Raw genomic sequence first — 72,089 nt, forward strand, 5'->3', positions numbered from 1 at the left:
CTAACCAATGTGTAATCTGAACCCAACTGCCCAATTCGGTTGCTCCCTAATTACAGTAGCCTCTTATCTCTGTCGAGTGTTTCTTTAACCCCCCCCCCCCCCATTTTAATTAGACAATTTGACAACAAAATGGAGGATTATCTTGATTGAAAATGAAATGTAAAAAAAAAAAAAAAAAAAAGAAAAAAAAAAAAAGAAAATCTTTGAAACAATCTGAATGAAAATCTTACGAACCACATCTTGAAGGATAGCAGGGCTTTGTATTTTTTCTGTTTCCTGGTCGCCAAATGGAGTAACAATGGTACAATAACTTCTTCAGAAGAATCAGGCATGTAGACAGGAAGGATTTGTTTCTTTTTTTTTCCTGTTTTTTTTTCTCTCCCAGACGATGACATTGACCAAAAGATATTTTATCTTTACAATTCTTTTTTTTTTTAACGTTGAAAAATTACAGAAAATGGAGGGAGGTTGGAGAAAAAAAAAAAGTGGGAGAGGGAGTTAAAAGCAAAATAAAATTGTCACAACTTTCAACCAGAGGATACAACAGAAATACCCTCCTCTCCCAAAAAAAATTTGTCCCAAGTAGTTTAACACCCCCTCCTCCTGCCTTGTTTTCATTTTTTTTCTTTTTTCAATGCATTATTTTACAATAAACTATTTCAGGAATTTTTTTTTTCTTTTTTAATTCTTGAAACTTAACATCTGAAAGATGTAATTCTTATCTCAAGATGCTAAGAAATAAAAAAAAATAAAAAAAAATGATACAACAAAAAAAAAAAAAAAGAAAAAAATCAAAATCACTAATTCCTGGAAAACAAAAATTACACCCCCCCCCAACCTTTATGAAAACTTAATACGGATATCTCCTATTCATATCCTGAGACATATTCGGATACGTAGAATAGTCAGGAGCATGTGTCGGAAACCTCATACCAAAATTTCCTTGGGATGGCGGCGGTGCCAACCTTGAATCCATGCGATTCATCTCAGACCATTGACCCTGCTGTTGGGGCGGATACTGTACTTGTGTATTTGGCGTCTTGGCTGGATTATCGCTTACACCGCCAGCCAACGACGGAGGCCCATCACCCTGACCCTGATTAGCCCATCTTTGAGAGGGGTTATAATCATTTCGATAAACAGGCCCACTTTGATTAGCGAAAGAATAAGAGTCTGGTCTTTTGTTATTCTTATTATCAGGCAGCTGGACGTTGGTTGACTGCTGGAACGGCTCAGTTGGAAAGTTCATTTCCGAAGCATAAGTGCTATTGTTATTAGAAGATGACATGGAGACAGGCTCCATTCCAAAGCCAGATCGACCGTTGTTATTGTCATTATTTGGCATCCTGGAATCATTTTTGTTCCAAACATTCATGCCAAACCGGAGATCACTGTCTTTATTAGACTGATTATTAACATTCGTTTCAGATGACGGAGGAGCCGATTTGCTTGAAGCGTAAGGTGGGTATAGATGGGAGCCAACATTTGCAGAGGAAGCCTTCGATGGGGAATAGCCTGTCCGTACATCTAAATCGTCATTCCTCGTCGCATTGTTAGAAGCGTAGCCGTACTGAGTCTCCAATGGTTTCGACTGGGGCATCATACCTCGATAATTCTGATTTAAATCATTGCCATCTTCTTTGCCAGGAAAATAATTCCTTCTATTATCCAAAATCGGGGCCGAATGCTCACCATGGCCTCTCGGAGGATAAGCTAAATTTTCCGAGGAATAACGATCATTTCTCTCTGGGTATGATGACGATGATGATGAAGACGCAGGATAGTTTTGGTAGTTAGAGTTACTAAATTCGTTTTTTATCTCACTGTAAGGAGGAGGTGGGTGCGGAGGGTAAGCGGGACCAGTTAAGGGCATCCGTGACTGGGTTGGTGGCATTAATCTTAATGGGGGTTGTTCAGATACCTGTGGTGGACCGTAGGGATTTGATTCAATCGGATACAATTGTGATTGGGGTTGCCAGGAAGTATAATTGTTTGGTTTTACGGTATTAGTAGGCAATAATTGTGACCTACTTGTGTCGTTTGGATAGGCATCACCAGCGGACATCCGTAAGTCAACGTCTTGGCGTCCAAACAGATCGATTAAATCGGATTTATCCCGGTTATCTACAGAGTCAAACGGACTCATAATTTGTCCACCATTCGGAATGCCTGAACTTTGATAATTATTGTCACCACTCGGACATGGTTGTCTCGTGGAGTCAGATACATTAGACTGTGTCCACTTGGATTCCAGGGGCCCAGCATCACCTGGGTTTTGCGGTGATTGATAGTTAGTAGGTGACTTAACATCGGAAGCTGACTTTGTGGAATTTTGGGATTGGCTTTCGGAAGATTTGCGATCGCTATGGTAACTACGATCTCTGTCGTCTCTACGATCCCTGTCGTCCTTACGATCTCTGTCGTCTCTACGATCCCTGTCGTCCCTACGATCCCTATATCTGCTGTCGGAACCCCGGCTTCTCCCATGGCTGTCACTTCTATGACGACTCCTGTACCTGTCTTCGTCATGTCCTCTTTCCCTGTACCTATCCCTATAATGTCTGTCTCGTCTATCCTCACTATGATATCGAGAACCATGACGGCTCCTATCTCTGTAGTAGCTACTACTGCGACTGCGACTTCGACTGCGACTCCGGCTCCGACTTCGACTGCGGCTCCGGCGGCGATGTTCATCTCTTCTATCACGTCTTCGGCTTTCTTCACGATATCCCGACTTCCTGCTTGTTGTTGAAGAGCTGCCGCTGTCACCTTTGGCAGCCGTATCATTACTATTTCCTTTATTGGTTTCTCCATCTTCTCTCTGGGTATCTGCGGACACCGTAGTGTCTGCAGTGCCAGTGCTGACCTGCTCTGTTTTCACTGTTGTTGTTGTTGTTGCTGCTGTTGTTGTTGAAACGGGAAGGATGTACACGTCTGGTTTTGGTGGTGTAGCTACTGGAGTTGGCAAGCGGCTTGGATCAGCTGGGAGACCTGGTTCAATTTTCACTGTATCTGGTTCAAGCTTAACTGTTGGATGACTAATAGTAGCCATTGCCATTGTGAAGGAATCGGGCATTTTCTTTTGAGCCTGAAACGAAAAGGGTCAATAGTTTTTAGCATTAGCAGAATAAGAATTTCTTTTAAAAACAGGTTAAAATCATACATCATATTTATAAAAGGGAAAAAATGTGTGTGTGAGGACACTTCTCAACCTATATACTCAACAGATTTTTGATCTGTAGACTTGAAATTTGGTATATAGGGTATTCAGACATGTGGAAAACGTTTTAATCGGTTTTCATCCAGAAAAAAGGGGCTACTAAGGGGTCAAAATTAGAAAATTGGTACGTGGGAGGCCACCGGATTTTTATCTGTTTGCTAATTTATTTCACGATTACACATGCAATCATTCACATTATATTAAGAAATTAATAGGTTTTGGCATTAGTAGAAAGAAAATATATATAAATTCGTATTTCTGTGTTTGTTCACAATTAAATCAATATATATATATATATATACAAAAAGTCTGTTATTTTAATGTTTCATTTATTTCTATATATAATATGGTTCTTTCAAAATATACGATTAAGAGTTCATCTCATTTGCATATTATATTAAGGAAAATCGATTTTATTAAATAGCTGTATGTTAGTTTAAGTTTCTAGCGCGAGAGTTGTTTTAAGTATTCTATTTAAGATTGTTATTTCAACAACTTTAAATAACAATTATATTGATAATATATTTAATTTATTTGGAATTATTATTTCCGACATCGATTTTTTTTAGAAACGGGTAGTTATTTCCTTTGAGGAATTTTTTTTTTTTTCTTTTTTTAAATTATGCTCCGAAGTTCGAAAGATAAAAAAATAAACTCTTCATCACATAAAATAATTTGGTAATCACAATAAGTTTCTAGCGTGTAGACAGAAAGATGTTTTGCTTTATTTTTAAATATTAAAAAATAAAGGCTGAAGCTCCCGAAACACGGGAGAATGCCGGCAGATATGATTGTTTTATTGATAAGTATTATTGTATGCCCAGGCAACAGCATCCAACCTTGCTGAAAGATTATAAATTTTATTGTTTGGTGAAAACGACAAATTGATGTCACTTCGAGAGACATAACAAAACACAATTTCATTTCCAATGCTAAGGAGTGCAATACCCGACCGAGAGGTCACGGGGTTATACTTTTTCGATCGTGAGAAACAGGTCTGAGAGAGTTTGCAGATTCACAGGTACACACACACACACACACGGGGATTTCCATGAGGTGACGTAATCAGTGGTGATTGGTATAGGTGGTAGTCCGACCTACCCCTAACCTGACTACATAAACGGGTCCCCATGCAAAATTCTGTAGTTGGAGCTGAGATTCGAGAGAAATCAAATACAATCGAAGGGTCGTCACATCCCCCTTTCTCTCTTCCCGAACCATCGCCACCGCAAAATCAAGAGTAATTAATCTTATTCGGACTCAGTAGAGTTTTTGTCAAAATCAACAACTGAAAAATTGTATATAATTTTATATTGTGTATATCTATCTTGAATTAACCAGTAGAATAGATATAATTCAGTCTGTCTTTCTTTTGCGTGCATGAAACTGAGTCATTTCCAGTGTGACAGATCTACGAAGCAGCAGCCTATCAACCCGAAGGACGAATACAGATCACATTGGGGTCCGCGACCGAGGATTGACACGTATTTAACAAGGAGATCCATATTAGGGATCACTGAGGGTTCACAGTCGGGGTATCAATGTTGCCCACAATGAAAGTGAATAATATCGTTAGTATAGCAGGTTTGTTCCAAACGGAACTTCATGTGAACCCGGGCATCCCCAGGTACCCATGCTAGTATATCAATATATCTATAAAAGATAGCGTGTGTATGGGTTCTCAACCTATATATGCAACAAATTTTTAATCTACAGACTTGAAATTTGGTATATAGGTTATTCAGATATGTGGAAAATAAGAGCAATTGAAAAGTTGGTATGTGGGAGACATCATTCTTTTTTTTCTTCGTTTCCTAACTGTTTCACGATTGTGCATGTTTGAATGGTTCACATCAAAGATTCCTTATATTAAATATAAGTTGGTTTGAAAACACTTTTTAAAGATCATGTCAAGCTGGCCTAATGGTTAGCGTACTTGACTCACTGTCTTTAGGTTTCAATCTCAGTTTGTGTATTTTTTTTTTTTTTTTACATAAAAGAAGTGAACTGTTTAAAAAAAAAAACAAAAAACATAATACTCGCATGCACAGATCTCAGTTTCTTTGCATTTTTTTTTTTTTTTTTTACTTCATTTTTAAAAAAAAGGAATTTAGCATTACATTTAATACTTATGGCATTTCTGTTTATAATAAATAAGAAATCAGCTTTTAATTAAAATATAATATTTATGCATATTTTATGACCGGGCAACACCAGGCAACCTGCTAGTATATCTATAAAAGTGAGAATGTGTTTGTGTGAGGACAGTTCTCAATCAATATACTCAACAAATTTTTAATTTACAGACTTGAAATTTGGTGTATAGGGTATTCAGACACGTGGAAAACTTTTTAATTTGTTTTCATTTGGAAAAAACATTTTCCTGCTAAGAGATCAAAATTGAAAAATTGGTACGGGGGGGGGGGGGGTCATTGAATTTCTATCTGTTTGTCAACTGTTTCACGAATGCGCATGCAGGAATCGTTCACATGACAGATTACTTATGTTAAGAATAAGTAGGTTTGAAAAAACTTTTTAAAGATTGTGTCAAGCTGGCTTAATGGTTATCATACTTCACTGCGTTTAGGTTTGGTTTAGATCTCAGCTCCAGTATTTTTTTTTTTTTTTTTTTTTTTTTTTTTTACATACAAGAAGTGAACTGTTTAGAAAAAAATATAATACTCGCATGCACATGCCTCAGTTTCTTTGGGTTTTTTTTAAAGGAATTTAACATTATATTTGCTGTTGGGTAAATTTGCTAGTATACCTATAAAGTTGAGTATTTTCTCGCTCTGACATTGATATTAAAAGCCTTATTTTTCTATTGATTATTACATTGGGTACAATATAATAATCAATAGAGAGTTTGCTTTATAATAATAAACACAAAATCTGCATGAATTAAAATACCATGTTTAAGTATTTTTTACGACCAGGCAACACGCTAGTGTGTGTCTATATATTAATGATGGGACGATTCCAATATTTTTTCCTGATTCCGATACAATTACGGATGTCCTACTAAATTCCCAATTCCGATACAATTACTAATTCCGAATCTTTATAACTCTCTAAATATCTAATTATGATGTCATTTTATTCCAATTACAGTAAAAACACAAGTTAAATATGCATATATTTTGTTAAGCGTAAAAACATACTGGGGATGATCTATAGATTTTAGTTTTACTGGTTGTAATTAAATATTTATTATTTTATTATTACTACCAACAGTGGAAGGTTGTGTTTAAAAAAAAAAAAAAAATGAAATTAAAAAAAAAAAAATTCAAATTAAAAAAAAAAAAAAATGAAATTAAAAAAAAAAAAATTCAAATTAAAAAAAAAAAAATTCAAATTAAAAAAAAAAAAAAAAAAAAAATTAAAAGGAATTGGTATCAGAATCCAAAAATAGGCACAAATTTTTCGGATTCCGATAAATCATGCAAACACTTATATAGATATATATTTTCACAAAACCTCTGGTCTTGATGGAAGGGAGACTTTTGGAAATAGGGTACGATTATGAATATCTCCAGCATCAAATAATCCTTATACACTGTGAATTTTACTTTATATATGAAAACCAAAGAGGGGAGATATAACATGAAAAATATTTGGAATCAAGTCTCCCCTTGCTGCTATTTCAGATCATGTAAAACCATAGCAGCAAGTTTTAGTCTCCGGCTCCATCAAGGTCAGAGGTTTTGGGGAAATATCAGATATTTTGTAATTCATATTCAAAACTAAGAAAACAAATGACTATGATTGAAACATTTTATGACTAAAAAAGTGCCAAAAATAGGCTCTGGATGATGGATAATGCCCTTAATGCGGGACCTTATGGGCAAATGTCACATAGCCCACTACACAATTTCCTTTCCATTGAGCCTTATTTATTAAATTCTGATCAATAGTCACTGAGATTTGAAACTTATAAAATTGCCAAAAAAGATGGTATATTTATATATTGTGTACTTAGGCAGCATGTTTTCATTTAGACAGACATTGTTGAACAGCCTGGAGTGTTTCTGCTTAATTGTCTTTTTTTGTATGGTCGTTTTAATATCTCGGCTGAATTTGTGTAAGAAAGTTCCATTGTTTTTCTTTTTGATTTTTGCAAGTACTTTTAACTGATTTTCTTCAGTCATCTTCAGGCAGTTTTTGATTTGTTTCGTTTAAAATCTGGATGCTTTTATATGCTTCAGTTCAAATTACATTTAAATTACTTGAAATAGTGAAGCGTCTCGTGTGTAAAAAAATATTTTTAACATGTTAAGAATGTGGCTAAATTAAATATACAATGGTTTAAAAGTGTGATTTACAAAATGGTATGGAAGTTACAATATTTTTTAATTCAATTAAATTATAACTTTACAACATATATAGATATACATATGCAAGTATATGTACACACATACATATATTGGATGGTTATGTACCCAGGCACTTTAAAATGCTGTTACAGTTTTCAAAATTTACATTGTCAATTTTTGGCTGTTTAGCTCTTAGATACAGTGCTTCCAGTATTTTTAGTCTTTTCACGTTTGAATGATTTTCGTGTTGTCAACTAGGATTTTTCTAAATTCGGTATATGGGTAGTTATTCAATTCACATGCATTGCAAACATGCCAACAATTAAACATGAAACACATTAAACATGCCACACATTAAACATTCAACCCATTAAACATGCAACTGATTAAACATGTCGTTTAGTGTGAATATATACGGCGTAATCACATTAACACACCAGTTCTCGCCAGATCACTGAAGTTAAACAAATTGTGTGTGTGTGTGTGGGGGGTTAAAATAAAACAAAATGGAAAATAAAGAAATTTCCTAAATGTTAAAAAAAAAAAAGTATTAAAAAATAAAATAAAATATAAATAAAAATGAATATAAAATAATTTAAAAAGTACATAAAGATAAAATCTATACAAAAAATATAAAAAATAAATATAAAATAATTTGAAAAATAATTTAAAAATTAATTTAAAAATATAAAAATATTAGAAAAAATATAAAATAAATGAAATAAATATAATTTAAAAATAAATAAATATAAAAAATATTTAAAAAAATAAATATAAAATAATTTAAAAATAAATAAATATAAATATATAAATATAAAAAAATGTTTTTAAAAAAGTCATCATCATCATGTGCTGTCCTCCGTGTCCAAAGACGACTTCCTGCGAACCATCATTCTCCACTTGTCACGGTCGTGACTGAGGGTCTGCCAGCTTCCAGTAGGGATCAACCTGTCCTTTAGATTTCGTTTGACGGTGTCACGAAACCTGAGCTTAGGTCTGCCTATGCCTCGTACTCCATCCTCCAGTTGTGAAAACAGTATCTGTTTTGGTAGTCGGGAGTTCTCCATTCTGTTTACGTGTCCGGCCCATCTCAGGTTTTTCCAGATGAGCAGGTCATACATGCTTGGGAGGTTGGCTTGTGATAGGATCTCCCTGTTGCTGACAAAGTCATACCACTTGACATTTAAAATCTGCCGGAGATGTCTCATCATATAGGTTTTGAGCTTGCGGGCTACCAGTTTGTACACTAGCCAAGTTTCTGCACCATATAAGAGTGACGAGAGGACGATGGCGCGGTACACCAAGCATTTAGTTCTGAAAGTCAGGTCTTTATTTTGCCAGACCTTCTGTTTGAGTTTTCCATAGGATATGGAGGCGTTAGCCATTCTTGTAGAAATCTCCTCGTCCATTTTGTTGTTGTTCATGACCGTGGTCCCTAGGTATTTGAATTTGCTGACATTGTAAAGCTCCTGGTCTTGAATCTTACTTGGCTGGCTTGTTGCTGGTGACCCAGGGGATTGTTGGTACATCATTTCATAAAAAAAAGTATTAAAAAAAAAATTAATTTAGAACTTACCGATTGCGGGCTACATACTGGAGATGGCATGATGTGTTGTGGTTGATATTTATTATCATGGCGGAATACCATTTCCCGAGGGGGGCGTTTCTCAATTCCTTCCTTTACATAGCTGGAAGAATTAATTTAAAAATGAAAATGGAAAAGAAGCCGTGACAAAGAATAAACATGTGAACCATAAACATTAGTGGAGAGAATCTTTAACTGATCATGAAGATAATATTTTTTGTATCAGCACAAATAAGCCATAATACTTGACTTGTAAGGAATCAATCTACAAAGTGTATCACTTAAGACTTAAGACATTTTCTAGAATCAAAAATCATGGATTTTGATTATGAGACAAAAATGGAATAAGGATTCTACCCATAAGGTTTGGCATCATTATATCTGAATTCTAATTTTTGTAAGTGGCCATGAAAGTGGTACTAGACTGTTCTAATCAGAGAATATATTTTTACCTGTCTTGGAATGAGTATTCTTCTAATATATATATATATATATATATATATATATATATTAGCGTTGGGACGATTAATTGAGATCAGAATTGGGAATCAGAAAAAAAAAAAAAAAAAAAAAAAAAAAAATCGATAAATTTGGAGGTATCGGCGCCTATTTTTCTGATGCCAAAACGATTCTTTGGATTGTTTTTTTTTTTTTTTTTCTTTTTTAATTTGATTTTGTTTAAAGCAAAATCGTCCATTGCTGGTAATAATGATAAAATAATAAATATTTATTGATTTTAAAATACCAGTAGAGCTTAAATTTATAGATCATCCTTCACAAGTGTAATTTTCCTAAACAGAAAATATCTGCATATTGAACATGTGTCTTTTTTTTTTTTTTTTTTTTTTTTTTTTTTTTACAGAAATCGGAGAAAATAACAATAGTTAAATATTCAGAAATTTATAAAGAATTGGAATCAGAAATTGTATCGGAATCGGGAAAAATATTGGGATTGTTCCATCACTAAAATATATATATATATATTTGTGGAAATATTCTTTATTCACTTATATTTCCCTTTCTATATATACCAATCCTTATTTAAGAAGCTCAATGTAATTACAGAGCATATAATGAATAAATGACAAATTTCATGATGTTGACCATCTTACAATTTATTCCTTTAAGTCAGCTGATATTCACAATTCTTGATAGGATCTGTTTCGTAGTACAAAATCATTCACTTAATTTTATCAGTCAGTGAATCTATTTTGCCCTTAACTCATCAGAAGAAATAGCAATAATCAATCCACCAAAAGAAATAAAATGCGTTTGGACATGATTAAAAAATCCGAAAATTGGAAGAGAAGCTACAAATACCTTAGTTTGTTTACATTATGCTATTTTGAACTCATATATATATATATATATATATATATATATATATATATATATATCAAAGAGTAAATCTTTAACAAAGCAAAACTTATCAAGATAAGAAAAGCTCAACATTATTAAGAGGAGCAAACAATAAAATTAAATGAAAGATGAGTAAGAAAATATAAAACTTCATTATATCATCAGAACAATAAGGAAAAGTAAAAAGGGAAAAAATGAAGAAAAAAAAAAACATCTTTAGGCCATGGCATTTCGAAGCTAAATGCTTCTTATCAGAAGAGAAGAGTCAGAATTATAAAAAATGCAGACAGAAAAAAACTGGCTTAATGACGTTTAGATATGAAATGAGAATGAAGAAATAGGATAATATTGTCAATAATAAACTGTATTGCAACTACTTAATTAATGCATCAGAAACTTCGACACCAACACCGAGCATTAGTCAACAGAAAAGGCCCAAGTCTCCTCCACAACAATGCTTGACCACACATTGCTAAACTGACCCTGCATATTTAAGGAACATCAATTCATCTCTGAAGAATTGTTTAGTGATCTTTCACTATTTAACGAAACACATGTAAGATGCAATGTAATAATTATTCAGGTAATCTACCCAAAAATAAATAAAATAAATTTATTAGTGTGAACCGATTCTATCTTTTGTTTTTTGGAATAACTAATGTGGCATGTGTGTGTGTATATATATATATATATATATATATATATATATATATAAATAAATAAACATATAGAGGAAGCCTCTCTATGATGAATTGTCAAGCCAAACTGAACTCAAAATAACCGATAGTTGCCAAATATGCAAATAAAGAAAATAGAATTGTCAATTTTAAGTTTGCTGTCTCTCTCTCTCTCTCTATATATATATATAAAAATAAATAAATACTTTGTACACACACATACACACCACACTCACAGGAAGCTTAAAATGGGCACAAACTCACATTTGAAAATTCAACTATATTAGATTTGCATTGAATTGGATCCGTTATATTTTGATTTAATATTTGTAAGGAAAAGATAAAAATGATGCAAATCTCATCTTTGGAATTCATTTTTCTAGTTTTACATATATAAAAGTCTGCAGCTTCTATGTTATACAAACGAAGAAAAAAAATTTAATTTCACGTGAAACAAATAGTACTAACATAATTGCCATGTCACAAATAGTAACATATCCAAAAATTACGGAAAACGATAAGGTAGAAAAATAATTATTCATGAAAAACTGTTTTCAAAGTTTATACGGGGGGAATAAATCTTGTCCGACATTTTGAATTACGTTCGTCATCATGTGACATAAACAACAGAATTTAATTATCTCCCTTTATCTCAACGCATCTACTTAAGTAACCGTAATATAGTGATTTTGTTCCCTTAGACAAATTTCTTTTTTCATTAATAATAATTTTTCTACCTATCATTTTTCATAATTTTGGGATATGTTACTATCTGAGACATGACAATCATGTCTGTTTTACTTGAAATTCAATATTTTTTTTCATTTGTATAATATAGAAGCACCAAAAGTCTAACTGTTTTTTTTTTGTTTTTTTTTACACCCATATTCACCCCTTACAAAGCATATCACCACTTGGACGTAAGGGGCTACTATTTTGGGGCCATGTCTAAGAAAGATTAACAAGATATTTGTTTATGCCACATTTAAACTTCTGCATATCAGTACAATCAGGGAAGCAGACAGCAGGAAGGGAATTCCAAAGTATAGCTGTTTGAGGGAAGAAACTATTAGAATAGAAAGCTTTCTGGCATTTAGGGACAACAACAATGAAGGGGTGAGATCTTATTGCTAAGCGGGTTTGTCGGTGATATGTATGTCGAGGGGGTACAAGTGAAACAAGAACATTGTCATTCTTTCAACCATCCATGACAAAAAAACAAAAAAAACAATCACTGTGTTTCGTAAAGAAATGCAAAAAAAAAAAAAATTGAAATAAAAGAGAATACATTGCCATAATTCAGAAGAAAAGGACATACTTGTCTACGAGGAGTGCAGCTTTATCCCTTTGCAGTTCTATGAATTCAATTTTGTCAAATGGATCGACACCTTCAACTGGCAATTTGAAATTGGCCTTCATTTCCAACACAGCTTCAATGGGAACAATTTTACCTGTAAAGACATATAAGTAGAAACTAAATACAAAAGAATATTACTGTTAATTACAATATATTATTGTAATTTTTGGAGTAAATACTATATAGAAAAATGAAAAAAAAATTGAAGAAACGAAAGGAAAATGAATAAAAAAATCTAAGTCAAAAAGAAATATGAAAGAAAATGAGAAAAGAATTAAAAAAATGAAAGAAAATGAGAAAAGAATTAAAAAAATGAAAGAAAATGAGAAAAGAATTAAAAAAATGAAAGAAAATGAGAAAAGAATTTAAAAAATGAAAGAAAATGAGAAAAGAATTTAAAAAATGAAAGAAAATGAGAAAAGAATTTAAAAAATGAAAGAAAATGAAAAAAGAATTTAAAAAATGAAAGAAAATGAGAAAAGAATTAAAAAAATGAAAGAAAATGAGAAAAGAATTAAAAAAATGAAAGAAAATGAGAAAAGAATTAAAAAAATGAAAGAAAATGAGAAAAGAATTAAAAAGGAAAGGAGAAAGAATAAAAAAGGAAAGGAGAAAGAATAAAAAAGGAAAGGAGAAAGAATAAAAAAGGAAAGGAGAAAGAATAAAAAAGGAAAGGAGAAAGAATAAAAAAGGAAAGGAGAAAGAATAAAAAAGGAAAGGAGAAAGAATAAAAAAGGAAAGGAGAAAAGAATAAAAAAGGAAAGGAGAAAGAATAAAAAAGGAAAGGAGAAAGAATAAAAAAGGAAAGGAGAAAAGAATAAAAAAGGAAAGGAGAAAAGAATAAAAAAGGAAAGGAGAAAAGAATAAAAAAGGAAAGGAGAAAAGAATAAAAAAGGAAAGGAGAAAAGGATAAAAAAGGAAAGGAGAAAAGGATAAAAAAGGAAAGGAGAAAGAATAAAAAAGGAAAGGAGAAAGAATAAAAAAGGAAAGGAGAAAGAATAAAAAAGGAAAGGAGAAAGAATAAAAAAGGAAAGGAGAAAGAATAAAAAAGGAAAGGAGAAAGAATAAAAAAGGAAAGGAGAAAGAATAAAAAAGGAAAGGAGAAAGAATAAAAAAGGAAAGGAGAAAGAATAAAAAAGGAAAGGAGAAAGAATAAAAAAGGAAAGGAGAAAGAATAAAAAAGGAAAGGAGAAAGAATAAAAAAGGAAAGGAGAAAAGAATAAAAAAGGAAAGGAGAAAAGAATAAAAAAGGAAAGGAGAAAAGAATAAAAAAGGAAAGGAGAAAAGAATAAAAAAGGAAAGGAGAAAAGAATAAAAAAGGAAAGAAGAAAAGGATAAAAAAGGAAAGGAGAAAAGGATAAAAAAGGAAAGGAGAAAGAATAAAAAAGGAAAGGAGAAAAGAATAAAAAAGGAAAGGAGAAAAGAATAAAAAAGGAAAGGAGAAAAGAATAAAAAAGGAAAGGAGAAAAGAATAAAAAAGGAAAGGAGAAAGAATAAAAAAGGAAAGGAGAAAGAATAAAAAAGGAAAGGAGAAAGAATAAAAAAGGAAAGGAGAAAGAATAAAAAAGGAAAGGAGAAAGAATAAAAAAGGAAAGGAGAAAAGAATAAAAAAGGAAAGGAGAAAAGAATAAAAAAGGAAAGGAGAAAAGAATAAAAAAGGAAAGGAGAAAAGAATAAAAAAGGAAAGGAGAAAGAATAAAAAAGGAAAGGAGAAAAGAATAAAAAAGGAAAGGAGAAAGAATAAAAAAGGAAAGGAGAAAAGAATAAAAAAGGAAAGGAGAAAGAAAAAAAAAGGAAAGGAGAAAAGAATAAAAAAGGAAAGGAGAAAGAATAAAAAAGGAAAGGAGAAAGAATAAAAAAGGAAAGGAGAAAGAATAAAAAAGGAAAGGAGAAAGAATAAAAAAGGAAAGGAGAAAGAATAAAAAAGGAAAGGAGAAAGAATAAAAAAGGAAAGGAGAAAGAATAAAAAAGGAAAGGAGAAAAGAATAAAAAAGGAAAGGAGAAAGAATAAAAAAGGAAAGGAGAAAGAATAAAAAAGGAAAGGAGAAAAGAATAAAAAAGGAAAGGAGAAAAGAATAAAAAAGGAAAGGAGAAAAGAATAAAAAAGGAAAGGAGAAAAGAATAAAAAAGGAAAGGAGAAAAGGATAAAAAAGGAAAGGAGAAAAGGATAAAAAAGGAAAGGAGAAAGAATAAAAAAGGAAAGGAGAAAGAATAAAAAAGGAAAGGAGAAAGAATAAAAAAGGAAAGGAGAAAGAATAAAAAAGGAAAGGAGAAAGAATAAAAAAGGAAAGGAGAAAGAATAAAAAAGGAAAGGAGAAAGAATAAAAAAGGAAAGGAGAAAGAATAAAAAAGGAAAGGAGAAAGAATAAAAAAGGAAAGGAGAAAGAATAAAAAAGGAAAGGAGAAAGAATAAAAAAGGAAAGGAGAAAGAATAAAAAAGGAAAGGAGAAAAGAATAAAAAAGGAAAGGAGAAAAGAATAAAAAAGGAAAGGAGAAAAGAATAAAAAAGGAAAGGAGAAAAGAATAAAAAAGGAAAGGAGAAAAGAATAAAAAAGGAAAGAAGAAAAGGATAAAAAAGGAAAGGAGAAAAGGATAAAAAAGGAAAGGAGAAAGAATAAAAAAGGAAAGGAGAAAAGAATAAAAAAGGAAAGGAGAAAAGAATAAAAAAGGAAAGGAGAAAAGAATAAAAAAGGAAAGGAGAAAAGAATAAAAAAGGAAAGGAGAAAAGAATAAAAAAGGAAAGGAGAAAAGAATAAAAAAGGAAAGGAGAAAGAATAAAAAAGGAAAGGAGAAAGAATAAAAAAGGAAAGGAGAAAGAATAAAAAAGGAAAGGAGAAAGAATAAAAAAGGAAAGGAGAAAGAATAAAAAAGGAAAGGAGAAAAGAATAAAAAAGGAAAGGAGAAAAGAATAAAAAAGGAAAGGAGAAAAGAATAAAAAAGGAAAGGAGAAAAGAATAAAAAAGGAAAGGAGAAAGAATAAAAAAGGAAAGGAGAAAAGAATAAAAAAGGAAAGGAGAAAAGAATAAAAAAGGAAAGGAGAAAAGAATAAAAAAGGAAAGGAGAAAGAAAAAAAAAGGAAAGGAGAAAAGAATAAAAAAGGAAAGGAGAAAGAATAAAAAAGGAAAGGAGAAAGAATAAAAAAGGAAAGGAGAAAGAATAAAAAAGGAAAGGAGAAAGAATAAAAAAGGAAAGGAGAAAGAATAAAAAAGGAAAGGAGAAAGAATAAAAAAGGAAAGGAGAAAAGAATAAAAAAGGAAAGGAGAAAAGAATAAAAAAGGAAAGGAGAAAAGAATAAAAAGGAAAAGAGAAAAGAATAAAAAGGAAAAGAGAAAAGAATAAAAAAGGAAAGGAGAAAGAATAAAAAAGGAAAGGAGAAAGAATAAAAAAGGAAAGGAGAAAAGGATAAAAAAGGAAAGGAGAAAAGAATAAAAAAGGAAAGGAGAAAGAATAAAAAAGGAAAGGAGAAAGAATAAAAAAGGAAAGGAGAAAGAATAAAAAAGGAAAGGAGAAAGAATAAAAAAGAAAGGAGAAAGAATAAAAAAGGAAAGGAGAAAAGAATAAAAAAGGAAAGGAGAAAAGAATAAAAAAGGAAAGGAGAAAAGAATAAAAAAGGAAAGGAGAAAAGAATAAAAAAGGAAAGAAAAGGAGAAAAGGAAAGAAAAGGAAAAAATGAAAGAAAAGGAAAAAATGAAAGAAAAGGAAAAAAATGAAAGAAAAGGAAAAAAATGAAAGAAAAGGAAAAAAATGAAAGAAAAGGAAAAAAATGAAAGAAAAGGAAAAAATAAAAAATGAAAGAAAAGGAAAAAATAAAAAATGAAAGAAAAGGAAAAGGCCAAAGGTTACATCGTCCGAAACATTGCGCAAATAACACTCAACATGAGAATGTTAGTCCGATTAATCTAAATAATAGGAACAACCATCCTTCATCTAAAAAAATTTTGAATGTAAAAAGAACAGAAGTCTGAAGAATCCAAATAATTTGAATTATAGATCTTCATCTAAAGAATTCATACGCAGAAAGTATTGCTTTCAAAATTTTTAAAGATTAAAAAATTTTTTAAATAGGGTTATAGTCAGCTAACGTACTTCCTGTTTTATTGTAGAGTTGATTATTTACGCTGATATGGGTTTATGTTTGTGTACGCATGCGCAACCGCAAGTTACAACATCTGTTACAAGGTCATTTGAGTTTTATAATTATATAGTTTTATAATTATACAGATATTTCTTATAAAACTTCAAACAAAATAAAAACTTATTTTATAAAATTTTGTTATTAAAAGTGCAAATAAAGACTAATTGTGTTATTTTTATCTTTTCATAATTTTGTTTATTTTTATCGTATACTTTTCAATAATGTCCTTTTCTTATATTTTGTTTCAATAAATCGCTTCACAATAAAAATACTGAAGAACAATAAAAGTGAAGGAACTGATTTGCCTTGTCACCACTTCCGGTAACACTATGCCAGAAGTTAGAAAATACATTAGCTGAAGATGTCATATTCCAAAAATCACGTAAATTGATTAGGTAGTTTTTTTTTGTTTTTTTTTTAAACTAAGAAAATCAAATTTTATAATAAAGCAAGACGTATCATTGTTATCAGCCATGTTGAATAAATAAGAGGAAGACAATTTGAACTATCAAGACCAAAATCAACCTTATAATGGATACAATTTAGTATTAAATTTGAACAAATTAAATATACATTAAATTTGAACAATCAAGACCAAAATCAACCTTATAATGGATACAATTTAGTATTAAATTTGAACAAATTAAATATACATTAAATTTGAACAATCAAGACCAAAATCAACCTTATAATGGATACAATTTAGTATTAAATTTGAACAAATTAAATATACATTAAATTTGAACTATCAAGACCAAAATCAACCTTATAATGGATACAATTTAGTATTAAATTTGAACAAATTAAATATACATTAAATTTGAACAATCAAGACCAAAATCAACCTTATAATGGATACAATTTAGTATTAAATTTGAACAAATTAAATATACATTAAATTTGAACTATCAAGACCAAAATCAACCTTATAATGGATACAATTTAGTATTAAATTTGAACAAATTAAATATACATTAAATTTGAACTATCAAAACCAAAATCAACCTTATAATGGATACAATTTAGTATTAAATTTGAACAAATTAAATATACATTAAATTTGAACTATCAAGACCAAAATCAACCTTATAATGGATACAATTTAGTATTAAATTTGAACAAATTAAATATACATTAAATTTGAACTATCAAGACCAAAATCAATCTTATAAGTGATATATCTTTTTTTCATTAAATGGAATAAAGTACTGATGATTATCTTTACTTGAAAACTAACACCTAAAGCACATTTCAAAACATACCCTAACTCTTATGCTATAATTTTCCAATTAGTCACTAATCCACAAACCATATTTGATCTTTTCTTAACCCTAATAGATATTAACCTTTAATCTACACCCCATACTCATACATATCGCCTTTAAAAACGTAACCAATCTTAATCCTATTCTGAGGAGTGTAACTTCAAAGCGGATACTAATTCTTTGATACTAACTCTATTGATCCTAACTATCCATGCAAGAGCATAGAAATACCTGGCTTTGAAACCAGGTGCAGGGAAAACCCTCTCAGTGCTGATGGACCAGTAGATCTGGTTAGGTCATCCATCTAGCATTAGGTACCGGCAGCAGCCTGAAAAATGAGTGGAATTCGTAAAAAATGGTCAACTTTAGGTTATATTCACCAGCCTGTATTTCATTTGTTTGAATTTGTTTTGGGATAAAATATATATTAAATGAAAGAGCAAATCTCCCTCTTTCATATGGTGTTTATTTTGTATTTGTTGAATTAAAAATTCAATTTTACTGATTTATTTTAATAGCACCAACAAAAGTGATAACATTTTGACGTGGAACGCTAGCTGCTAATTTTTTAAAAATCAAGAAAATCATAACTCTTATTTAAAACTCTCGCGAATTTTTGCCATTCGACCAATAAAAAAACTATAAATAGCATCAAATTAAGCAAAGAATGATCTTTATTTACGTATAAAAATTACAACAAATATAAAGGAAAAAAATATGCGAAATTCTTTTTAAAATTTTTTTCTGATTTAATTTGCTTCTAGTGAATTAACTATTCATAATAACCATGGCAAACGTGATATTAAATTAAAGTTTATTCAATTTCCTATAAAATGGTGCTAAGAAATTGTACCTAGCTTTATTCGCGAAAATGCGCAAGGCGAAAGAAAATTGACACCTCGGGAGTCTTTTGGACAAAATTGCGTGAACCGTGAACACGGTGAAACTGTGCGAGTCAATGAAAGTTCGACTTTGGTATTTCACCAAATAGTTCACTATACTGCTTCAATTTCAATATAAGCGATAAGAAACCTATTTCTGTACATTAATTTGTCAAAATTACGTTTGAATATTTTAAATATTCAGAAGTATTTTGCAACATTTAGTTAGCACGTGTTCAGCTTTTTAACGTAAACAAATAAGCGATATTTTGGATTTTTCAAAAATTAAATTAATATTGTATCATTTTAGGGGGGAAATAAACAGGGAGTATTTATAATAAACCATTCATAAAATTAGTGATTTAATTTTAAAACGTTTGAGTATCTAAATATTCGTTTATTCGGCATTCTAAACCAGTTTCCTGAACGTAAACAAACTTGGCAAAAGAGCGTAAAAAATGTTAGACAAGAAGCAAATTGAACAGCGCGTTTCTAGCATTTTGTATTTATTTGAAAAGGATTTGGTGCATGGTAGATATTTAATTCAAGGCATACGACTGCATAAAATTAAAGTTTGAATAAACGTAAAAAACTATTGTTGTCCATAGATGAAAGTACGGTGGTTGCACTTAGCGAAACCGCGCTATTTTTAAATAGTATTTTCAAATTAAATTAAAGTTTTACGATAGCTTTTTATATTAAATTGTTAGTTGAAAGTCCAGAAGCGTTACAAAACACCCTCTCCTCTCCATGTTAAGAGTGGCTTTCTAAATGTTATTTCAGCACAGTTCGCTAAGTGCATAAGTACCGAAAGTACAGACTAGGCTAAATTTAAAAACAAAAAAACACCCTCTCTTCCACATGTTAGTTCGCTTCATAAGTACTGTTTTCTTTTATTGTTTTAACATTTATTTTTTGTTTTTGTATAATTTAAATTGTTAGCTGAAAATACGGTGCTTCTACACTTTATTGCCGAAATTGGAGACGCCATTTTATTTCACGCACCTGCTGTCCAAATCCAGGGGAGACTATGGCCGAAGCATGGAATAAATAACAAAAAAAAATAAACTGGAGAACGATTGCAGTTAAAACAAAAAAATAAATAACTAAACAATCCACTTCCCCGTAAAAAATTGGAAATTGGAGACGCCATTTTATTTCACGCACCTGCTGTCCAAATTTAGGGGAGAGCATTATATTAAACTGTGGCTGAAGCATGAAATAACAAAAAAATTAAACTTCCGGAAAGAACTATGAAAAAAGTAAATAAAAAAGTGAAAGAGAACTTATATCTGTAATTGTTTAATTGGAAATGTTTCGATTTAATTAATGAGAACGGGAAAGTTTTTCATGGAACATTTTTTTTTTTTATTAAAAACATAAAATGAAATGACATATTCATAATGATTTAAACTGGGCGAGCGCCTTTTTTTTTTTTCTTTTTTTTTTTTTTTCAAACAAATAAATAATTTTAAACATTTTTTTGAATTAAAGCAACTTTGAATACACAACAAATTTAAATGATTGTTTTTTTCTTTTAAAAAAAAAACGACACACAGAGTTAAGAGTGGTTTTTTTAAATAATAGTTTGTTTCATAAATACTATTGTTTTAATAATTTGATTCTTGTATCGTTTATTAAATTGTTAGGTGAAAGTACAGACTAGTTAAAAAAAGACGCCCACCCCCCTCTCACATGTTTCCTAAATAATAGCTCACTTCATAAGTTTCATTGTTTTAATTTATTTTATTCTAGACAGAAAAATCAAATTAGCACAATGAAAACAACTTATGTTGAAGACGCGGTATTTTACTTTAAGGCCCGTCTCACGTCCGTATATAACAAAATGTGTATTTTTGTAGATTTCAGTGTGCTAAAAACGAATCTGAAAACCGTTTCCGTCGCAAAAAATAGTTTTCATGATATGAAGAAATTACTTTTTTGAAACGTGGGTGATCACTTTTCCATTTAAATTTAACTTAAAATGAGTACCAACTTTCTGGGCACCTTAGAGGGGGGGGTGCATTTTTTTTGCGATTATTGGCTAAAAAGTTTTTTTTGTTTAATTTCTTTTGCATGGTATTAACTCCTGAACTCTGGGACTATTTTCCATTTTACAGCCCAGCCTTCGTTTACGCTACGCGCGAGCATAAACGAAGGCTGTTGAATGTGCACTCGTGTACCAAACTGCCTTGTCACAGTGTAGTATTGGCAAAAAATTAAAATTAGACAAAAAACAAATACTTTTCCAAAAATTAAACCAAAAATAAAACGGTTATGAAATTTGATTTTCTTAATCAGGCCGAGAAAAGAAATGTTTCTATGAAGGAATATAATAGCAACCGGTACACCAAAGATGTCATCAAGTGTGTCATTGAATTGATAGGGCAAGCAAAAGTATTTGGCAAGAATTGTGAAAAGATAATTGATATTGTAGCAAGACACATCTTTCACACAGCTATAGATTCAAAAGACCTGCCATCAGAGCGATCATCTCTAAGGTATGCTGGCAAAGGGCATGTCCTTGCCAAACAAAGCGAAACAGATGAAGAAAGTGCTCTAGTTGATCAGGCAGAGTTTGGAAACTGCAGCTTTAGCAAACAAGGACAGTTTGTGGCAGTATATTATGACGATGACTTTTATTTAGGTCAAGTAATTTCTGTCATGAGTAGTGAAGGACAAGTGAAATTTCTGGACAAGTGTAAGGTGAAAATAAATGCCTTTAGATGGGCAAGGTCAGAAGTAGAGAAAGTCTCTTCTCTGTATGTGTTTGATTGACGATTTGAGGTAACCACCTCAAATGGACGAATGTGGTCAGTTCCAAGCGAAGAGTTCAACAGAATCACAAGGAAATATCAATTGTATAGAGAACTCTATTGTTAACATGCAGCTTCCTTTTGTATTGAATGTAAATTGGTGTTGAACAGGTACGTTTGCTTATATACGATACTTCGTCATGATAAACAGTGAATTATTGCGATTTTTGAGTTTATTATTTTAGAACTACAAGATGTACAGAGCTGAAATTTAGATATGATATTCTACAATATGTATTGATTATGCATGCAAAATTTCACATCTGTATCTTTAATAGTTTTTGTGATTTTGAAGTTTGTATATGTTTAAAACATTCGGTACTTTATTTCCGCCATTGAAATTGAAGATATCAGTATTTTTATCGACTTATAATGAAAAAACTTGCAGCTGGAATTGTTTGAAAAAAAAATAGGCATAATAACCACTATGCATAGAATTATATTGCATGTTCATATTTAATTTTCTTTAATTCAGTTTTATTTGCTGGTACTTCAAAAAGTGCCCACCAGTGCGATTTTGCGATTATAAATATTGCAATGTTCACTTTTCACATCTCAAAAATGAAGGCTGAAATTGAATTAGATATGATTATACTTTTATTTTCTATTGTCTTCTAATACTAAGAGTGATGAAAGCATCTTTTGTAACGTTTTTACCCGTTACTTTTTTTGTCAGTTGCTTTCAAAGTTGGCATGTCGTAATGTAAACATGTTCATGCTACGTTTGCAAATATAAAAATGATCATAACTTGAAGACTAAACAAGATATCTTCATGATTTTTGTTTTGTTTTTCTTGTATTTGTGTGTATTTTTATATGAGATAATCAAATTTAGCCATAGGCGATTTTAAAATTTTGGCTGCCGGTACCTACTTATAATGGATACAATTTAGTATTAAATTTGAACAAATTAAATATACATTAAATTTGAACTATCAAGACCAAAATCAACCTTATAATGGATACAATTTAGTATTAAAAATTGCTAAAAGTTGTAGATTCTTATTTTCTTAGTTAAAAAAAGATAATACTTGATCAATTTGCGTAACTTTTCAAATATATTTTCGTTCCTAATCATACGGATTTATTCTTTCATTAAAAAATGTTTTTTGGAGTTACCATCTTCGACTGTTCGTTTTACGGATCGACGTTCAAATTCGTTATCTTCAGGTATGAGGACCCAAGCGGTCCTTTGGAATCCTTGAAAATGTTGCATCTTCTTTCTGCGAGCTGAGAAGTAGACGTTCGTCTGGTCGAGGATATAGTTACGCTTACGACGAGAAGCTGAAGACAAATACATAAAAGCATAAGAGAAAACCAAGACAAGAAAATGGCAAATAAAAAAAACTACCAAATAATTTTCAACATTTTTTTTTTTTTAGATTTAAAAGCTTTTGGAGATGACTATATATACAGCTTTTTCAAAAAAAAAAAAAAAAAAAAAAAAAAAAAAAAACACAAAATGACCAAAAAATACCAAACAAATTTTGCAAAAAAAAAAAAACATCCAAAAACATTTGGAGATTACAGTTAAACAAAAAAAAAAAAAAACAGTTAAGGACTACATCTACCATGTCCGTGTTCACACAATCCTTCTCTTTGGGTGCAAAACCTGGCCTCATATAAATAGCTAACATTCAAAGGTTGAAAGTCTTTGATTGGTGGTGTCTTTGGTACATTCTCCAACAACTTCGAAACGCCGAAATCTACACCCGATGTAAGCTTCCTAGACTTGAGGAAGTACTTCTTAGGAGGTTCCAATAGTTTGTGCCAGCACTGTCATCCACCACCCGATTCATCACCGCTACTGAGATGGCGCAAGAAGAGTGGCAGTCAACTGATGATGCTATGACCAGCTGTCGCGTCTTTGGTGTGCGATGATGGAACGGCTGAAATATACTACCTTGACTTGTGATGGGGTGAACTCACTTGGAGCCGACTCAACCCACCTTAGGGGAATGCCACCATAAATACAACTGTTATACAATTAAAAATGTATACAAAACAACTGTTACACAATTAAAAATGTATACAAAACAACTGTTACACAATTAAAAATGTATACAAAACAACTGTTACACAATTAAAAATGTAACAAAACGAGAAATTAATTGAGATTAAATAATCTTAACACACAAAAAAACATTCCGTGCTTGTTAACATACAGTTGTTTATTTGATTTAAAAAAAAAAAAATTGTTTTAAGCAAAAACAATATTTATTACGTATTTGTCATGCTGAAAATAGTACTATATATATATATATATATATATATATATATATATATATATAAATTACGAAAAATCATTGAGTGGAATCTTATTTCTAGTTAAAAGTAATTTTTATAGAAAATTGTGTAAAATTGCACTTTTCTCCAACTTTATAAAGTAGACAGTAGGAGTCTACACACAAGGGACATAATTCTGAAACGAATATTTTTAGATTACTTGTTCATGGCTGCAATATTTGTTGTCTATAGATTTTTTTTTTTTTTTTTTGCTAAAAACAGCAGTTGTTCTACTCAATTTCGTAATTTTTGGATATATTACTATTTTCGACATAACAATTAAGTATGTAATATTGTCTTTTATTAAAACGATATATTTAAACAATCGATTTGTCGATTAAGCACAAAACATTTAACATAAACGAAAACAAACAAAAGAATTATTTTTACTTAAGCCGACAGCAAAATCAGAAAACCTAGTGGCAGGAAAGTGAATAGGGGTATTAGAACATCAGCGTACGTTGTGGAGCAGTTTAATTATTCACACAAAGAGAATCTCAAAATTTTTAATTTATAATATCTTTGGTCCAAGAAATATTTCAAAAGAAATTACATTTAATTAACAGGAGGTTTTAAAGAGAGGATTCTTTCAGCTGAATTTATAATCCTGGAATCACACAAGAGCTGAAGCTGAACTCATCACGTTGACAAATCAACAACTGCCAAGTTTGCGCAAAAACATCCTTTTATAGAGAGTGCCACCCAATATTAGAATATTCCAGAACTCTTTCGATCCTTCTTGAACCTTCTAGATTTAAATCTATTTTTTTTTTTAATCTATTATTGTAGAAATAAAATATATAACAAATAAATGCTACCATAGCCAATAAAAGTTACTTTGCAATCTGCATCATTTTTTGGTGTTTTTAAGTAGTTTTAAAAGCTTTTTATTTGCTATTAGAAAGTCCCGCCCGCACAAGAATATATATTTTTTAGAGAAGAGGAGGAGGGGGGGGGTAATTTTATTTATGGCAGCCACCACTACATCTGCCCCCTTTTCCATATTTTCAAGGATTTTTCAAGGTAATAATAGAAATAAGGCCTTTTCAAAGCAAAAGTCAAAATTCAAGAATTTTTCAAGTCTGTACGAACCCTGAATCTTCCTTAGGCATGGTCCCAATTAGTAGCCCGTTACATCCAAGTGGTGATATGCCTTGTTTGCGGAAAAAGTGAGTAAGAAAACAAAAAAAAATACAGGAAACAACAAATAACCTACCGACTTCGAACAATTTATTAAGACATTTTGATGCCTTGCCAATGAGCACATCCCATCGTCCGTGATAGTTGCGCTTTCTCGGTAACCCCATCACTCGCATTTTGTCAATCAGAGTGTCGGTTCCAATTATGTTGTAGCGTTTTTCGACATTTTCCTTCTGTTTATTAATCCCCAATGTCGTCTTGCCAGCTCCGGGCAGTCCAACAATCATATTCATCTAATAATAACAAAAGCATAAGACTAACAATTTATTTTAGATGGCATTTTTTTTTTACACCTAGAAAATAAATATTTTAACAAACACATAAAAAAATTAATTAAAAAGTAGAATAAAGTTCTGAAATCAAGAAAATCACAATCCCTGTAAAACAATTTCTTATTTGGAGAAGACTTTGAAAAAAAGAAATTGTTGATAATTTTATTTATTAGGTACTTTAGAAAATACTGTTTCTTATTTCACATTACCTTTTGATAAAGTTGATTTAGGTTGCCATTTTTGAAGTGTTTAATTAAAAAAAACAAAAAAAATAAATTATCTTTAAGAAATTTTAAAATTGAAAAATTGTTATATAAAAAAAAAAGTTTAAAATAAAAACATATGACAAAAACTTATTCTTGTCCAGAATTCCTCCATATTTAATTTTTTTTTAAGTATGTATGATGAAATATGAAAATATATTCCAAAAGTCATATAAATTTCTTAATTTTAAAAATAAGAAAATTGATTTTGAAATAAGAAAATCATTTTTTTTATAAGCAATCAAGGAGATTATCATGTACTGCCATTTTGAAAACAATCTCTAGAAACAGTAGATAACTTAAATTTGAACCCGTGAGTTTTTTATTATATATTTATTACCTATGAATTTCTATTAAGTGCTTAAAAATTATTTTTTACTCCATACATATTTGACAAGAAATCTTTTCACACCCAGAAAGTAAACAAAATAAGTAAAAAAAATAAAAATAAAAAAATAGAATAATGTCTTGGAATCAAAAACCTTGTAAAACAATTTCTTATATTTTTGAAAAGGCTTTGATAACAAAAAAAAATTGTTTTGATAATTATATTTATTAGGTTCTTCAAAAGTACTGTTTTATAAACAACCTTTTTACTACGTTTCTGTAGTGTTTTATACAAAATTTTCAAATACAAAAACATAAATAAATCTTAAACTAAAAAAATTTTCAAATGAAAAAGCTTAAAAAAAAAAAATAAAATGTAAAGAAAGGTTTTTACATGAAAAATACAAAAAAAAATCAATTAAAAATATTAAATCTTCAAAAAATATAAAATCTTTAAAAAATATTAAATCCTTAAAAAAATATTAAATCCTTAAAAAAATATAAAATCTTTAAAAAAATATAAAATCTTTAAAAAAAATATAAAATCTTTAAAAAAAATATTAAATCCTTAAAAAAATATTAAATCCTTAAAAAAATATTAAATCCTTAAAAAAATATTAAATCTTTAAAAAAATATTAAATCTTCAAAAAAAAAAAAAAAAAAAAATGAAAATGAAAAAGACAAAAGTAAAAGCATTTTATGTCTCTAACATACCTCCACATGATGGCAAGATCTGACACAAGGCCAGCCTTATATGAGGTCTCTTGCACTTATTGACACAATTTGGTTGTAGACATAAGTAGCTGATTCTATCTCTTGATTCTTTTCTCACAAGAGACCTCGAAACATCATTTTTTGATGAAGAAGGAAAAAAAAATGCCACCCATTGTTAATTACCTTTCCCTTTGTTCATCCGCATAAGCGTGATATATCTTAAGGACGATAATTAAGCAGAATATATAAAAAAAGATAGAAATAGGGAAAACAGATTAAAAAAAAAAAAAAAAAAAAAAAAGAAAGAAAGAGTGCAGTCTATTTTCACTCACTCCATATCACTAGCAAATCACTGCATGTAGTTTCCAACCAACAATTTCATGTGCTTAATCCTACCAATATTCATACTGGGTTGATTTCACATAAATTTAATGTAAAATAATTCACTATTTCAAGACCATTCTATTATTTTAGGACAGTTGACCAATTTATTTTTATGGCAGATTAATCATGTGCACTTTTCTTTAAGGAAAAGTCTTCTTTTTGACGCTTATATGTAGCTTACCGAGGAATTTTGTTTGGTGGGAGGTCTGCCACTCGGACTTAGCGTTTTGTTAGGGATAGGAGGAAGCTTGCCACTCGTACCTAGGGTTAGACGTAAGATTTAATAAAAAAAAAATAAATAAAAAAATAAAAAAAAGAAGAGTGCAGTCTATTTTCACTTACTTCATGTCACTAGCAAATCACTACATGTAGTTTTCAACTAACCAACAATTTCATGTGCTTAATGCTACCAATATTCATACTAGAATTGTTGTGGCGTAATGGATAAAGTACTATGTTCAGTTTTAAGCAAGACTCTTCTGGAGGTTAAAGGTTCAATCCTCAGAAGTGTCAGTAAGATAAACAGAAACTTTTAATGTAAGTATATTTTTTGTTTCTTTTTTCAGTTTTGGTATGTGTGGAGGATAAAGACAGTATCAGAATAAACAACAAACTCCATCCATCTAAATTTAAAAAATTTTAAGCCATTTTATTTTTAAATTGTCTCCATTGTATTACTCTTCTTTGTTGGAATAATTTTGGAAAGAAGCTGAAGCAAAGTAGACTTCATTTTTTTTTTCCTTTAGGCATGCAGCAAGAAAAAAAAATGGCTAGTTAGAATCAAATATCGATTTTTTTTTCTCAGCTGCATTGCAACATGGAAAACCCAACAAGATAATTTTATATCTAAATGAATAAATGGCCAGGTAAAAGTTTGAATTATTTGATCTGTTATGCTACACGGCTATGGCATAATGGATCAAGTATTAGGAAAAAATCAGTTGTAAATGTCACTCTTCTAGAGGTTGAAGGTTCAATCCTCAGTGTGAGCAATAGTAAAAATACAATTGCAAATTACTCAAGACTTCTAGCAGATCATAATTGATCAAACAAGAGCATGGTACACTTAGGGATTAATTAAGGGTTTTACAGGCCACTGGGGACCGCCTGTAAATTTAATAATTAATATTCCCGTGACACTTCCTCCTTTGAAGGAAGCCAGTTTAACCTGTCTAGGGTGAATGCCGTACAACATCAATTACAGGTTCTATTCAAAATTCCCCGCAGATTACCAAGTTCGACAAAACACACGTGAAAAAGGTCAGAAGTCACATCAACTAAAACGGGGGGGAAATCACACTCATGATGAGAAAAGCAGCATGTTACCCTCATGGATTAAAAGGTTCCATTTGAAACCTGTGTAGATTCTAGAGTTTGACAGAAAAGTTCCCAAATCCAACAATAAGGTTACATCTGCTGAAACGTTGTGAAAATAAGATTCAAGATGAGAACATTAGTTCAAATAATCCAAGTAATCAATCCTCATCTCAAAAATACACAAACACAACAATTTCATGTTTAAAACTAAGAAATTTTGGTTATAGTCAGCTAACATACTTTCTAACTTCTGGCGTAGCGCTAGCGGAACAGGTTACAAGGTAAATCAGTTCCTTCGCTTTTTTTCTCTCACGCCTATATCTCTTGTGCGTGTACTCTTCTTATGTTTTTCCAATTTAAAAAAAAATTTTTATTTAATAATCATTGAAAACTTTTTTGGTCTTATTTTAATTACGAACAAATCGAGCATGCGGGGTCCCCTCCACAGGTGAATAATTTACTTTCACCAAGACTAATGTTTGTGCAAAATTTCAAAAAAATAAATAAAAGTGAAGCAACTGATTTGCCTTGTCAGACCGTTTCTTGTAACACTACGCCAGCAGTTAGGAAGTACGTTAGCCGACTATAACCGGAATTTTAAACTGGCAGAAATGTGAAACCAACATGAGAATAGTAATCTAATATGAAAATGTTAAATTTTAACACATTTAACTGTGTCTAGTCTGTTCATCTCTCCCTCTCTCTCATACATGGTAGGTTCTTCCAGTCTTAACAGGCCATGTATTCCCACTCTAAGGGTACCTGTGCGTGAAATTTTTATGGCAAGAGTTACACAATCTCCAACCAAAACTCTCCTGAGTCAGCATTGTTAAATACCAGTGGCAAGTGGAAGTTCAGGCTGACTGGAAACAATGCAGAGATAAGCAGAGAACACATACAGCGCCTAGAATTTCCAAATGGTTACCTATCTGGTACTAGCCAGGCTCAACATTTCTTAATTTCAGTGATCTGACGAGAACCGGTGTGTCAACGTGACTATGCTATATAATATACACACACACACACACACAGGGGTCATCTATGTTTTCTATTTTAATAGATGTTATCATAAAGGATCTCTTTCACCGCCTTTTTAAAATGGATTGCCTCATCTATTTCCAATGTCAAAGAAGTCTCCCCAAGGCTTTCTTTTTGCCTCTCCCTTAATGGACGGCAATACCACTTTCAGATTGTTTTAGGGTTTTACAATTCAACTTACCTCACAATCGGCTTTCTTTGAAGGGCCTTTCAGTCCTCGTACTCGGTCATCCAATGGCACGTGGTCAATGTAAACAAAGCCGGGTGGGGGAGCAAACCAGGGGTCGGTTTGACCAAAATTCACTTTGAATCTTAAAATGCCATGTTTTAAGGCGATTCACAATTTATGAGAATAAAAAAAAAATAAATAAAAAATAGAAATCATTCAAATCTTATATTGTTAAGTCATATATATATATATATATATATATATATATATACACACACACACAGATCAAAGTTGTATCAGAATATGATTTAATATCAGTTTTGAAGCAAAGAAAAGCTTACATGTGTTTCTAGATTTATAAAAGGAACAATAAAAAATGTTCAAGTTTTTACATTTAAAAAAATCTATATATAAGAAATATCCAGCAGAATGCACAGGTAACAAAATAGAGAAAAGCAAAAGCTATATTAGAAATCTAGCATAAAATGTATAACGCATATAAATAATAAAGTGTATAGAAAAAAAAATTGTGTTATACATTTTTTTTTCTGTTGATTTTCTCGATCTGCTAAGCATTTTTTCTCGTTTCAGTTGGTAAGTTATATGTAGCATATTCTTTTTTTTTGAATGAACAAATATTTTACTTGTTTGAAATTTATAACAAATATATTTCAGAGATAAACTCCATCCTCAGTATGTTGTTTTCTTTCTTTTTTTCTTGCCATATTGTAAAGTTGGAGAAAGAAAAGTCTGTTTGTATTTTTTTATATATATAATGGCTTGACTTAAAGTTTCAAGTTCAATTGGGCTCTAAACAAACATTTCAAACACGCTCCTGTCTTATTACAAAACCTACTGTTGATTTTATATGCCGGACCCTTCTGCTTGTATGGTGATAAAACTTTTCAAATGCACTTATGATGTTAAATCGTATAAGAGTGTTAACTTTGGTCAAAATCATACTGTTCCTTCTTTAATCAAAAACCCGCCCAGCTATTTTGGAGTCCATAAGGAATGAACTCACACACAAACACACACACAAAATGCCTTTTAACATTTTTGCCTTTATAAATGTTTAATTTCATTTGAATATCGTTGCGGCTGACGATGGCTCTGTGGTTTGTTCCTTGCTTAATGGTGACAGAGATGGCTTTGTTGCTGGGGTCGAATCTCATGACCAGCAGTAATTATAACTAGGTCTAGGACAACAGCATATTCTTTTTGTTGTTTTGACTCTTGAGTGTGTATCCGTTGATATCTTATATGCTTTTATATAGTGTGATGTGTTTTCGTTTGATTAACTATGTCAGATATATACTCAAAAGTCAAAACAATGAAAAGAATATGCTGTTGTCATAGCCCTAATTATAACTTCCTGCACTGATGATTCCAGAAGGATGAAATACTAGTGTCTGTAGGTAATAAAAAAAATATATAAACATCCTTATTTTTGCTTACTTTTTCTCCTTTCACTGACTTTCCACTTACTCCTGTCCACTTAAGTCTATGAGGTTGCTCGTCCCTACAACAATAACGTACTGATATTTGCTTCACTTAAATGCTTGCTATTGATTGGATCAAACATTCAATTCTGATTGGTTCCCTTTTAGTCAGTCAGAAACAGTCTCTTGTTCATGCATCTTATTGAAACAATTGCATTTGTGAGCTAGTGAGAAGGCCAAGAAACCCAAATCATCACGCTAAACAATTATAACTCTTGTTGCCATGCAAATTAAACCATGCTTGTAGCCTCTGGCTGTTGGCATCGACAACCATGGATGATACTTCATGGTGATACTTCATTTTATCTTATGGCATATCAACACTTTTCAGATTATTCAATGCCAAATCCGGTTAATTTGGTAAAAGTTATGTTTCAAGTTCAAATATTTATTCAAATATTTACTCATGATGTTTGGTTTGGTTGTTTTGTAAAAGCAAAGTTGTTGTTTTTGGCTTTGCAGAACATGATTAAATTTTGTAAAAAAAAAAAAAAAAAAAAAAAAAAAAAATACTATCAATGTTTGGTGCATTTTAGGTCAGAAAGCCTGTATCTTCAGACAGCCTGATCTGGTAGCACCAGGGTGACACTTTAGGACATGCCTTAATAATATTGATAACATGAACTTGTTTGTTGTCACTGGATTACTACTACACATCCATTACACACCACCTGCATGTCTATAAGCCTTTCCTCCTCATATTCATCATCCATACAAGAGACATAAAAAACTATTATGTTAGGTTAAGCAAGAAAACGGAATTTTCCATTAGAAGTCCAGTTAGAGGTTAAGCTGATGTGTACAGAAAGTGACGCCATGGGAGGAAGTATGTAGCAGAAAGTCAGGAGTTCCTGCCTGTGGGTGTTGGATTGGCAGATGACACCGGGAAGAGAGGTATTTGATGTGTTGTATACATGCAGATTGATTCCACTATTGTCTATTGGAATGCATAATTTGACCCAGAAATATGTGAGAGGATATCGGTCAAAAGAATTGAAACAATAGACAATGGAAAATATTAAGCACTAGCAAAGATACTCACGTAGGACTTTGCTATACGTTTGTGTACCCGCAAAATCTTAACCTTGAAAGATGGTGCGCACCACCCCTAGATCAAAGATCATCATCATATGATCAATCCACTGGTGTGGGCCGTAGGAGAGCATATATTTATACATAGGCTATAATCTTGACCTTAACTTTGAAAATGGTATGTACCATCCCTAGGTGGGGAACCATCATATGAGGTTTGGTCATGATCGGTCCAGTGGTGTGAGCTGTAAGAGAGTTGTACACAGACACACACACGAACGTTACTACTTTATATAGATTCCAAGGGAAAGAATGTTTATATAAATCGACACAACAGAGAGTGGAGAAGTTAGTCACAGAGCAAAAACAAGCCGACACATTCTTAACCGTCCAACATCCACAATGTGCCTTCATTGATGTTAAACACCCGTCATAACTGTAAATCCAAAATTGTTGCTGGTGTGAAATAAAAGCAAAATATCATTCTATAGATCAGCTGTCAGTGTGTATATATCGTTGACAAGTAACAAAAGCAGATGTAGAAATTATATAGACTGAAAATCACATATGAACGACTGGACGCAGCAAATATATAACATGAGAAGTTTAATATCAAAGTGAGCGATGCTGTTTTAAAGCCCTCCACCAAATTACAGGAAAAGACACCGTTAATATAATTCATAAATTCTTACCGAAATGAAACTTTCTTCTAAGAACCTTGATTTGTTAAAACCACTTCGTACTCAAATTAAAAAAAAAAAAACTCTACACAGTGAGAACGAAAGGAGGGGAGGGTGATAAAAGCAACAAAGGAAATGCTGGATACATTACCGACAATTTTTTGAGAGGATGTGAGGGAAAAGAGCTCGAGATTTGACGCCAACGGGATAGTTATGCAAGGTATACGCCGTTCCAAACCAATGACCATTTTTGGTAAAAGAAAGTGTCGGCGGATGAGACTGAAGATCCAGGAGGGAACCGATGACATCACCAACTCCAAAACGTTCGCCATAATCAGAAAACTTCAAATTTACAGAGAACTTCCCAGTTCCACCATAACCGAAGGAATTTTCAGATTCACCTAAGATTTAAAATTTTACAAAAATTAATTTTTGAAACAGACAAAAAAAAGAAGAACAATTTTTTTTTTTATACTTTAGTCTTTCGATTGGCAGGCTCACAATTCTGCAGTGTTTTATTTTGGAAAATAAATACTTTTGGGCTATCTTTCCAATTTGAACAGCCCAACATTTAATACGTCTGAATTAAAAGATTAGAATTATGGCTACATGCTAGGACACAGTGTCACAGACAAGAAATCACCAGAAATACATAATAAATAAGCTGATAAATTCCTTATTTCATTTTGAATTGTGATGGAGAGTTGCTTTCTCCCTCATGTATATATACTGGAAAAGAAAAATCTCCAAAGCATTGCTAAACCCAAAATGATTTTAAATAACTAGGAGATGACTGCAAAAAGATAAAGCAACAGAGACATCACTATTCACTGAGCAACAACTTTAGATATGTTAGCAAAGCAAAATATTTAATAAAATTTGTACATGATTGTTTTTTTTTTTTTTAAATCATTTAATTTTACATTTCTCTCATAGGGATATTTGATGCTTGTGCGTCATTGATTACAGGTGAAAATCACATTCAAATAAAAAATTTTTATCTATCATGCAAAGAATAAGTATCTTCACCAAAAATTAGGGAAAATTATGAAGTTAAATTTTAATTAAAGATGAAAATTAGTTTTCTTATTTTGCCGACACACTTTTCATTACTTGGTTAAATAACAGACTGACTTATCTCCCCCTGCTTTACAGGATTTCCGCACTTATTAATGGTGGAACGACAAAATACAATAAAACTCATTTCGGCACTTGTACAGTTTAATCAAGACATTAAAAAATGAAAATATCGAAAAAAAGGGTTATATTGCATGTATCCGTTATGGAACGAAGTTCTCTGGAGAAAAAAAAAAAAAATCACTTAATTTCATCAAGTAGATTTTTTCTTTACAACGAAAAAAACAATTTGTTATGATAACGAGCAAAAGGTTTGATTTTTAGAAAGAAAAGCTAGTAATAAAGTTGGGAGTTATCTCCCCGTGGCATGTTCAATAAATTCTATAATGGCTGACTTCAACATGCTCTCACAAGAACGTGTTTTTCCGCTGTAAAAAAAACAAAAAAACTACTCGATCAAATTAAATGAAATTTTTTTTGGAGATCTTCAGTCCAAAACAGATACGTACACTATAAACTTTTTTCGATATTTTCATTTTTTAATGTCTTGATTAAACTGTACAAGTACCCTGATTTCTATTTTTAATTAAAATTCTACGCAATAATTTTTTATGTAGATATTTTTGCCTGAGACGTACATATATCAAAGAGTTTTCCTCTTAATTTATTTGCAAATGCAATTTTCAACGTGTGTGACTGCAGTTTTCAATGTGTGAAATTTTCATGGATGTAACTAAATGTCAACGTGTAACCGTAATTTCCACATGTGTAACCGTAATTTCCACATGTGCCACATACTATATAAACACCAAATATTTCAAAGAGAATGATTTTTGATAAACATGGCTAACCAGAATTGGCTCAGAACAGGAATGCGTTATGTAATACTTGCCTAGCTGAAAGCAGCAACTATCAACTGACCACCCGACTCTGATCACATGGGGGTCCACTTCATGGTGGTTATCTCCGTATACAACAGGAAGATTCTCAGTTATATGAATTTCAAAAAAGACCTATGTAAAAAAAAAAAAAGAAAGAAAATATTTACTGTGAAATAAATAAAAAATACAGAATAAATAGGTAACTTACAGTTCTATTCACCAAGTTTCCAATACGGCATCGTTTTGTTTATAATAAACGCACGTGCGTCTCCTTGCTTCCCAACAGCCAGTAACAGAAACTAATACTTCCAAAGACAAAATCCCGGCTACTCTGCATGTTCTACCTGCAGAAGTAGAGCTTTAACATCAGCGGATAATACACTAGGTCTTTGCCTAATCTTCAGAAATTAAGGACTATGGGGAATAGAATATAAAGGAGAGTTACCTGTGTGTATGTGCATGTCCAGTTAGAGTAGAATAGACTGGATGGAGGAGAAAGAAGCGTTTGCGAAGAGAAAAATAGAGAAGCTTTAACAGAAATAGATTACTTCTGCCTCAGGCAATGCCAGGTGCCCCTACTAGTGTTATATAACTGGCGAGTGTTTTGACATGCTTGTATAAAATTCACAGCTCCACTTTACCACATACTAATGTATGTTTTAATAACAAAAACGAACGATTCCTTTAATTGATGTAAAACAAACTGCACTTTATTTTGACAATTTGAAGTTGTAGTTATGGAGACAGAGAGAGAGAGAGTGGTATTGATGACAAAAGAATGCAGAAACCACCTGTTCACTGAATTCCGATTAAGCGCTTAAAAAAAAAAAATAAAGAAAAAAAAACTGCTTGATCAATTTATAAAATTTCTTGAAACATGAGATTTTCGTTTCGTCACACGTACGTACATCATACAAATTTTCCTTTGTTATTTTTTAATATAGCAGAAAAAAAAACAAAAAAACTTACTTTTCCGCGAGTCACACCATACGTGGCACGTGCTCCTGCCCAGCAAAAGAAAAACCCGTCTGGGTCGGTTAACGGACAAGCCCCATAACTGAAATAATAAAAATAAATAAAAAACAGTTGTGAGATTGAATACCTTTAGAATACAATTGTGGATTAATTAGGACGTCTGTTCTGCCCAGTCATGGCTGACGGAATGAAAGCATTTTCTTATTAGTTGTTCAAGCTGGGGGTGGGGCATCCTACCAGATGCCAACAAACATTCATCTGCTGACTTAAATGATTTCTCAATTGGAATATCTAAGATTCTGATTGTCCCTATAAGTGCAATTGTTTGAATCTCTCTTGCACTTGGTTCACTGGGTATATTTTTGCCCAGTAGTTTTTGAAATCCTTTTTCATAAATCCAGTTGCTCCTATAATTACTGAAATGATAGAGATCTTCCTAAGATTCCAATTTCTTTTCATGTCATACATATCACCTTGGTAGTTCAGGTTAGATAAATTGATGTACATACATTCACACTGAGGGATAAGCGAGGAAAAAGTTGTCAGAGAAAGATTAAATCTGGATAGTATGGGAATATGTGTACAGAGCAGGAGACTTCATTGGTTTGGTCACTTTGAAAGCTTGGATTAGTTGATGTAGAATAGTTGAGGTACCTGGGTCAGTTGGCAAAGAAAGCCAAGCAAAACATGGAAGGAAGTGATAAGGATGGACTTAAGAGAAAGATAAAAAAAGATGTGGCCAAGCAAAGAGTCTATCAGCGATGTGTAGGTCATGTGATCCGAAAACAAGCCAGTTGGTCTCTAAATGGAAGTGGAAGCTAAGTGAGATGTTGAAAATAAAACAGATCCGGATGAAATTTGTGAATAGATGGTATCCACCAAGATTTAATACAACAGTTTAGGGGTGACTGGAGACAAAATAAGATGCAGGAGTGGGTATCCTTGGAGGCTTTTTAGTACCAGAAAACAAAACAAGGTTAGGATTGGTTGACGCTACTAGCTAAGAGTCTTCTAAAGTTGATGGATGAATTCTGCAGTGTGTGTGCCATGCCAAAGCAGGGAACATGAGCTTGTACCTGGTTTCTGAAAGTGTTTAAAGCACTGGGGTGTTACGAGACTTTAGGTGGGCAGAGGCAAATTTATAGTATAGGTGGTCCCTGAGATCCTTTAGGGAGGGGGCAGCGAAAGAGCTTTTAGTAACATTATCAGGCGTTTCTCAAATTATTACCATGATTTATTGACTCAGTAGATTTATAGTTGTTACTGTTCCCATTTGATCGACAGTGTAGAATTTTGTTAAGTATGTACGACCAATACTACTAACATTATTATGTAGGGATGCATGTAGGGAGGGGGCGATAGTAGGTTGGTTGGTTGTTTTTGTTTTATGGCATATCAACCCTTTTCAGGTTATTTAATGCTGAATCCAGTTATTTTGTAGAAAAACTTTTTAATAGAATATATTTTTTTCCAAGACGGTTTCTATTTAACCCATAGTTGGGACCCTAACAGTGGACCTGGGAGCAATGGCAATTAAAGGGTGGCTCCACACTCCCCAATGGGAATTAAAGAGTGGCTCCATACTCCCCAAAGCCCACAAGCTGGGGCCTCACCATCGGATATAGTTTAAGGTCATATTCAGGACCAGCAGTAGTAAGTATCCGAGTGGTCTAGGAGGGTGTCGGCCAAAAATGTTTGGGAAACTGATATAGAGGAATGTTGTTATCGAACGGGCATGCCCAAAATGGTTTGTTTGATTCCAAAAAGGAAACGTTTCAATGATAGATGCTCCTCGCTGTGGTCAGCCAAAGATGATTAACTGTGACCAACTGAAAACCATAGTTGAACAAGATTGCCGTTTGACAACGAGACAAGTCGCAGACATTCTCAATCTTTCAAAATCGAAGGTGGAAAATAAAATGCGCTTAAAACGAATTATATACTGCCACCACTACTACTACTATTATGTCAGGATGCGTGTAAGGAGGGGTATGAAATAAGTATCCGAGTGTTCTAGGGGGAGCGTTTGCTGAAAAAGGTTGGGAAGCCCTGATTTAGAGTGATATATGCTGAAATAACCTGCAACTTACCCATCAAGGTCAATTTGAAGGTTGAGGTCACTGTTGTACGAGTCGAGGACTGTAAATGAATGTTCGGCTACAACTTCATCAATATTAGATTCAGGGTCAGTCTTTTGACCCCAACCCTTATATGGCCTGCAAGTAAAAGAAAGTTATCGTAATTTAATAGATTCATTCAAACAAATAGTTTTTAACAAAATGTGTGTGAAGCCACTAAAGAAAAACAGATACTAAACTACTTCAAATGGTTGTTGAACTCACAAAATTTTGTGGTAATATAGTGATCAGCCAGGGAAAATAAACTACTATGGTACTTTTTCTTTTGTTGCTTATAATCAGCTAGTATACTCCCTAATTTTCTGCGAAGAACTACCAAAAGCAACAACAAGGCAAATCAGTTCCTTTACTTTTCTTGTTATTCAGTATTTCTATTGTAAAGCGATTTATTAAAATGAAATATAAGAAACCGACATCATTGAAAAATATACAATAAAAATTATACAGATAAAAATAACACAATCTTTAGACTTTTAATGACAAAATTTAAAATATATAAGTTTTTTTTTTATATTTGAAATTTTATAAGAAATATATCAACATCAGCACCATCTGACACTAAAAATTTTCATGTAATTATCTCCCTTGAAATATTTCAAAATACAAACATAAAAACAGAAAACGTGATGTCTATATTATAAGTGGACAGTAAATAAAAATAATTCAGTATGCATTTATCAAAGTTACGTAGAGACGAGAAACATACAAAGAGTAAAAAAAAAAAAACATACCTGTTTTTGTTATTATAATCAAAATATGGCCCTTTTTTATCATTGAACCCATGTTGAGACGGTGAATTCCTGTTGAAACCCTGGTTATTAAAACCAGGCGGTTGGTTGTTTGAATAAGGGTAGCCCGACTGAGTATTAGTATTGGTCGAGGAATTGTTACCATTCAACATAGACACTAAACTGTACGCAGAATACTGATTCATTTCTGGCAAAGAAAAAGAAAAAAAATATATAGTATTGATATTCACGTCTTCAGTTAAATCGTTTTCTCGAAAAGTTATTTTCAAAAGTTTATTTTGGGCTTAATTTCTTCTTGATTTCACGGTTCGTACAGATTTTCAATGCCATTTTCAAATTTTTCAAAACAAAATCTGGGGTTTGTTTCACAATCCACAGCGATTTGAAAACAGTGGTCAAAAAGCAAATATACAACAAATAAATCAATTTCAATTATTACATATTTTTGGAGTGGGTGGAGGGGATTTATCATTGGGAGAACCCCATTCACGTAAGGAAAGTATTTTTTTTTTTTTTTTTTAGAGGGAGAGGGAGGAGGTTAATTTTATTCATAGTGGCTGCTACTACACTTCCCTCTTTGTGCCCCCACCCCCAGCTCAAAATAAATTATAAACGAAAACAAAAATAGAGGGAGATTTGAATATCCCCCCCCCTCCAAAAAAAAAAAAAGAAAGCGTGAAAAAAATTTGTGATAATTGAAAATTAGATCAGCTTGACCTGAGAGTGGCTGATGGTGTCAGGTGCGGAAGTAATCAATTCCTATCAATCAGATCCCGATTCTGAAATCAATATCTTTAGAAGTTTGGAGTTAGTTTATGATTGTTTTCAGTTTGCACGTTGGAGCAGATAAGAACAACTGACAAAAATGCCAGACAGCAATCGATAGGGAATGTTTGGAGGTCATTTGTCATGCATACTCAAAGCACATTATACACAATATTTTATTTTTTATATTTGTGAGTGTTTAATTTTTAAACAGCCTATAATAAATTATGTTTGGTGTGTGTATATATATACACACACACAGACATCTATACTCCTATAAATTTATTTTTGTGTATATTAATATTCATATTAAAAACCTTTTTTTCTATTTATTTATTTGCTTTCCCACTAAGCAAATTAGGCACAAGGCCATTTTTTAATGTGGAGAGTGAGGGGAACTGGATAGTGACAATTGGTATGAAGGGTTTCCTCTACATTGACTAAAACTGACTGCTCAAGAGCAAAGGTCTGATATGTGGGGTAGCCTCCACATATGGTCTTTGATTGCAGTAGGTATTTATTTGCTCCCCCACTGAGCAAATTAGGCACAAGGCCGATTTTTAATGTGAGGAGTGAAGGGAGGGGGAAGGGAAAAAGGCGACCAGCTCCCGAGAGGTAGGAAATGGGAGCTGGTTAAAGGTCAGGCATGTGGAGTTGCCCCCACATCTGGTCTTTGCTTGCAGTATCTGCCAGAACAAATACTACATTTTGATAACAGAAAAAAGATGTTGGCCTGAAGGCCAAGAAGAAAAAGGCAAATCTTTTTTCTGTTTATTTAAAAAGAAAATACAACTTTGTTATATATGAGTCCTGGAATTGCATTCATCTGCAAACGATACAGCTAATTTGCATATTCTTTTAAACATTCATTTTAATTAATTCCCTATTAGTTTTTTTCGGTTTTCTCGTGAGATAATCATCTTCAGTTAACTATTATGTGTAATTATATTCATACCCATATTCTACATGATTTATACTTGCATAATATTTGTATACAAAAGGTCACAGTAAGTACAAACCTCTTTCTATATATATATATATATATATATATATATATATATATATATAATGTATGCGTATATATTTTTGTTTAAAAAATTTTGCCTACCAAACTCCTGTCATGTTTGTGTTTGGTTCATGTTTTAATTTTTAGCCTTGTAGCAAACAGGTCTTCATAGCTCAGGCATTAATGTCAACGGAAAAAATAAATTATAAGTTTTGGTTTCAATTCTTGGTGGTGGCGCAGGAGTCGTTTCTTTTTTTTTTTTTTAACTTTTTAAATCATTACTATATATATATATATATATATATATATTTATTTTTTTACATAGGCGTCCCCACTTATCAAGGCCGATAGGCCACTCAAGGATAAGGGTTAAAGAGTGTAGAGTAGTCAAAAGGATAATATAATGTAATGGATCCAATATAATAAATACGAAATCTGCATTAATCAAAATATATTTAATAATATTTTACGACCGGGCAATACCAGGTGGCCTGCTAGTACATATATATCATACACACGCAGCATAATCACGTTGACACACCGGTTCTCATCAGATCACAAAAATTAAGCAATGTTGAGCCTGGTTAGTACCAGATGGGTGACCATTTAGGAATTCTAGGTACTGTACGTACTCTTTGCTTATCTCAGCATTATTTCCAATCGTTCTGAACTTGCACTTGCCACTGGTATTTAACAATGTTGACTTAGGAGAGTTTTGGTTGGAGATTGCTCAACTCTTGCCACAGTGGGTATCCATAGTACATCAAGACTGAACTACAATACACATACACACAAGTTTTGTCAGTATTAACAGTAATTTAAATGATTAAAAACGAAGGAGAAATTACGAAAATCTTTCTTAAAATGCTCATTTATTTTCAAGGTCATTTACATATTTTAGCTAGCTAGAAAGAAATCGACAACGTATAAAACCGCTCTTATTCTCACTCCCTATCATTCCTGCATCCACAATGCTAAATCTTTTGTTTTAAGAAATACCCATCTCCACCTATGATCGCTCAGGCGAATTGTTTTCTTCCTTTTTTTTTTGTTTAAATTAGCCTCCAAATTACCAAAATATTAATATTTATCGATTAATATGAATAAACACAAACATTTTAGCCCCATGTTTACAAAAACTTACAAAATATTTGTTTAAAATTCTGATTTCAAATATATAAAATAGCAAACTTTGGAAACTGATAGCAAGCTGATAAAGTCAGTTTTTAAAGAAATCTATTATATAAAGGATAAATGTCTGTTTGTGTGTGTGTGTCTGCTAAAAACTTTTGTTATTTGTACAGACACGAGCGTGGCATCATTAGAAAGAGCGATCTCTTGGACAAAAAATATAGTAAAATTGGAAATCAATTATTTTGTGTAAAAATGTTTTTTTTTTTAAGGGGGGGAGGGTAAATGAAAACCTTGCTTTCAACGTGATTTGCAAACTATGCATACACTAACCTTCGTTATGTTCCGTTTTAAATAGTTAAATTTGCAACATTATAACATCTGTGTCCTCATGAACCCATAGATAAGGCATTTGCTTACTAACTTATGCACGTTCATGCTCAGCACGCATCAATTTTTTTTTTTTTTTTTTGCTTATAAAGCTTTGCTTTCAGTTTCGCTTCTGGCTGATGCCACCCAAGACCCGTCTTAGAAAAAAAAAAAAAAACGACCGACCACTTGTGGACTTGCGAACTCGGTAGACAACTATCAGAGGGATCTGGGCTATGTCCTCAGTTGCTCACATATATGGTGATGTCATCCAGGCAGTGAGGATTATCTCACAACCTCCCTCCTATGGGCAACATGCTGCATACCCAAACCATCAAAGACATTTCTGTAATAAAATGAATGGCGGGAATTTCAAATATTGGCCGAGAATAGCAGTCGGTTGTCATAGGCTTCCACTGATCGATCACTTTCATTGGTCATATCTCACAATCATAAAGTAATCATAGTGGGGCGTGTGGAAATTCCACAATGACATATTTCATATGTAATATATTGCCGCTGGGCATTCTGTGAACGTTCAGTGTGAATGAAGACTGATATCATCGTACCTATTTACAATGCCTCCCCACGGGACAGAGTTAGACACCAGGGTCGTTTTTTAACGTGGAGAAAAGGTACAAAAATAAAAAAATTGTCTCAGTCGTGAAGGACCGATCCTCCACCGAAAGAGGACAAGAAATGGAAGTGCAGCATCTGAAGAACAGATACTACACTTTGATCTTGACCAAAAGGCCAAGTCCCTTTTGTTAAAACTGGGAAAGTATTTGAGTAATCTGGTTAATGTAATGTATGAATATATCTGGTTATTACAATTTATCTCCAATATTTCCATTGTATGGACACCCGGCGTGAACAGAAACCCCACAATATCACTATACCATCTATAGACAGAAATGATACTAGACAAAAGGTCAAGAAGATATATTTTAGCTTCGCATATGGCTCATCCAGGTCATTTAATTATGTTCTTCTATTTCTTGATTTCTTGTCATAAATAATGTTGCCAAGAATTCTTCATAAGTTTTGGTTTCGATTATGGCTGAAGGAACTCCAGTTATATATATATATATATATATATATATATATATATATATATATATATATACACACACACACACACAATTTTTCATAAGTTTTTATTTTGGTTTTGATTCAAGCTAATGCACCCAAGTCATATGGATATATATTTTTGAAATCGCAACTTTATAATTATATATATATATATATATTTATTTATAAAAAAAAAAAATTAAAAAGAAAAACAAAAAAAAAAAAAACGATAGAACATTAACTCTATAATAATATATACAAAATCTGAAAGAATTAAAATATCATATTTAAGTGTACTCTATGACCGGGTGTTCATGCTAGCTTAGATAATTACTTTTGCAGTTTTAACAAAAAAGCTAAAATAATATCAGAGCGTCTCCATTTACACTGAACATTTGCAGAATGCCAACATTAATATATTACATATGAAGGAGTCCCCTGCGGAACTTCCACACTTCCCGCTAGTTTATATTATTAGGACTACTGTTTTCCTCTCGAGTTATTCGATGTAATCTCCAAGCTTCTTCAGGTGTACCTTGAAACTTTCCAGGTGTATCTGGAAACTTTCTGGCAAATTCTGGAATTTTAAATGAAAAAAAAACAAAAAAAAAAAACAAATGCTAGTATACATATATACTATACATACATTTGAAATATGTAGTAATATTGTACATCTAAACCTGTAACATACCTCACAGATACAAACAAAATAAAAATTTGTGTCTGCAATTTTTCTTTATCAAAAACATTTATTACTGTTACTCTTCTCGTCACCACTGAAAAGTCTCTGTCGGTGCCTCTGGAGGATTTGCGGCCGGCGCGGGAGCAGCGGCTTGATTTGTTGTCACGCTTGTTCCCGCCGCTTTTGTGGGCTTCTTCCCTCCATTTCTCTTTGGACAGTCCTTCGCCATATGCCCTTGTTGTGTGCACAGCCAGCAATGAGGCCTCCTCCCTTCCACTATAAGGGAGAGTGTCCACTCTCCGAACTTGAGTGTGGCTGGGATGGCGTAGAATCCAGCCTTGTCCAGGACCATCTGTACTTTGTAGTCCCCGGTCATGATGTTTCTTAATCCGCGGACCGGGGTGACTTCCTCTACGTCTCCATACTGGCTTAGGATAGCCCCCAGTTGTTTGGCCTCCATATAGCAGGGGACGTTTAGAGCAGAAACATTTGCTCTCCTCTTGTTCATATAGATGGGTTGGAGCTTTATGTTCCTGCTCTGATGGCAGGTCCTGGACAGCCTGACTGCGTCTTCGGAGGTGGGGAGCAGAACATCCTACTGTGCGTAACTCCTTCTACAGATGTAGTTGGCGGGAATGTTCTGCTCCAGCAACACGTTCATCATGGTGTCCTTGTTGACGCCCGTCAGACCCCTTGTCTTGGTGTCTGAAGTTATCAGCGAGAGCACTCTTTTCTCCAGAACTTCCACTTGACCCGGGAGGGGTTGGATGTTGTTCCCCTGGGTATACTCCTTGTAAGTGGAGTCGAAGAGTGCTCTGTAGTCTTCGGGCGTCAACTTCCCTTGCTGCTCTTTGGGGCCCCATGCCGGTCCTCCATCCTGGTGGGTGTCAGCTGGACTCGGGTTGGGGGGCGTAGCTGGTGTTGTGGGGCTCTCTCCTGTTATGGGCATTTTTGGCTTCGGAACTGGGCCGTTACCAGGCAAAGTAGGCCATTGTGTCCTTGGCGTTGTTTCGTCCTGGCTTGGTTTGCTCTCTGGGCCGCTCCCCTTTCTTATTTTCTTTCTTTGCTGGGTGGCTGTCCCCTTGGGGGATGGAGGTGTCTCCCCTTCTGGTGCCGTGTTCCCAGCTGGAGCCTTGGTGGGTACTGTCAAGGGTGTCTCTCCTTCCAGCTTGCTTTTGTTACCACTGGCCGGAGAGTCACCCCTTTTCCGTATTTGGTCCTCTTGGGGAGTGTTGGGGGGCCAATCACTGTCTTCCCCGCCGAATAGTGAGCAGATGGAGGCTATTACGTCTTCATCCAGCGCCTCGGTTTGGTCCGCGGTGCTGATTTCCTCTTTTTCTGTTGGGGAGTCGCCCTTTGGGGGAGCGGGGGATGGGTTCCCCGGTCTTCCTCCCTTGGTTCTGCCGTCCTGGGGTGCAGCTGGTTGGCTGGGTTCTGCACTTTCCCCAGCTAGTGAGTTAACGGCAGCTTTTTCCGCTGGGTTGCCCTCGTGGGGAGCGGTTGCAGGTGCTTTTTGGGGGGTCGCCGCGGGCTGCGGCCCTACCCTCCCGCTTTCTTCCAAGGTCGCCGCGCGCCGGGGCCCTACCTTGTTTCCTGGCGCCGTCTCGCCGGGAGATGCATCAGCTCCCTCACATAGGGAGTCGTTCGCAGTTGAGATGCTGCGCATTTGGGGTGACGTACCCCTCCTGCCTGGCATCGTGGCGGTTGCACTGGCCGCTGTCGCGGACCAAAGTGTAGTGGGGGAAAAGAAAACCCAGGGGAATGGAGGGGGAGGAGGGGGAGGAGCGGACTTTGAAGAAATTAGAGTTTTTGACTTCCCCTCACGGGGATGTCGGGTTAGCAGCTCAGATCCCCCCGTGAGGGGGGAGAGCAGAGAAGAAAGACGCAGTGGGTGCTAGCGGGTCAGAGTGCCGCGTCGCAATTAAGAGAGAGAGGGGATAGGCATCCCTGCCCACAGAGGGGAGCAGAAACGAAGCACCCGCCCAACCCCACGTCACCCTACCCACTAACTTACCCCAACGGAAGCGAGAAAGAGAACCCTGTCTGCTCGATCCACTGGGAGAGCAGCGAAGATAGACAAAGTTTGGGCCTGGCAGGTCAGAGTGCTGCTCAGGCAATTAAGTGTTGAGAAATTAGACCATCCCAGTCTCGAGAAGTGAGACCGAAACGAAGAAAAAACAACATGCAAAAACAACAAATGAAAAAAGAAGGTCTCAACTACCAGCGATAGTGGTGTTGGTCCCGAGATTCCAGTCTCCCAAAAGAGGGGATCGGTTTCCGGGTCCAAGCTCCCACAAATGTGGAGTCGGTCCTCTAGGTCCTGACTCCCCAAAGGAGGGGGTCGGTCCTAACTAACAAAGGTTAGTACGAAAAAACACCTTAACCTAGCCCGAAAGCCCGGTGGTGGGTCAAGTTTAGTAACTGAGAGAACAGATACTACACTTTGATCTTGACCAAAAGGCCAAGTCCCTTTTGTTAAAACTGGGAAAGTATTTGAGTAATCTGGTTAATGTAATGTATGAATATATCTGGTTATTACAATTTATCTCCAATATTTCCATTGTATGGACACCCGGCGTGAACAGAAACCCCACAATATCACTATACCATCTATAGACAGAAATGATACTAGACTTGGATACTAGGCAAAAGGTCAAGAAGATATATTTTAGCTTCGCATATGGCTCAAAAGCGACTATTATTTTACATTGCCTCTTTGGTGATTGGGAGATCCTAATTATTAAAAATTAGGATAGAAGGTGATAAGTATTTATATACTAATTTAATGTTCTGTAGAACTTTTTAATAAATAGGATCTCCTGATCGAATAATTTATTATCTAGAAACTGTGACACACGTACATACATTAATATATAGATAATGTCTGAACTAACAACACCCGGCATGCTTTTCGTCACCTACAACCATCTTTGGTCTCAAGACAATCGAAACAAAAGTCCAAATCTATCGAGCGCTTATTTGGACAGTCCTTCTCAACAGCTGCAGATCTCAAAAGACTAAAAGTCTTCAAACTATACTGACGCCGACGAATTTTGTGGGTTCACTGGTAGCATTTCATCTCCAATACTCAAGTCAGGATGTGATGCAGGATCATCCCCCCCCTTGACCAATCTCTTTAAAAAGGAGACTTTGCTGGTTTGGCCACGCTGTGCACTGTTCATCCACGAAACAATAGTTCCAGAACCGCTTCAAGGTTGGCAAAGACGCCCAGGAAGCCAGCTGAAGACATGGTTGTACACCATTAAAGCAGACGTTAAACCTAGCTCTGGTCCACAGATGTAAGGTGTTCGCCGCTGGTCTCAGGACTGACTGCCCATCACTCTTGGTCACTACAGACAATCGTATGCAATCTTGAGTTGCTGTGTGTTCTATCGGAGTAACTGGCTTAGTCCATTCTGGGTGAACGTCATCTCAAGTACAAGTAGTACGACCATAGTAGAGTATGATCTAGACATTAAATTGACAGATATGCTTATTAGGTGATATTGAAACCTCCAATGCTTCCTACATGGACTGTTGTAAGCTCACAAAGGTGATCTAATGGCCTCAACTTGACTGACTGACTGCTCCCCCATCCTACCCATATTAAACAACAATGGACCCAAGATACTCAAACTCAGCATTTTCCAAAACAGCAGTCTTGAGAACTTAGTCTTGGAGGGGGACGCTGCACATGCTCATGCAAAACCTCCTTCACCCTGTTCCAGGTTGACCCCAACACAAGGTTGTTAGTATCATATACCAGATGAGAGAAACTCGCCTCCTGTCCAATCGCAATCTCCAAATAGTCCTAGAGCGGATGACGATGTAGTCAGTAATGTAGTTGACGTGAATTGGGAATAGTGTACATCTCTGAATGCTAGTTTGCACCTCAAAAGTCTCCAACTCGTCATCGGATGCAAACATGTGTCAAACTGTAGTAACATTGGAGGTGGTGAAGGAGCTTTGTAGGAACACCGTCTGCCTGCATGATATGCCAGAGGCAATCTGTTGACAGGATCAAAGGCAGCAAAAAAAAAAAAAAAAAAAGTTTGCCAAAGCACAACATCAACTCGAGTTGTTCATCAAATGAAACTTTACATTTGCTAAATAAGAAAATTTACCCATAGTAAAAAAAAAAAAAAATCTAACTTTTCTGAATTTTTGGAGGTAAAGATTTATAATTATCATCTATATATTAATATGATAGCGTATGCGTTCTTTTGTGTGTCACGCTTACATCCAGGTCATTTAATTATGTTCTTCTATTTCTTGTCATAAATAATGTTGCCAAGAATTCTTCATAAGTTTTGGTTTCGATTATGGCTGAAGGAACTCCAGTTATATATATACACACACACACAATTTTTCATAAGTTTTTATTTTGGTTTCGATTCAAGCTAATGCACCCAAGTCATATGGATATATATTTTTGAAATCGCAACTTTATAATTTTTTTATATATATATATATATTTTTATAAAAAAAATCGATAGAACATTAACTCTATAATAATATATACAAAATCTGAAAGAATTAAAATATCATATTTAAGTGTACTCTATGACCGGGTGTTCATGCTAGCTTAGATAATTACTTTTGCAGTTTTAACAAAAAAGCTAAAATAATATCAGAGCGTCTCCATTTACACTGAACATTTGCAGAATGCCAACATTAATATATTACATATGAAGGAGTCCCCTGCGGAACTTCCACACTTCCCGCTAGTTTATATTATTAGGACTACTGTTTTCCTCTCAAGTTATTCGATGTAATCTCCAAGCTTCTTCAAGTGTACCTTGAAACTTTCCAGGTGTATCTGGAAACTTTCTGGCAAATTCTGGAATTTTAAATGAAAAAAAAAATAAATAAATGCTGGTATACATATATACTATACATACATTTGAAATATGTAGTAATATTGTACATCTAAACCTCTAACATACCTCACAGATACAAACAAAATAAAAATTTGTGTCTGCAATTTTTCTTTATCAAAAACATTTATTACTGTTACTCTTCTTGTCACCACTGAAAAGTCTCTCGCTTGTGCTCTGCTACACGCTGGTCGTAGACAGCTTTTTCTTACATGTTCATCTTTTTCGATTGTACTCTTTTTTTCTCCCTTCATTTCACACGTTCGTCTCCTTCAGAGCCGACTTGTTTTCTTTCTGACCACGTGGTATCCTTTTTTTTTTTTCTTTTCCTTCAGATGCCAGCTCGCGCACACTTCCTAATTTGCATACGTGTTCACACACTGCTAATACAATCGCTTGCCATCCATACTTCAGCTATTTTCATATGCACTTTTTTTTTTTTTTACATAGGCATCACCACATTATCAAGGCCAAGAAGCCACTCAAGGATAAGGGTTAAAGAGTGTACAGTAGAAATTGGACATTATAGTAATCATTAGTAATGAAAATTTGGTAAAGTTGATAACTTATATGGAACGGCTCATCAAGAACTTATTTACGTTAGACTTGAACACAACCATATTGTAGTCAGCCGGAAAGCAGGAAAACGGAAGACAATTCCACAGGCGTGCAGTTCTAAGAAAAAAGCTTTGTTCATGGAATCTACGTTTAGGTTTAGGCACAGATAAAGAGTGGGGGGAATTATTGATAGTGTTTACAGCTAGACGAGTGTTTCTTGTGAAAGTTTGGCGAGGGGGGACCATAGATTGAAGCTCATTCGAACACTTTCCATGAAAATAACGATACATCAGAGACAAACTCGCAACATCTCTTCTGTGAGATAAAGGTTGCAAGGAAGAGAAAAGGACATCTCCTACGAGGCTACGAAGTCTATTTTGAACTCTATCAAGGCAGGCCAAGTCCTTTCTAGCAGCTCCTGCCCAGATGTGGCAACAGTATTCCATCCTTGGACGTACCTGGCTCTTATAAAGATAGAGAATAGCATCAGCAGTGAGATATCTATAAAACAAGAATAGGTTTAAGGCTCCCAAAATTCATACTAGAATTGTCCACAAGGATCCAAGGCGTAATGGATAAAGTACTTTATAAAATTCAGTTCTAATTGACACTCCTCTGGAGATTCAATCCTAAGTGCGGGCGATACTAAGAATAAAATTATGAATTATTTAAGGCTTCTGCTCAGTCATGGCTGAAGAAACGAGAATATAGATATTCTTGAGTTCGACAAGATACACCTGACGAAGGTCAGAGGTCACATTGTCCGAAACGTTGTGAAGATACCATAAACAATAGTCCAAAGAATCCAAATGCAATTGAATAAATGACAACGCATTGAAATAGGAAAATATATCTTTTTCGTGGCCATGAAGTTTTCCCCAGGTACAAACTGCCAACCAACTTGTATCAATTTTGAGGTTACTAGCTTTGCCCAGTTGTAAAATTATGTTTTTATTTGTCCAGATTTTGTATAAATTAGTCATGATTTCAAAAGTAAAAAGAAAAAGTATTTGGGCGTCACCAGCTAGAATCCAAACCGAAGCATTCAAAACTAATAATGCTTCCAGTGTACAAACGTGACATGCATATGAATCGATTAAAAATAAATGTATGATTTTTTTTTCAATTTTGACATATTGACCCCTTAAACTATTTTAACCGACCCATAAAAAAATCCAATCATTTGCAGCCCCTAGCGCCGCTCTGCGACTTTCAGTTTCAGATAGCTTGAAAATATGGAGACAGACTGACATAACCTTTTATATATTAAATTACTAGCAGACCACCCGGTGTTACCCGGTTACAAAATACACTTAATATTTTTAATCCATGCAGATTTTGTATTTATTATTAAGTAGTCAATTGTCTATCGATTATGGCATCGTACCCAATATATAGAGAGGATTTCAAAAATTAAAAAAATATGACTTGGGTGCGATCAGTTAAAATCAAAACCAAAATATAGCTCTCCAGCCTTGTTCCCATCTGTACCATGTCCTAACGCACATAAAAACTCAAAAGTTGTTTAACGTATAAATGTACATTTGCACATGCAGAGAGGAGCACCTTAAGTCTACTTAGGTCTGCCACATTCTGACCCTTTAGCAGCTATTGAGTGGCTAAAGATGAAATTGAAATTACTACACAAGTCCGAATTCCTTATATCAAATTTCTATATAGTATAAAAAGCAGTCATACTTCGCCGATACACCAATAAGTGAAAAAAAAAAAAAAAAATCATGTAAGGCAGGGGGAGATAACCAAATCCAAAAACTGATTTTAATCTTTAAAGTTCTACTTGATGATCTTTTTGTAATTTTTGATGAGGATGCTTATTTTTGCATGATGCGTAAGAGATGAGATTTCGAATGAGATTTTCATTTGTGACTAATCTAGAAAAGTGGGAATGTGCGAGGAACATTCTCAACCTATATACTCAACTGATTTTTTTTTTTTTTATCTAAAAAACTTGAAATTTGATATATAAGGTATTTAAACTGTTTTCATACGGAAAAAAGGTCTGCTAAGACGTTAAAACTGGTACGGAGGGGGGGGGTCGTTGGATTTTTATCTGTTTGTCAACAGTTTCACGAATGCATATGTGAATTGTTCATATGACAACAGATTCTTTGCGTTTGTGGCAAGCTCGCCTAATGATTATTGTACTTAACTGTCTTTAGGTTTTGGTTTCAATCCCAGCTCAAGTATTTTTGAGAGTGAACCGTTTAGAAACAATACTTGCATGCACATCTCAGTTTCTTTCCATTTTGTTAAAAAAAAAAAAGAAAAAAAAAAAAGGAATTTAATGTTATGTTTAATAATGGGCAACACCGGGTACATCTGCTAGTACACACACACACACACACACACACACACACACACACTTTTTAAGGATATACACTCATGAGCAAAAAAAAGGGCCAAGAGTGAAGGAAGAAATCGATTTTTCAATATTTTTCCACAAAATTTTGTTAATTTTAACTGAAAATTTCTATTTTATTATTATAGGATATAAGTGGAAAAATTAATTTTAAAAATGGTAAGACCGCATCTTGCCGAGTATATGAAAAACCGAATTGCAGGATTAAGGTAGTCCCAAATACTTACAAGCAGGTTTTTGATATTTTAAGAAAAGAAAATGTGAAAACATTTCTGCAGTGAAGTGGTCAAAGGTTTGAAAGAGAATGTTCCGTTAGAAGGGATTCTGGATCTGGTCCCCCTAGAGCATCCACTTTGAAGGACGACCACAGGCTTAACTGTTTTGAAGGATCAAAAGAAAACTTATGTTGACCATAGTAAAGAATTCAAAACAGGGGCCGGAAATTCTCTTTCTAGATATAATATCTAGACGAATGAAAGAAATGGGATTTTCTTCTAACAGGTGTGCAAAGAAGCCATTTTTATCTAAGAAGAACAATGATAGAAAGATTTTTCTCTTGTTATGGCAAGAAAGACACAGACTGGTTCAGGAATGTTTTCTGATCAGATTTTGTCGTGTTAGTGATGCTCCCGAATGGTGCATTCAAACTGGAGAAAGATTTTCACCAAGTTGCATAAAAACAACAGTTAAACACAGGAATGAAGGGATAATGGTAAGGGGAACTTTTACTGCAGCAGGAGTTGGGGAACTTATTAGATGCGAGAAGTCAATCAATGCAAAGGAATACATTTGAATATTAGAAACAGGACTGTTACCAAGTATCCAGAAGCTGGGAATATCCCAGAACATTATTTTCAACACAATAATACCCCTGCACACACTGCTAAAGTCACAAAGAAAAAAAAAAAGGGTTTTCTGATAATTCAATTCCTGTGATGTTTTGGCCAGATCAAAGCTCCGATTTAAACCAAATCGAGAATATTTGGTCCATATCTTGTGCATTGGCTGAAAGAACTTTTTCAAACAATGACAAACTGTGGGAAGCTGCACAAAGCGAATGGAAGAGCATCTCTTCAGTGTTCCCCTTTGGTTGAGAGCATGTATAAAGGGATTGATCTTTTAAAGAAATCAAAAGGGAATACGATTCCATACTATGCATTTATAAAAGCAAATTTCTTGTTTTGTGTTATTAGTCTCGTTTAAGTTTTCTTGTTCAATATAGTGCAATAAAATGTGTTTGGCCCATTTTTTTTTTTTTTTTTTTTTGCTCACGAGTGTGTGTGTATATATATACATATATATATATGTATGTGTGTGTGTGTGTGCGCGCACCTGAAATTTAAAAAGTTATGTGTTCAGAGTGCAGATAAAAAATGATACTCAGTAATTCGTTTTAGGATTTAAAACTTAGGTCTGCTAGTTCTCATGACTTGTTCAGGCAATTTTACTCTGGACATCCTTAATGTGGCCTCAGATTCGGTCACAAACCTTCATCACCATTTCTCAACTTAGGTCCTCTGAAGGTTCTGGTAATGCTGGTTTTTAGCCTGTCCTGTGTGTTTCAGCTGAATCTCTTCATCTCATTCTGGCATGGATTGTAGCTAAACAATCTTGGAGATCCGATGAAGTTGTTTGGCTGATGGAGTCCTTTGGAGTTCAGACTGGAACCATAGAAAAATTGGTTGATGCAAACAGTGAAGTCATGAAAGGTTTTGAACTTTAAAGTCTTGCCATCAATGCCATTCATTAGCATATGTCCGAGTAGACATGTAAAAAAAATATCCATTTCAACAGCTTTGTTTTATTGGCAAATTATCTATCAAAACAAAAATGCATCTTATTACAGACTTTAAATCATCACGCATCCACTGGCTCCTACATTACTATTTAATCTGTAAGTTGTTGAATAAATGTATTAAAATGTATTACTTTAGTGATTTTGGGGTTATTAAACCGATAATGCATATCAGACATAACATGCTCAGAAAGGCAGAAAACTAATTGCCAGGTCATCTTCGGCATCTCAACAATTATTCAGACCACAAGACAGATACATGAGGATGCAATCAAGGAATACTGTCCACTCACCATAAAATTTACATGCGAGAATTATTTTGTTTATCAACAGCGCAATGGAGTAAGAGTTTGATACAAGGATATGCACAAGTAATACTAAGAAAAGCTTGGAGGGGGAGGGGTATTCTTTCTTTTCCAATCAGTTTTAACAAAACTAAAACTAAATGTGCACATGGAGACATGACATCATATTTACATCTCTAGCAATTTGGTAGACATCAATTTTATCATTGCTAATATACACACGCACACAGAGACAGAGAGAGACACAAAGAAAAAATAAATTAAAAAAGTTTAATATAAAAACTAAAACTTCATTAACATCAATAAGGAAGAGAAGAATCTCTTTAGGCCATGGCATTTTAAAGCCAAATGCTTCCTAGCAAAAATAGAGCTCTGCTAAATCGGCATGTTTTCAGAAAATAGTTACCTCCCTTATTGAGAGTTGAACTCTAGTTTCTTTTAAGCAAAACTCGGCTTTCATTGTCTTTGAAAACTTTTCATTAATAATTTTCTTATCGTTTTTCCTTTTTTTTTTTAGGTGTTAATTACTGTGACATAACAATTACATAACATTTGTTTTACTTAAAATTTAATATTTTAATTTTCACTCTAATAACAGTGACAACAAAAACATGGAAGGATAGAACATTCCTTGATCCTCATTCAATTCCAGCCGTCTGAGATCTGATAGCTGTGTGTGTATATGTGCGCACACATACACACGGTGTCCAAAAAGTCACTGAAGGGTTTTGAACTAAATTGGATTCTTTGATAATATATTTCTGTAATTTTAACAATCAGATTAAGACATTGGGCAATTTTTTTAAAAATGCAAAATTCAAGCAATTTTTATGAAAAGTATAGTCTTTTAAATGTTGCCCATTTTCAGTTTCACATATTTGTGTTCTCTCCAAGACATTCCTTACAGATTGCAGAATCTATGGATTGCCATTTAGCTCACTTATTTTGTTCCTGGTGTTTTCCTTCAATTCTTGCAGGGTTTGACATTTTGAGGTTTGCCAGTTCGCGGAACAAAATAAAGTTAAATCTGCAATCTATTATGAATAATGGTTTGAAAAGAGCACAAATATGCAAAGCTGAAAATTGGCAAAATTTAAGACATTTTCATAAGATATCTTAAATTTTGCATTCCCCCCCCCCAATGTCTAAGTGTTAAAATTACAGAAAGATACCAAAAATAAAGAATCGAATTTAGTTCAAAACCCTTCAGTGACTTTTGAACATCCTGTATTTTTTTTTTTTTTTTACATAGGCATCAAGGTCAAGAGGCCACTCAAGGATAAGGGTTAAAGAGTGTACTTAAAAATTGGACAATATAGTAACCGTTAGTAATGGAGATTCGGCAAATTTGCTAACTTATATAGAACGGCTCATCAAAAACTTGTTTACGTTAGACTTGAAGACAACCATATTGTAGTCAGCTGGAAAGAAGAAAAACGGAAGACAATTCCATAGGCGTGCAGTTCTAAGAACGAAGCTTTGCTCATGGAATCTACGCTTAGGTTTAGGCACAGATAAAGGGCAGGGGAAACTAATGATAATGTTTTCTGCTAGACGGGTGTTTCTTGTGAAAGTTTGGCGAGGGGGGACCATAGAATAGAGCTCAGCCAAGCACTTGCCATGAAAATAACGATAAAGTAGAGACAAACTTGCAACATCTCTTCTGTGAGATAGAGGTTGCAGAGAAGAGAAAAGGACATCCCCCACAAGGCTATGAAGTCTATTTTGAACTATCAAGGCAGGATAAGTCCTTTCTAGCAGCTCCTGCCCAGATGTGGCAACAGTACTCCATCCTTGGACGTACCTGGCTCTTATTGATCCAATATGTGTGTGTGTGTATATATAAGATTGTTATTGGCATTTTTTTTTTTTTTGCGATATTAAAATCGAAATGCTGCCCCCCCCCCCTGCAGTTTTTTTTTTTTTAAGTAAGCTCTTGTTATATATACACATATATATATACGTTGTGCTGTGTTAGGTGGGGTATCGGTGTTGTTCATAAAATTATTACGAGACATAAGCATGCTGTCGTAGATATGGGTTCTGAGCAAAGTAGTCATCTTCAACAAAGTAAGGTTCGTAAGGTAAACAGGGGTCTTAAGAAAATATTTACAATTCCAAATGTTTGTATGAAAAGTTTGTTTCACAATAGACTGAGCTAGGAAAAAGTGGTAACGAAAAAGGTGTTTATAGAATTATTGTACTGTGCTATTTTTTAAAAATTGTATTTAATTTGAAGTTTAACAATATCTTTATTAAATTGTTAGGTGAAAGTACAGAATAGTTACAAAGCATCCTTCCTTCCCATATTAAGGGCTTTCTAAATAACATTTCAGCACAGAACAATATGTGCATAATAAAAAAGGTACTCATGAACTTCTTGTCTTGTTTTTTCTTGATCACATGCCTATTCGAAATACATAATTAAAGTCAACTTATTTCATATCAATATAAATCATTGCACAGTAAAAATAATTGTTTTAAATTTCGAATTCGATTTACTCGATTACTAAAAAAAAAAAAAAATTCTAGCAAATTTTAAGGTTCTCGTCAACCTTTGCATGGAATTTGAACTTTAATTCTAAATAAAAAATGCTACGGAAGCGCTGTACTCCCCCCCCACTGTATTTTTTTATTTTAGTTTTTCTTCAACGGATTACCAAATGGACACTAATATATCAGATTAAAACTTTTTACGTCAATATTCAAATATTTATAGGAGGTGCTCAGTTTCTAATGCAGTGTTTTAGTAAATCGATCACCTATTTTAAAATCACGCAACGTTTTTAAGGTAAATTTCATGAATTTAACCTTTAAGCAGTTTGGCCTTTTCGAATTTCGCTTTGATTATTTATACATACATACATACATGTTTGTATTACTGTACACAGATTCGAAAAAGTTGTCAAAAAACAAATATATAACAAATAAATGTTATCAAAGTCAAGATAAGTTACTTTTCTGCCTAACTGGATATGTTTTTAGTGTTTTTATTCAATGTAGCATGTTTATTCAGCTCAAAAACCATAGTGTTTACCGATGTATTGGAAAATTCAAGATGGCGTCTGACTCTCTTTAACACGGTAAGGTTGGGAAAAGGTGTTATAAATAACAAACTGGATAAAATACTGTTAAAAACCTGCTCAATATATGTTACCGTGACATAGGTTGACATATTCGGCGGGTTTGTAATAGTATTTTGTCTAGATTTTTATTTATAACACCTTTTCCCAAACTTACCGTGTTAAAGAGGGAGTGAGGCGCCATCTTGAATTTTCCAATAAATCGGTAAACACTGTTTTTCGAGCTGAATAAACATGCTACATTGAATAAAAACACTAAAAACATATCCAGTTAGGCAGAAAAGTAACTTATCTTGACTTTGATAACATTTGTTATATATTTGTTTTTTGACAACTTTTTTCGAATCTATGTGTACAGTAATACAAACCCAATATATGTGTGTGTGTGTGTGTGTGTTATCTTCAAGTTTCGTCACCCAGCATTTACAATCTAAGGACAATGAATGTGTGCTAGAGTACCAACTAAAGACGTTTAAAAAGTTGATTTTTTGGGTTACTGGGTCTGTATTCTGTGTTCTGTGTTTTCACTCATCACCACATTTGTTTGAGAGTCAAACTACTTAAAAAAAAAGCTAAATTTGTAATATGACCTAAAAACATCAAGTGGTTCTAAAAATGGGTAATCGATTTATTAGAACATTGCATTCGAAACTGAGTACCCCTTATAAATATTTAAACAGACTTCAAAAATTCTGATAATCTGGTAGACTAGTGTCTATTTGATAATCCACCCAAAATAAAAGATACAGAGGGTGGTACCACTTCCACATGTGTGCCAAATTGTGCCTTTATGTAACCACATTAAAATAATGTGGTTTAGAAAGCCATTCTTAACATGGGAAGGGTGTTTTGTAGCATTCTGTACTTTCACCCAACAGTTTAATAAACAAATATCATAAAGACTGAATTTAACTAGAAAATACTATTTAAAAAAAAAAAAAAAAAAAAATAGCATGGTAACAGGTGCAAAAACCAAAATAATTTTTAATTCAATTACTTTTGTCGAAAATTCTCCAACACCAGAGTAGTGAATAAATCAGAGTTGGGTATGGCGTTCGGGCCAAGATCCAAGTGTAGTATCTGTTTTGATACTAAACTACAATTTTTTGTTCTCAGTGGAGGAGAAGTCCTACACAACTGAGACAATTTTTTTTCTTTTCCTTTCTCCACAATAAAAAACAACCCTGGTGGCTAATAGCCCTCGTGGGGAGGCAAGTAAATAGGAAAACGACTATAAATCAAATCTGTGCATCCGAACTTCAGTGCAGGACTGCAGGTAACAAATTGAGGTTCTCTAGAAATAACCGTTATCAGAACTTCTCAAAGAGTCCTAGAAGAAAGCCACAGAGGGATCACCTTTCCTACCCTCGAAATCGCTCTTGGTGTGTACAGAGGTACAGTGTACACTAAAATATTTTCAGGCGGACAAAATACACACCAAACGGACCCACTCAAAGACGCTGGGGCTCTTAAATGACCGTTACATATGCAAATCACTTCCAGCCAGCAGTAGGTATAAAACGTCACCAGGTCTTGCAAAATCGAAAGAGAATTCGACCCTCCGCTGACCGCCAACATTCAAGTCAAGGGAGTTAATTTTTCTGTATAATAATTTAGTTTGAAATAGGTTTAAGAAAAAAAAATCGTCCATTAATGCCGGTCCGCGCCTACGAATGTGAAATAGGGGCATGTGAGCAAGAGAGAAGGGGGGGGGGGACTACACGAGGAGAAAGTTCATGAGTACCCAAACGTTATCAAAGGCAAGATAAGTTACTCTTCTACCTACCTGGATAGTTTTTTTGGTATTTTAATGATTTTAAGTCTGAAACCGAAATTTTGAGCGATTAAGTTAATACGAAAACCAACATTGCGCCACGGTACTCTTGGAGTCAGGAAAATCGGTCAAAAACTCGAATAAATAAAAATACCGATAGAAATTCACCGAACAAATGTCACGGTGATATTGGAAAATACCCCCCCCTTTAAGAAATAGATCACAAAATGAGTTTATAAAGCAAAATATTATTTTGACCAATTTATCAATTGCTTTTCCTTAAATAATTTATGTTGCCGATTAATCCGAAGTCCAGTTTTTTATTTTTTTTTTATAATTAAAATTTTTATGAAGGCTTGAACGATTTCAAAAAAAAAAAAAAAAAAAAAAAAAAGTTACATCACTATAATTTACATGCGTTTACGTTTTATATATATATATATATATATATATTATATATATAAAATTTATTTTTACAGAATTTTTATATAAAATTTTCAGAATGTGAAGAAATTAATCATTTTTAGTCAAAAATACAGGATACACAACAAATAAACCATCTTTCCTGGTGTTTATTTTAACCACGTTAAACGTATTCGTTCTTCACTCGGAGTACAAAGTTAATTAATAAACCGTTAATAAAATATTAATAAACCTTTTATAAATCAGACACTCTGCCTTTCTATCTAGAAAATTAAAATTGGATTAAAACACAGAATCAGCAAAAAAATATTAACGTGTGAACAAAAGAAATGCAAACAATTTTCCCACTAAACGTGGGGGAAGCCATTTTGAAATTCTTACGAATGTTGTCTCCAGTTTTCCTGACATCCGTGACAAAGAAAGTTCGAATTTAAACGAACAAAAACAAATGAAAATATTCTGATAAAAAAATAAATCATATAAAAACTCAATAATTAAAGTTTAAAAAAAAAAGGGGGGATTATTTTACCGTTTTCTGTTTTTTTTTAAGTACTAAAATAAAAAAATATACATAAAACACCTTCGCGACAGCAGTTTTGAAAATACGATTCACAAAAGCGCCCTCTATGGCTTTTGGACTCGCATCTAGGGAGCGATTAGTATTTATTTATTTCTCTCTTATTTTGCTCGCAATTAAATTAGATAAATATGATACTGATACTTTAAATTAATATTATGTTTATTAAAAACAGTTCGTAAAATATATCTCACTTAAAAAAAAAAAAATGTTATTTAATAATAAGCGTTTCTAATAAAATCAAACTAAATTTAAATTAATGAACGCTCCCCTACTGTTATTACTTCCGTATTCTAGAATAGAATTTTACGGAAATACCCGAAAAAGTACGATGATTACCGAGAAAGTTTTAGCGTGAAAAATAAGGCCTGACGTACAAGAATGAGGCCTCATAGCGAAATACGCATCGACTCCGAGGGAGCGTTTATTATTCTGAACAGGAAAGAATTTTGGTGTGCGTGTGTGGCCTTGTTTTTTTTTTATTATTATCATTGTTCGGGTATTTTGCGTAGTATAAACACCCCCAACCACCTCATGTTAAGAACGGCTTTCGGAATAACCCCTCCAACCTCCCCATGTTAAGAATAGCTTTCGAGGTTAGGGGGGTGTTTATTCCTAAAGCCGTTCTTAACATGGGGAGGTTGGGATGTTTATAATACGCTGGGGCAGTGGGGCATGTCGTCAAAATTTACCTTATTTAGGCTTGAACTTTGCGCTTTTCGGATTATTTTGTCATGTGTGTGTTATTTTTTTTTTTGTTGATGGATATTTTTCTTTTTACTGGAGATTATAGTTATAGGTAATTATTAACAGAAAAATTTGTGCACGGCCAGATTAGCACTTGTGACGATAAACAAAAACCTTTATTGCGTACCTATCTGTCAGGGAATGACAGTGTTTTTCCTCATGTCGAAAAACAGTGAAATTTTATTTGGTGCTAGTGCACTTATTGATCCGCGCTATTTTTTTAAATAGTATTTTCAAGTTTAATTAAAGTTTTACGACATCTGCTTTTGTTAAATTGTTAGGTGAAAGTAAAGAATAGGTACACAACCCCCTCCAGTTCCCATGTTAAGAACGGCTTTCTAAATGATAAACATTATTTCAGCACGGATCAATAAGTGCATGAGCACCTTTTATTTTCTTGAATAAAAAAAAAAACCTTTGTTTATCGCTACAAGTGCTAATCTGGATTTGCACCAATTTTCCTGTTAATAATTACCTATTACTCCGGGCAAAAAGTATCCATCAAAGAAAAAAAAAAAAAAAAAAGCATAAAATAATCTGAAAAGCTTAAAGTTCAAGCCAAAATAAAAAGAAAACAAGGCCAATAATAAACGCTCCCTCAAACACGCTGCGTACAACATCGGAGCTGATGCGTTTTGCTATGAGGGCCTCACTCGTGTACATCCACCCACCAATCTATAGGATCTGTTTTTGAATTCGTAGCGGAGTCATCAATTTATAGAATCGATTTTCGGGGGTGTATTTTAAGCGGGACCATTAAAGATAAATTTAACGGGGTCGCCAATCCATAGAAAGGGTTACGAACCTACATCCCTTAATAAAGAAATAAAAATAAATCCAGAAAAAGACAACACTCGACAAAGAACACGAAATCACTGTATTAACTTAAATAAACAACATTTATTTACGTGTTAGGAATATTAATTTGTATTGTTCCGACATAAGTGCTTTCTTGGATTGAATGTTCATAATGAAAGATCACTGAAGTGAGGATTTTGTGAGTATAGCACGAGGCTTGAAATCACTAATTTTTTTTTTATGATAAGAATGTCACAACAAAGGCTTGAAATCAATATTGCTTATTTCTGGTGAGAACAGTCCGTAATCCACATAAGTTTTAGTGACCACTATATATGGCCGGAACAAATCTTCGGCAAAGACATTTTCATAGCAATCACCGTTTCAACGTCCACATACATCAGAATGCGCAAGCACACAATGTTGTGATTTGCCCATCCGTACACATGCAATAAAGGAACTATATTACGTTCCCCGCATAGCGATACAGCAAACAGGCTTGAATATTCCAAAACGTCTCTAAAGATTCGCCCGTGAAAATCAAATCAGTTTTCTCTTCAGCTTTCTCCAGCCTAACACATGTTGAAACTCCGTCAACAGGGAGACATCAAAATCCACCGTCTGGATTTTATGCGTACTACAGACAAAAATCAACCTAAGACAGTAAATGACCAAGTTCTCTCCAATTCTCTCTCCTCTGATCTTGAGCACGTAGTACAATGGGGAAAGGAGTGGCTGGTTACTTTTAATGCATCTAAAACCAAGCTTCTCTCTTTACATCATCAACATTCTAATTCACATTTGTCTTCAATTGAAATGAATGGCTCTTGTCTTCAGGAGGCCTCAAGTTTTGACAAGCTTCTGGGCTTGACCATTACTCCTGATCTTAAATGGAACACGTATATCAAATCTGTTGCCAAGGCCGCTGGAAAAATGGTGGGATCTTTCTATCGATCCAGTAGATATCTCACTGCTGATGCTATTCTCTACCTATATAAGAGCCAGGTACGTCCAAGGATGGAATACTGTTGCCACATCTGGGCAGGAGCTGCTAGAAAGGACTTGTCCTGCCTTGATAGAGTTCAAAATAGACTTCGTAGCCTCGTAGGAGATGTCCTTTTCTCCTCCTTGCAACCTCTATCTCACAGAAGAGATGTTGCGAGTTTGTCTCTGATGTATCGTTATTTTCATGGAAAGTGTTCAACTGAGCTTCAATCTATGGTCCCCCCTCGCCAAACTTTCACAAGAAACACTCGTCTAGCTGTAAACACTATCAATAATTTCCCCCACTCTTTATCTGTGCCTAAACCTAAACGTAGATTCCATGAACAAAGCTTCTTTCTTAGAACTGCACGCCTGTGGAATTGTGTTCCGTTTTCCTGCTTTCCGGCTGACTACAATATGGTTGTGTTCAAGTCTAAAGTAAATAAGTTCTTGATGAGCCGTTCCATATAAGTTATTAAATTTACCAAATTTTCATTACTAATGATTACTATATTGACCAATTTCTACTGTACACTCTTTAACCCTTATCCTTGAGTGGCCTCTGGGCCTTGATAATGTGGTGATGCCTTTGTAAAAAAAAAAAAAAAAAAAAAAAAAAAAAAAAAAAAACGGGTTTTTACAGTCCAGGATGCCACTCTACAAGTAAACATCATTGCTGCCCATGCTTATCACATACGCCAGACTCCCGTCTATTCAGAAACATTAAAAATATTATTAAAACAGCTTAAATATATTAAAACATCTTTGCCGAGAATGCTACGAAAATCAAATCAGTTTCAGTTTTAGTTTTGTTCCAGTTTCTTTTCTTGTCTTCGTCAAGACTGGATCTAAAAATAACTCCCGTTTCCAACGTTAAAACTCCCCATCTTGAATTTGTGCGCCAAGTACATGAACCTTAAATTCTCACCATGGAAAATTACCACATTAAATGTGAATTTAAATCTTCTTTTTTAAAATACTGTTTTCTCATGCCATGAACACACATACACACACACACACATTTACATAATGAACACTCGTTACAAGAAAACACTAACATTGGAACGATTTAAATTTATATTTTTCTAACACGTAAATAAATGTTATTTCATATCAATACAGCGATCTCAAGTTCTTTGTACAGTGTCGTTATTTTCCGGAGTTATTTATATTTTTTATTTTATGTATGTGAGGATGTGATCTGGTGAAAACCTTCTATTAATCGGAGATCTCGTTAAATTTACCTTTAACGGCCCCACAGATATTCTATTATTTTTGACTTCTAGAGATTCCTGCACCTGCAACCTCGGTCTTAAAAACTAATAGATCCCAGTTATCTCACCAACTCACACTCGTCCAGGTTTTAGCTCTAAAAAGTCGGCAATATATCCCTCTTTCTCCTCCCCTTGTTCGAAAACTTGGGAGACTCCCTGACATGGAGGTATTGCCTCTCAAATTTTAACTAGTACATTTTGTTTTTACATCTATATCTATAAATATAAAAGCGAAAATGTATGTGTGTTCGCTTTTTGTGTATGTTTACAAAAGGCTTCTTTTAGAGAAGTGGTCGGTCGGTTCACAACTTAAAACTTTTTATATCACATATAAATCGTAATATCTCACAGTTAACAACGAAGCTCGCCCGTCTATTTAATTTGCTCGATTTCGAGACGATAAATATTCAACATTTGTCGCTCGCCGCGTATGGGTTAGTCTTTTTCCTATAACATCTTGGGAAAATAAAAATCCCGCAGTCAAACTTGACCTCATTAACTCATTAAAACGGGCACCTGCCAAATCCAAGTAATTAAATAAATTCAAACATGTTTCCGTTAGCATCTCGCGGTGGGGCAATGGTTAACGTCGCATTTTTTTTTTTTTTTTTTCACACTTTAATTTACAACTTTGCCTCAACGGTTCGGGTTCGATCCTCATACTTACCTACCAAAACAGAGTCCTATAAAGGGAATATGTGTGTGTTTGAATTGAAAGGACAGTGGTTTGAAATAAGAATTTTAGTTAAACATGAAGACAACGAAAGGAAGTCTCATTTTAACATTTAATAAACAAACTTTATTTGTTATCTTTGTTAGTAGCATTTGGTAGATGAGAGAGAAACAGGTTATTAGGTTGAAGTGTTCTTGTGAAAAGATAGAATTAACATATTGCCGGCTGGTTGAGGGAGAGAATAGTTCAGTTCTGTTTACATGTGTTTATAGCTAGTAGCTATCAGTACGAAGGAAGCTGATTAAAGGAGAAATAAAGGGCAAAGACTAAAGTGTGTTCATGTATGTAGGAGGGTGCGTCCAATAGTAGAGACAGGGCAAAGGGTTAGTTAGTGTCTCGTGGTAAGAAAGAGTAGGTGTGTGTGTGTGTGTGTGTGTTCTTTAGCATGATAAAGAATGTTTGTTAGGGTATCGCATGTGGAAATAAATGTGAGTTTGAAGAGAGCCATAGCTAGCTTGTTGTACTCACGTTCTGCGTGGGGCCAAAGCCCGAGGCGAAGTCTGCTCCCAGGCAGGATCAGTTTGAAAGAGGGTTGAGAGTTTTAGATTTCACCTTTTATGTACTCTGTCACGTGATCAACAAATACTAAATATCCATTGGTAAAAGAAGTGATAGTATAATTTAGTTAAATATGAAGACCATGAAAGGAAGTCTCATTTTAACATTTAATAAACAAACTTTATTTGTTATCTTTGTTAGTAGCATTTGCCGGCTTGTTGAGGGAGAGAATAGTTCACTTCTGTTTACACGTGTTTATAGCTAGTAGCCATCAGTACGAAGGAAGCCGGTTAAAGGAGAAAGAAAGAGCAAAGTCTTTAGTTTGTTTGCGTGTTGTTGTGGGTAAGTGTGAGTTGTATCAATAAAGTTTGTGTGGGTACCCCACGTGGAAATAAATATGAATTAGAAGAGAGCCACTGTTAGCTTGTATAATAACCCTTATCCCTGAGTGGCTTCCAGGCCTTGATAAGTGGTGACCACCGTGTAAAAAAAAAAAATGTCTGCTGCCCGGCAGGGTCAGGATCAAAGAGGGTTAATGATTTCAGATTTCGCGTTTTATATACTCGGCTATGTGATAGAGAGCTGGCTTTTGATTGGACAAGACAGAGAGAAAATGGACTTCAAATCTCGAATCGTGAGAAGTAGCTCCTGCCTGTGTTTGTAGCGAGGGTTGGCTGCTACAGATTGTTTAAAAGGAGATTTAAATTCTCGCTGAATGTGGGGAATTTCCACGATGGGTATTGGTTCGTCTGCGGCGAGCGTAAAATCATGATGGGTGTTTTAACATCTTCGGCCGATGGAGTTTCCTCGAGCACGTGCTGTTGTTGAGAGTTTGGAGGAAAAAAACTGATTTGATTTTGGTGGATAAAACCATATATATAGGCTTTCTTGAACGTTCCAGCCTGTTTACTGTATTCATACACGAGGTAGCATTACATAGTTCCTTTTATTTTATATGTGCGGTGGTTGCATCAGATCGTCATGTTCCTATGCGTTTTTCATACACGTGGGTGTTTCAAAGTGGTGATTGCTGTGAAATGTTCCTGCCGGGCATTTATTTTGGCCAGGCATAGCAGTTGCTACATATCATACGTTTCATTTTATAATATATCAATTATAAATTTATTTTTTCTATTTAAAAAAGTAATAATGTTTTTAAAAAATAATCTTGCGCTTAAATTAGATGAATATGATACTAATACTTTATCGTTTTAAAAATTAATATTATGTCATTTTAAACATTTCATAAAATATTTCTCATTTTTAATGTTATTTAATATAATAATAAGCATTTCTATTAAAATTGAATTTCTTTCAAATTAATAAACAGTCCCCAAATATATGAACTATCTGAACACATTTGTAACTTCCTTATTCTAGATTTATACAGAAATACCTGAAAAAGCACGGTGGCAGTTTGTGTTTTTTTTTACAAGGCGGTCACCACTTATCAAGGCCCGGAAGCCACTCAGGGATAAGGGTTATTGCATGTACAGTATGTTGTACGTTAGTGCTGAGATTTCATAAAGTGTCTACTTAAGGGGGCGGTTCATCAGGAATTTGTTTACGTTGGATTTGAAGACATCCAAGTTGGAGTCAGGTGGGAAACAGGCAGACGGAAGAGAGTTCCACTGGCGTGCTGTTCTAAGAAAGAAGCTGTGTTCATGGAATCTACGTTTTGATTTAGGCACAGATAGAGAGTGGGGGAAATTTTTGACAGTGGCTTCAGATAGACGGGTGTTTTTCATAAAAGATTGGCGAGGGGGGACCAGAGATTGGAGCTTAGATGAGCACTTGCCATGGAAATAATGGTAAAACAAAGACAGGCTCGCAACGTCTCTTCTGTGGGAGAGAGGTTGCAGGGAAGAGAAAAGGGCATCCCCCACTAAGCCATGAAGTCTATTTTGTACTCTGTCAAGGCAGGATAGGCTATTTTTAGCAGCTCCTACCCAGATATGGCAGCAGTATTCCATCCTTGGACGTACTTGGCTTTTATATAGATAGAGAATTGCATTAGTTGTGAGATATCTTCTGGAGCGGTAGAAGGAACCCACCATCTTTCCAGCGACCCTGGCAACAGACTTGATGTACGTGTTCCATTTCAGATCAGGAGTAAAGGTCAAGCCCAGAAGCTTGTCAAAACATGGTGCTTCTCCTAGGTGAGAGCCATCCATTACAATTGATGCCAGATGGGGATCAGAGCATTGATGGTGTAAAGATAGGAGCTTGGTTTTAGATGCATTAAAGGTAACCAGCCACGTCTTCCCTCACTGAACTACATGCTCGAGATCAGAGAAGAGAAAATCAGAGAGAACTTTGTCATTTACAGCCTTTGATGTGTTGCCGTAGATGGTCGTGTCATCAGCATAGATGTCAACGAATGATTTAAGTATGTGTTTAGGGAGATCATTGATGTAGATCAGGAAGAGAGTTGGGCCCAGGATGGACCCCTGAGGGACTCCAGCATTAATACTGCGGGCCTCTGATTTTTGTCCATCGACCACTACTCTTATGAGCCTATTAGAGAGAAATTGCTTTACTGGAATCAAGGTTCTTGATTAGCTTGGTGACCTCATGCACAGATATTTGTATATTACCTAGCGTGTTTTGTGTTATAGGAGGAAATATGGGGAGGTGATGGCCTTTGTTGCATAGGATAGAATTAGCTGCAAAGTTCTTTGCAAATAGTTTGGTCTTGTCTGATGCTGACGAGATGACCTCTGGTCCATTGATAATAGTTGGGATAGAACGCACATTTCTGTTCAGGATCCTATTTGTTATTTGCCAAAACTGGTGGGAACCAAGCCGCTGATCAGCTACTTATTTAACAGACTGGGCATATAGCTCTCTTGCATTTTTTATTACTCTTTTACAGTGGTTGCTGGCGTTCCTGAAAGCAGCTTTAGTCTCAGTACATCTATTACGTTGGTAGCTATGGAAAAAGTGATTTCTATGCACAATGGCAGCAGCACATTCTGGGAAAAACCATGGCTGGCTGTTAGGTTTTTGTTGGAATTTTTTTAGATGGTATGAATCGGTCTATGCCTACAATTAACCATTCGGTTAGGTCTGATACTATAGAGGACACATCCTTTTTAAACATGGAATGCAGTGGTAGATCAGATATGTGTCCTATTGTGTCATGACTTTGGGAATCCGTCTCATATATATATATATATATATATATATATTGCTAATGTTCGCATTCCTCATCAGTAGCTACAGCTGCCACGATTCTATCTCAGGTTATAGCTTGAAATTTAGAATCATGCACGTACGTGGCTGTGATTGATGCTTGTATGGCTCCCTTTGTTTTTTCTTTTCCAGGACCTGATCTGGGAATATTTTTACTAGTAGGTGGTCATCCACTGTAACCAATAAATCTGTGCACCCCAAAACGAACATCCGACAATACTCCAATCTGTATATTAATACCAGATCTTCATTCTCTATGGGGGAGTAGTGAGAGTCTGCATACTTCGTAAAATGGGATCTGGTTAAAATCATTTTCCAATGTTCCTTACCACACTTAGGTCCTAATTCCATTGGGCATTGGCAGCATTTCTGAAAAACAAAATATCCGCTACCAACCTTGCTTTAGTTCGTTGAGAGGCAAATTTCTCTGTTCATCTTAAATGTTTTGACACATTCCTTGATTTTCCGAATAATTTTATTTTTTTACTCTTTGAAAAGCTCGTTTAGCGTAGCAACCCAATAGAATTTGCGGCCCTTTATGCACTACAATTCTCTAAACGGGAACATCATATCGGCTTGTGAAAATGCATACAATACGTGGTTAACCAATCCAAACCATGAGCCCATGATGTTTGTCAGCATCGGGAAGTTAAGAATTGCTTCAGTCATTTTTTTAGTTGGCTTTACGCCGTCAGCAGTTTTTAAAAAGCCAGCAAATTCAACTTTGTTGCCTGCAAATTGAAACTTACCAGGAGTGAAGATGATTCCATTTCTGCCGCAATGAATGAGATAATCCACTGTGTGCCAGAAAGCAGATTCCATAGTTTTATCCCAGAGAAGAGTATTATCAATGCTACGAGTCCTTCGTGGCATGTCTACTATAATGTTGTCAAACCAGCAAGTGTATCCGTCTCCAGAGGCATGGAAACCTTGGGGTGCTCTAAGGTACCGATAACAGTCCCAATCCTGTTATGCATGTGGTTGCATCTCGTGCCATTGGGGATAGCAGTAAACTGTGATATTCGTTCAATGCATTTAAAACTTTTCTTAGTTCATATGGGTACAACAAACGCTTGGTTAAATGGAGATAGAGTGTGACGGGTTTCCCTCATTGTTGTGGCATTCAATTTTTGTAGGTCCACCGTTCTTCAGATTGTAGGCATATTTGCTGGTACTGACTCGATGATGCCCAAGGCAACATCTAATCTTCCTCCACCTTCTTTTTTTAATGATGGGGGACAACAATAGGGGTGTGTACAGCTGATGGTTCGCTCCCGGCGCAAACATTATATCCAGTGGTCTCCCTGACATCACTTGTAATGGTTGATGGGGGCAGGTAATGAATACACTATATTTGAAGTGCTCCAGACGTTCCCTATTATTTCTGATAGGGGTAAACAGGAGTCGTGTAGGTTTGTTTGGAACCGTTTCTCTTTGGGGACATCCATGGTACTATCCCATAATTTGAAGTTGACATATCAGCTTTGGATATCTGGTGTGGGAAGTCGCAAGAGATTAACTCTAAGTCTTCCAGTGTCAACTCAGATAAGTCAAATCCCGCCGAGTTTTCTGATACATAAACATCTTGTCTGGTTTCTTTAAGGCCAACTTCAATACGTATAAAAATTATTCTCTTAATATGCAGTAGGTCATACGTGATTCCATGTATCCTATGGGTAGTTGGTATTAGCACGTCATTAGTGCATCCCAATACTTCCAGTATTTCATGGCCATTCAAACATGTTTGAGCATTAGTATCCGCAATAGCCTGGATATGGTGTATTCGATGGCAGTCCTCTTATCTAAGGAGCGCCCAAATTTGATATGAAACTCCGGTATCAAAGATACTTCACCTTTTATGGAAGGTGGCAGTTCAGGGTTTTCTTTTTTTTTTTTTTTTTTACATAGGCATCACCACTTATCTAGGCCAAGAGGCCACTCGACGATAAGGGTTAAACAGTGTACAGTAGAAATTGGACAATATAGTAACTGTTAGTAATGGAGATTCGGTAAATTTGTTAATTTATATGGAACGGCTCATCAAAAACTTGTTTACGTTAGACTTGAAGACAACCATATTGTTTTCAGTTGGAAAGCAGAAAAATGGAGGACAATTCCATGGGCGTGCAGTTCTAAGAAAGAAGCTTTGCTCATGGAATCTACGCTTAGGTTTAGGCACAGATAAAGAGTGGGGGAAACTAGTGATAGTGTTTTCTGCAAGGCGGGTGTTTCTTGTGAAAGTTTGGCGAGGGGGGGGCATAGAATGGAGCTCAGTCGAGCACATCTCTTCTGTGAGAAAGAGGTTGCAGGGAAGAGAAAAGGACATCCCCTACAATTTCTTTTGAATCTACCTCTGCGGCAAAATACTGGTCTTCCTCCTCCTCCTCCTCCTCCTCCTCCTCCTCCTCCTCCGCTGCTGCTAAGTATTGTTGACTCCATTGTTGACCTCTATGGTTTTGATACACATTCCGTATATGTCCAGTAATTCCACAATTATGGCATCTGAGTTCCCTCGCTGGATAGTTTTTCCTTCTTTTTAGCTCGTTAGAGTGTAATGTCCTTCCACCGCCTTCATACTGTTTATTTCGAGAGGTTCTAGGTTCCTCCCCTTCCCGAGACGGTTTCTTCTTGGACCCCATTGAGCCAAATGTTGAATGCTCATTTAGGCTGCTTTGCAAGTGAGGAGTCGACATATCTATGAAATTTCTGTTCCACTGTTGTCAAAATATTGGCTTCGGCCACCATGTGCTCCAAATAGTTTATTGTCTGTTAGCAGCTCTTGTTAGGACACTGGACAATAAAATTGCAAAACCTCACTTGGGACCAAAGCTTTGCTAAAAACTGTGCGGGACCCTCCTCTTGTTACTGTCTCATATTGTGGAATCTATGTCTATGTCCCTCTTGATGTAGAACTTTCACCACAATTGTATTGGGTCCATGTGTCGATGAATAATGCCTAGTCTCTGTCTATGTAACCATCCTCAGTCAGGTCTGTCCGTTTTTTTAGTGTATGGTCGCTTCAACACATTTTCCCTGCCGGCGTGAAGCTCGTTGTTTTCTTTCTGTAAATTTATCAACTGATGAACTAGTTGCAAGTAATGTTCATCATCGTGTTGTCCTGACGCTATTACTATTAAAATTTCAGTAAGATAATAAATCCTATTCGTAAATCCTGTTTGTAGTGCCATGTAAAGTGGACTTTAAAAATTTACCGAGTCCGAGACTAGAGCTCAATTTATAACATTGTATGATGATCAGTTTTCCACTTTTTTTCTGACCCGTCTCATTGGTCATCCCTATTCTCTACAAGCGTAAAGCAGTTTTCCCCTTTCACATTTGATTTAAGTTGTCTCCCCTTTTTTATTTCATCAGATGAAAACACTACAACTCGCTTAGTCATAAAATTTGATTTTCTTGAATGAAAAAAAAACTTACCTGATTTTTGGAATAATTCATCTTCGTTTCATTGCTCAGACTTTTCTGAATTTCTTTAATTTTAATTGCCGCCATATTAAGTGCCAATCTGAATAAGTACCAAATTTTTTTTTAAATAGTTCACTATTAGATGATATAAACTCATCATACATTTACAATTTTTGTTGTGTTCTTCTCTGCGATTGTGTTCATCAGTTCCATTAAAAAGACCAGAAATCTCCACTGAAATAGGTATCGTCTTTGTAAGCGGCAGCACAGGAATATTTAAAGAGTTGCTAGGTTGGTTGGCTTTTGTCATAAACAGAGAATGTTGTATTCTGCAGTTTCACATTTCGCCTGGGCGGTTCTGGTGCAAGACGAGAACAGGATAGGAGGGATGTCTTGTTGGCACCAAATCTATTTTGGAACTGAATGTCACATGTTGAAATTGCACATACACATGCATGACAGTCAGTAAGCAAAACGCACTGAGCGATGGAGATAAAGCTGTCAAAACTGATGTCGCCGGAGGTGAATAGGTCAAGTAATTGACCCCCCACAGCTGTTGCGGTCAAAACACCTGCTACGGAACAGGTCATATATATTCAGGCAAGAAAGCACAAGCCGGCAGTCAGAAAACAGCATTTGCACGAGCCTACTGTTAAATCTGCCCCCTTCTGCTTTCTCCTTCTGTCTACAGTTTGGGAGTGCACACACGAGGCAAGAAATAAAATAATAATTTTATATTTTTCTAACAAATGAATTTGTGTTGCAAGTTTTTTTCTGACTGACGAAAAACTACCAGCGTGCAATCCAGCTACATCACGTAAATCCTCTGGGCAAAAACCAGTGGAAGAGGTTTCATTGACTGTTGCTGAGTGTCCCTGTCATATACAACGTTGTGGCAATGTAAGATTACCTGTGAAATAATCCAATGTATGGTCCCAACCTGTAAAATATTTGCAGCAAATACTCTCCTAGCTGAAACAACCGCCAACAACTTACTTCACTCTCTATCTGTGCCCAAAACTAGATGA

The 72,089-nt window shown here is 34.3% G+C and overlaps 1 protein-coding gene across 1 annotated transcript; it reads right to left on the bottom strand.

Annotated features, from left to right (window-relative positions):
• Positions 1-240: 240 nt before the first annotated feature.
• LOC145258329 (uncharacterized) lies at positions 241-59,449 on the bottom strand. Its single transcript, XM_080116481.1, has 12 exons — positions 59,413-59,449; positions 38,596-38,800; positions 37,817-37,942; positions 35,721-35,808; positions 34,763-34,883; positions 32,945-33,194; positions 29,592-29,721; positions 25,111-25,327; positions 22,728-22,892; positions 12,473-12,605; positions 9,110-9,221; positions 241-3,088 (listed from the first exon to the last, which is right to left on the bottom strand). The coding sequence occupies exons 2-12, from the start codon at positions 38,796-38,798 to the stop codon at positions 851-853; spliced, it is 3,783 nt and encodes a 1,260-aa protein (XP_079972607.1). The 5' UTR covers positions 38,799-38,800; positions 59,413-59,449; the 3' UTR covers positions 241-850.
• Between the last annotated feature and the right edge of the window lie 12,640 nt (positions 59,450-72,089).

This window comes from Euprymna scolopes, chromosome 33 (assembly GCF_053919585.1).
Source record: "Euprymna scolopes isolate OS-2025 chromosome 33, ASM5391958v1, whole genome shotgun sequence".
Lineage (NCBI taxonomy): Eukaryota > Metazoa > Mollusca > Cephalopoda > Sepiida > Sepiolidae > Euprymna > Euprymna scolopes.

Excerpts from the sequence above, each read along its gene's own strand:
- LOC145258329 (XM_080116481.1), bottom strand. The coding sequence starts at position 38,798 with ATGAATCAGTATTCTGCGTACAGTTTAGTGTCTATGTTGAATGGTAAC. Across the intron at positions 29,722-32,944 it reads ATCCTCTCAAAAAATTGTCG|ATTCAAAGTGAATTTTGGTC; the intron begins GTAATGTATCCA and ends TGGCATTTTAAG. Across the intron at positions 25,328-29,591 it reads CAAAGAAAGCCGATTGTGAG|ATGAATATGATTGTTGGACT; the intron begins GTAAGTTGAATT and ends TGTTATTATTAG.